This window comes from Syzygium oleosum, unplaced genomic scaffold, assembly GCF_021117445.2.
Source record: "Syzygium oleosum isolate NSW1041296 unplaced genomic scaffold, Sole_v2.1 Sole_v2.19, whole genome shotgun sequence".
Lineage (NCBI taxonomy): Eukaryota > Viridiplantae > Streptophyta > Magnoliopsida > Myrtales > Myrtaceae > Syzygium > Syzygium oleosum.
Genome location: NW_026607503.1, coordinates 6,834,168 through 6,895,115, shown reverse-complemented (window position 1 = coordinate 6,895,115; position 60,948 = coordinate 6,834,168). Strand labels below are relative to the sequence as shown.

The 60,948-nt window shown below is 41.7% G+C and overlaps 3 protein-coding genes and 1 pseudogene across 4 annotated transcripts; 1 reads left to right on the top strand and 3 right to left on the bottom strand.

Annotated features, from left to right (window-relative positions):
* Positions 1–2,149: 2,149 nt before the first annotated feature.
* Positions 2,150–2,898, bottom strand: LOC115673972 (uncharacterized). Its single transcript, XM_030596232.1, has 2 exons — positions 2,620–2,898; positions 2,150–2,533 (listed from the first exon to the last, which is right to left on the bottom strand). Exons 1-2 carry the CDS (start codon positions 2,896–2,898, stop codon positions 2,150–2,152), a joined length of 663 nt encoding a protein of 220 aa, XP_030452092.1.
* Positions 2,899–19,963: 17,065 nt separating this feature from the next.
* Positions 19,964–21,721, bottom strand: LOC115674087 (F-box protein At5g39250). 2 transcript variants are annotated; one of them, XM_056320102.1, is made up of 2 exons: positions 21,498–21,721; positions 19,964–20,985 (listed from the first exon to the last, which is right to left on the bottom strand). In XM_056320102.1, exon 2 carries the CDS (start codon positions 20,952–20,954, stop codon positions 20,199–20,201), a length of 756 nt encoding a protein of 251 aa, XP_056176077.1. In that variant the 5' UTR covers positions 20,955–20,985; positions 21,498–21,721; the 3' UTR covers positions 19,964–20,198. The 2 variants fall into 2 exon arrangements, with proteins under 2 accessions (XP_056176077.1, XP_030452277.1); XM_030596417.2 differs by having other exon boundaries at positions 21,453–21,720.
* An 8,458-nt stretch (positions 21,722–30,179) lies between these two features.
* LOC115674073 (L10-interacting MYB domain-containing protein-like) lies at positions 30,180–31,198 on the bottom strand (annotated as a pseudogene).
* A 25,416-nt stretch (positions 31,199–56,614) lies between these two features.
* On the top strand, positions 56,615–58,299 carry LOC130140478 (uncharacterized). The gene is made up of 2 exons (XM_056319928.1): positions 56,615–57,241; positions 58,057–58,299. Exons 1-2 carry the CDS (start codon positions 56,615–56,617, stop codon positions 58,297–58,299), a joined length of 870 nt encoding a protein of 289 aa, XP_056175903.1.
* The last annotated feature ends 2,649 nt before the right edge of the window (positions 58,300–60,948 follow it).

The window sequence follows — 60,948 nt, the reverse complement described above, 5'->3', positions numbered from 1 at the left end:
TTAGGAATCCTAAGCAAAGCCAAGCCAAGCCAAGCAAGCAGCTACTTCGGCGGACGGACGGGTGGCTCGGAGGCGGCGCTGGTCACGGGTGGGCCACGACTGGGACGAGCACGGGGTGGTGGTGACGGTGAGGGGTGGTGCTGGTCTCGGCTAGAGGTGGTGATGATCGAAAATGAGAAGGAAGAAGGGAGAGAAAGAGGGTGGTGGCAGTGGTGAGCAGCAGCGGCGGTCGGCGGCGGTTCCGGCATGTCTCCGGGGACTGAACGGTGACTGGAGCGGCTGAACTGGTCACGGCAAGGTGGAGGGGGAGAGGGTCGGCCGAAGATGAAGAGAGCAAGGGAGGGAGAGAATGAAGGAGAGAGAGAGAGAGACAAGAGTGATTGATCATCTACTAACCTCACTAACTCACAAAATCCCAATACTAACCCCACTATCATCCAAGGGTCTAGAATCCAACTTGTTCCCCACTCCAAGATCTTATGGCTCTCAAATTTCCTCTCAAGTAAATACCCAAAAATAACAAATGGCAAGAAAATAAATAAGCAAGGAGAGGAGGGGCACAATGGTCCATTAAATTCGGCCAAAGGAGGGAAAATACTAAAGTCCAAGTTGCCGTTCAATGTCTCAAATGAATTCAAATATCCTCGGGGGTAAAATGGTCTTTTCCAATACCCGGTCCAAATTACACTTTTCCGATAATTTCGAGCGATCTAATAGTTGGCCACGCTTGATGAGACGACATCCGATAAATTTTCGTGGAATCTTGAAAGTTCGACATCCTATTCTGGATTCTAATTCATGGCTAAAACCAATCAATCGCGATTTTAGTGTATCTCAAATTAACGGGCGGCTTTTAGGAGCTACGCGTATCGACCCGTGGCCGATTTGATATCGAGCCACATCTAAGCTTACTCGAGCCATGGCAACTGCAGTTGTCATGTAATTGCGAGGGTCAATCACTAGTTCCAATTGACGCGATCGTTCGGATTAGGTTTAGGATCGTTCGAAATTCATACAATGGTCGAACGGAATCACCCGCGATCCAATTATACAACATTTGCGAATTGTTCCATAACCATCCTTGGATCGGCCTATAATGGCCCAAAATATCTCATCGTCAATCCTTATGGTCGAAGTGTCGATTCTTGGCCAAGTTCTTATGACCACGTACTTGATTCCTAGCTAGCCATTCCCTAATGATTAGTCTTCTCAAGAGTGATCAATTCGGTGTGAGATTTAACTAACGTGCATCGAAGATATATATTCATTTCATAAATTCTGAAAATGAGTCGAATTTCAGAATGTCACAACTCTTCCTCCCTTACAAAAATTTCGTCCTCGAAATTTACAACCAATCTACACTTGCTCAAACAAATGAGGATGTTGACACCTCATGATTTCTTCACTTTCCCATGTGGCTCTCCTTTGGTACCGTGATGCTGCCAAACAACTTTAACCAATGGGATTGTCTTATTCCGCAAAACTTGTTCTTTTCTGTCCTCTATCCGAATAGATCTCTCCACGTACGACACCCTGTCGTCCATATCTATTTCTTCATAATTCAGCACGTGGGTCGAATCCAGTTCGTACTTCCTCAGCATGGACACGTGAAAATGTTGTGAACTTAAGACAAATTCGGCGGCAAGGCGAGTCGATAGGCTAAAGTCCCAATCCTTTCCAAAATTTCAAATGGACCTACATACCTTGGGCTTAACTTTCCTTTCTTGCCAAATCAAGACGTTCCTCGCATTGGTGACACCTTGAGGAAAATATGATCTCCCACTTGAAATTCCAAAAGTTTACGGCTCCGTTCCGCATAACTCTTCTGACGATTCTAAGCGGTCTTAAGCCTGTCTCGAATGATCTTAACTACCTTGACTGATTGTTGTACCAATTCTGGACCCGTTATGCTCCGTTCCCTAACTTCATCCCAACAAACTGGAGTTCTGCAAGCTCTGCCATACAACGCCTCAAACGGTACCATTCTAATACTTTGCTGATAACTGTTATTATAGGCAAACTCGACCAAATACATATGTTCTTCCCATCCTCCTTTAAAATCTATCACGCAGGTTCGTAACATGTCCTTGAGCGTCTGAATCGTTCTCTCAGACTGACTATCTATCTGTGGATGATAGGCCGTACCATATTACAGCTTCGTCCCCATAGCCATTTGAAGACTTTTCCAAAAGGTGGCGGTAAACTTAGGGTCTCTGTCCGACATAATCGTTACTGGCACTCCGTGAAGATGGACTATTTGTCGCATATACAGCTCGGCGTACATATCCATTTCGAAGTCCTTTCGCACTGCCAGAAAATGTGCTAACTTAGTTAATCTATCGACGATAACCCAAATTGAATCGTGGCCTCTCTGACTCCTCGGCAAACCCATGACAAAGTCCATGGTGATATGCTCCCATTTCCATTCTGGAATTTCCAATGGTGCAACAGTCCACCGAGCTTGCAATGCTACGCCTTCACTTGTTGACACATTAGGCACTTTACCACGTGCTTGGCTATATCCACTTTCATTCTGTTTCACCAGTAATGTTGACATAGATTATGATACATCTTCGTACTGTCCGGATGAATACTATAATTACTGCGATGAGCTTCTACCAAAATTTCCTCCTTAAGTTTCGCATCATTTGGCACGCACAATCGTCCACGAAACTTTAAGATTCCGTCCTCGGAGACTTGAAAGTCGGTTTTCCTCTTAGTTGCATCCATACTCAGAATCTTTTGAATGTCAAGGTCCGTAGATTGCAATGCCTTAATCCTCGCCTGAATCTCCGGCTCGATCCTCAAAGTAGCCAATAGACTTGAGAGGTAACCTACCTCAAACTTAAATTCCGAATCACGTATTCCTTCGAGTAGAGTCCACTCTTTAACCATCATATGCGCAATGCTTGACTTCCGACTAAGTATATCCGCTACTTTATTAGCCTTCTCAGGGTGGTACAAGATGTCGCTGTCGTAATCTTTAAGAAGTTTCATCTAATGGCGTTGTCTCATGTTTAGCTCCTTTTGGGAAAACAAGTACTTTAAACTCTGATGGTTCGTGTAGATTTGAAACCTTCCTCCACACATATAGTGCCTCCAAATCTTTAATGCAAAGATGATAGTCACAAGTTCCAAATCATGCGTTGGGTAGTTTAGCTCGTGAGGCCTTAATTGTCGTAATGTGTATGCAACCACTCTTCCATATTGCATTATAACACATCCTAATCCCTTTAGCGACGCATTACTATAAATCTCATATCCTCTGAGACTTGATGGTATTGTCAACATAGGGGTGGTAATCAACTTATGCTTAAGCTCTTGGAAACTCCTTTCACACTTGTCTGTCCATTTGAACCTGTTTCCTTCTTTAGTAGACGCGTCAAAGGAGTGGCTATCACGGAGAACCTTTCCACGAATCTTCTATAATAGCTCGCAAGTCCTAGGAAGCTTCGAACCTCTATCACTGTCGTCGGTCTTGGCCAATTCGTAATAGCCTCGATTTTAGCCGGATCCACTGAAATCCCATCCCCGGAGATCACATGTCCAAGAAATGTCACTCGATTGAGCCATAACTCGCACTTACTAAACTTGGCATAGAGTGCGTGTTCCTTAGATGGTTCGTAGAACCATCCTTAGATGTTGTTCATGTTCCTTATGGCTCTTCGAGTATACCAATATATTGTCGATGAACACAATGACGAACTGATCTAAGAACTCCGTGAATACGCGATTCATTAAATTCATAAAGGCGGCTGGGGCGTTAGTCAATCTAAATGGCATGACGGTAAACTCGTAATGTTCATATCTTGTACGAATTGCCGTCTTCGGTATGTCCTCCTTCTTGATCTTTAGCTAATAGTAGCCCGTTCTTAAGTCTATCTTGGAGAATACCGATGCCCCTTGTAGTTGATCAAACAGGTCATCTATTCTTGATAATGGATACTTGCTCTTGATGGTTACTTGGTTCAACTACCGATAATTAATGCATAAACGCAATGACCCATCATTCTTTCTCATAAACAACACTAGTGCTCCCCACGGTGATGCAATTGGACGAATAAACCCCTTATCTAGTAGTTCTTGCATCTGAACCTTCAACTCTTTCAACTCTAACAATGCCATTCTATAGGGCGCTCTAGAGATCGGCTCCGTCCCAGGGGCCAACTCGATTACAAATTCCACTTCCCTTTCAGGTGGCAATCCCGGTAATTCCTGAGGAAAGACATCAGGGAAATTGCACATCTCGGCTATGTCCTCTAGCCTCGGTTCCTCGATCGATGAATCAACCACAGTCGCTAGGTAACCTTGACATCCTTCATCTAACAACTTAGTTACCTCCAGCGACGAAATCCAAGGGATCGAGGTTCCTCCTTGGTTTCCCACAAACTCATATCTAGAGTGATCAATCGGATTAAATTGAATCACCCTGCTACCACAATCCAACACAGCCCTCTGTCTAACCAGCCAATCCATATCAATAATAACATCAAAATCAAACATAGCCAAGACAGCTAGATCAATCAAATTCTCCATACCAGCAATAACAATCTTATAGTTTGGGCACCCTAACGAAATCATCACTTTATCCATAAGAGGGATGGTAACACACAACATTACTTCTAGCGGTTTCGGCTCAATACCAGTCAATTCAACAAACTGCTCAGACACAAACGAATGCGACGCTCTGGATCAAACAAGGCATAAGTAGCATGATCATATAAAGAGATTGTACCTGTGATCACGCCAGGCGCATCCTCCGCCTCTTTGCGAGCCATAGCGTAAATCCTTCCTTGAGCTGGGGGTCGGTTCTGATTACTCTGTAGGGCGGCTCCAGATTTCCTACTCGAGGTGGCTGCGGTTGTACTGGCGGCCTCACTTGGCGGTTTGGGCAGCTTCTCACTTGATGACCATGTTGGCTACATCCAAAACATGCTCCAGGCCAACCTAGGCAAGGGCCATTCCCGTGCCTCCTTCCACAAGATCGACATGCGACGTTGGAGTAGTAGTTCGGCTTTCCTTTCTTACCGGAGGAAAAATCTCCTATTCTTGGTCATAGGCTTCTTACCAAAGTTGCGATTATCCCTAGCCGGCGCGTACCGCGATCCAAATGAGGCAGCCTTCTCAGTCATATCTCGTTCAACCATTTGAGCTCGCTCATAAAGCTCATTATAATCCCTCAAGTTTAGAAGTATCAACTAACTATGAAGCTCCGGTTTCAGACCATCCCGGAACCTCTTCACCCTATCCAAAGGGTTCTTGACCATCCTCGGTGCGAATTTAGATAACCTTGGAAATTTCGCCTCGTACTGATCCACGGTCATTTGATTCTGGCGAAGCCGTAGAAATTCTGCCATTTTCTGCCCTTGTACACTCTCAGAAAAATACTTCCCGTTGAAGGCTTTGACAAAGGCATTCTAGTTCGGAGTCGTGCCTTCTGGAAAGATTCTATCTCGCGTGACCTTTCACCAATCACTTGCATTACATTGTAGTTGATACACTGCCATGGTCACCTTTTCCTCCTCCATGCACCCCAGAAGTTTAAAAGCCTTCTCCAACTCTTCAACCCAAAGGGTGGCAGCCTCGAGATCACCCTTTCCATTGAACTGGGTGGCTAAAGTTTCAGGAACTGCTCTACTAACTGGTGCATTTGGTGATTTCCATTTCCCTGATTACCATTGTTCCCATTAGCCCCATTAGCAGCGGCAACCGTGGCCTCAGTAGCCTGAGCGACAGTGGCAGCTCGCTCTTGAGCCTACCTTCCCATCAGATTCTGATCTCCTGTAAAGCTCTTATGACCCCGTCCACTTGTGGGTCTTCCGCCACTCCGACTTGAGAACTAGACTGGCTCCTTGTCCCCATGCCTCGCTTGCTCATCCTCATAGGTTCTTACAACACACCTAAACCTGCTATAACTCCATCCAGGAATTAGAGACCTAAGCCATCTACTCAAGTCTAACATTTCTAAGCAGTAATTCACACAGTAATCATAAGGCAAGCAACCACAGAGCAAGCATGAGGAACACATAATTAACGGAGTTTCGATTTTACCTTAATCCTTGCAACGCCTGCAATATAGCATACTAACAACAAACCATCCAACAATCGCAAGCATACGATCATTGAGCATACATGAAACATTCTAACTTGTGATCACGACAGGTCTCCTTAATCAACTACCCCAAAGGTCATCTCTCCTTATCACTTCAGGTCTTGACCAAACTCGGATCGAGCTAACCTTGCTCTGATACCAATTGAACGGGGATGTCACGCCCCGATCCCCACGAGCATGCAATATCCCGCCTTGGTCATTAGGTAAGTGACATCCCAGGACTTGTCGCCGACCCAATCGAATCACATCGATAACTCAAGCGGAAGCAAACTCGAACTCGCCATACAACATACAATTAAACAAGATAGTAGAGAGACATTTGATACACATCAATGAAACACTTTTATAAACATAACATCAGTAACCACATATACACTTGCAAACCTTCTGTGAGGCAACTAACTGCGGACCATGTGTAACAAAAAGGGTCAGGTGGTTAGTTAGCCTAACTCCTCTAATCAAAAGAGGGCTTCTCAAAAGTCGGGATTTCTAAACCTATCAGTCACCCCCATGCTACCCAGGCGACGTCCCTGGATCGGACTCGAAGTACTCAAGCGATCCCGGATCAGCCATGTCATCGGACGGCTCATGTTCGGATTCAACAGGCTTCGGCTCGGGGTCAGACTCCATAGGTTCCGACTCGGGATCCGAATCTTCAGGACCGGTGTCCAGACTAGTAGCAACTCCGTCTAGTGGAAGGATCTCCATGGGGTCCCACTCGTCTACTCCGTCATCAGGGGGAACATCAAATCCCTGAAGAAGATCAAATAGCTTGTCTCAATCCCAGTAGAACCAAGCCATAAAGGTATATGGTTTCCAAACGGTCTCGCCTTCGTCTACCCAAACAGAACTAGCATGCCTAATGTAAACCCTATCTTCTCCCACTGGGTATTCCGTCAACATATGCTTCATATGCATGAGTACCCCAAAACATTGCGATGGGACATTCAGGTTCATTGTCAGGGGTCTGAAATATTTGGGATACAACAATGAGAATAAATCTCAATAAGTAACTACCTAAGCCTCGCTTAGGCTAGCGCGTACCTCTAGACAGTTCTAAACATGCAATTCTATCAATCAACGTGCCACATCAATCACAAGCGCCCTTACCTCGCCTTGGCACATACACAAGCCTCGCACGTTAGAGAACCACCACAACATGGCAAACACTCATATAGCATAACAACCCTAAATCGATGCATGAACATGCATAGCACACTTAATAATCTAGACATGCCCAACATTAGTCTCAAACATGGCATTCCATACTGTATATCGCACTCACTAGGTCAAGATTATTAATGGCCCCTTGAGCTCCCCTGAACTCACGTAAAACGCATCAGGTTATCGGTCTTCCGCCGTAATCGGGTATCGTCCCGCTACGTCGACGACGGCAACGTCGCGCGTTAAACGCATCAAGACGGCATTCCATGAGGAGCATCAATCCGGCCTCCACAGTGATTGGCATCCGGGCCCTCACCAGGCATCCGATAAATCGGGCATCGTCTCGCATAAAATGCATCAAGACGGGTTAAATCCTCGCGTAAGATGCCTCAGGGCATTATATAATCACACGAGCATTCAAGCACTTAAACCAATTCTCATCTTTTCGATTAGTCAAATGCCACTAAATCCGTACTCATCTAACAAGAAGCAGCGCCTCTCATATGCAACAATAACATCGAATAGTCCTCGAGAGAGCGAAAACCCAACTTGCACAGAACCGGTGTTAATCTGGGCGGCTGCACAACGACCGGAATCTTTTCGAAATAAATAGTAATTTAACTCCAAAAATTATGAATTTAGGATATGTCATAGGAAACATCTTGATAAACATTTTTCATGAGACCACGAAACCCAGTTCCGACTGTAAACACCTCTTTTTGTCACTCGAAGTCAGACAGAAATCAGTCCTTTCGGACAGGCCGCCCGGTCTTCAAAATGCATCTCAATCAGTACCCAAATATCTTTATAAAGTTTTGAAATTTTTATATGTCATAGAAACTAGTGTTCTTAACAATTTTCGTGAAGGAAGCTTGTTGAAAAGAGGCCTAGAAAAATTTATAAAAAAATTCAGAAAGACAAGAAGATCGGGCGAACAGTAATTCTGGCAGTTTTGAGACGGTCCGAAAATGGACTTCCGAATGACCCTAAATGATCTCTAAAAATTTCAGATTTAATTTATATTATACTTCGAGATGTTAGGGACAACTTTTATGAAGAACACCACTTCAGATTCGGCCCAAAAAGTCTCCACAAAAATAACAAAACATATAGGGACAGCAGCAACCAAACCAGGAATCAACCAAGCAAGAACCAACAAGCAACCAAATTCATCCAGCCACTAAACCACCTCTAAACGGCCCTTAATCAGCCTTTACACATGTCATTAGTAACCCATTATCCTAACCAAGGTTTAGGGAGCACTTACTAGGAATCCTAAGCAAAGCCAAGCCAAGCAAGCAGCTGCTCCGGCGGGCGGACGGGTGGCTTGGCGGCGGCGCTGGTCATGGGTGGGCCACGATTGGGACGAGCACGAGGTGGTGGTGACGGTGAAGGGTGGTGCTGGCCTCGGCTAGAGGTGGTGATGATCGAAAATGAGAAGGAAGGAGGGAGTGAAAGAGGGTGGTGGTGGTGGTGAGCAGAAGCGGCGGTCGGCGGCGGTTCCGGCGTGTCTTCGGCGACTGAACAGTGGCTGGAGCGGCTGAGCTGGTCACGGCAAGGTGGAGGGGGAGAGGGTCAGCCAAAGATGAAGAGAGAGCAAGGGAGGGAGAGAATGAAGGAGAGAGAGACAAGAGTGATTGAACATCTACTAACCCCACTAACTCACACAACCCCAATACCAACCCCACTATCATCCAAGGGTCTAATATCCAACTTGTTCCCCACTCCAAGATCTATTGGCTCTCAAATTTCCTTTCAAGTAAATACACAAAAATAACAAATGGCAAGAAAATAAATAAGAAAGGAGAGGAGGGGCACAATGGTCCATTAAATTCGGCCATTGGAGGGAAAATACTAAAGTCCAAGTTGCCGTTCAATGTCTCAAATGAACCTCGAGGGTAAAATGTCTTTTCCAATAAGCGGTCCAAATTACACTTTTTCGAAAATTTCGAGCGATCTAATAATTGACCACGCTTGATGAGACGATGTCCGATAAATTTTTGTGGAATCTTGAAAGTTCGACATCTCATTCCAGATTCTAATTCATGGCTAAAACCATTCAATCGCGACTTTAGTGTATCTCAAACTAACGGGCGGCTTTTAGAAGTTACGCGTATCGATCCATAGCCAATTCGATATCGAGCCACATCTAAGCTTTACTCGAGCCATGGTGACCTCGGTTGTCATATAATTGCGAGGGTCAATCACTAGTTCCAATTGACGCGATCGTTCGGATTAGGTTTAGGATCGTTCGAAATTCATACAATGGTCGAACGGAATCACCCGCGATCCAATTATACAACATTTGCGAATTGTTCCATAACTATCCTTGGATCGGCCTATAATGGCCCAAAATATTTCCTCGTCAATCTTTATGATCGAAGTGTTGATCCATGACCAAGTTCTTAGGTCCACGTACTTGATTCCTAGCTAGCCATTCCCTAACGGTTAGTCTTCTCAAGAGTGAGCAATTCGGAGTGAGATTTAACTAAAAGTGCATCGAATATATATATTCATTTCATAAATCCCGAAAATGAGTCGAATTTCAGAATGTTACAAAAGGTTTAGAACTGAATTGGCAAACTTAAAAGGTTTAGGATTGAATTGGCAAAAGTGTAATAGATTTAGGACTTTTTAGACAATTTTCTCAAAGATGACAAGCCGATTGCAAAAACAGAGTGTTTTATTTTGGAAAATGGCTTCCGATACTCCGTAGAATGCCGTTCGGATGGTGTGGAAGCTTGTTTAGTTGGCCAAAGAAGGTAAAGATCAACTGCCATATGATTAGACAAAGCTTCCAACAGATGCTTTGAAGCTCACGGACACTCTTTCTGCTGTTGGTGAAGTTTAAGCTCATGAGCACTCTCTTTGTGTTGCATTGAATTCTGTTGCATTCCCTCATGCAAAAAAGAGGGATTTCTGATTATAAATATTTGTAGACGGTGTGAATATTTGTCATATGAAAAGAGAGTGATGTAGTGTTGCGAAGGGTGCTCAAGTTGGTAGAAGCAACTCCAAAAGCTTCGAGTAGAAGCAACACTTCCTATATAAGTAGGTAACATTTCAAGGAATTCATAGTGTGTTTCGGCATTGTTGAGGCCGTAAAAGCTTGCATGGTCGAACCACTCTAAATCTAATTGGATTTCTTCCATCTCTTAAGCTTGTTCAACTTCTGTTTGATAGAAGATTGCGTTTCTACATAAGGGTTCACATCGGACGGCATCCGTTACACTCTATTATTTCTCCTCTCGCCATTGCGGTTGGCTTCCAGCTATTGGAGGTGCTCGGTTTTCTCCTTCCTTTAGATGATCCAAGTTGGCGACGTGTCATGAGGTAGATTAATCATGTATATTTGTCCTTCTCCTGGTCCTAAATACGGATTCTCATAAGTTTCTCGGTTAACACTTTGGGATTTTTCTTTAGTTCTAGTTCTATCCTATTTCTATTTTACAAGCCACTGTATGCTATGTGCCATGTGCAAGTTTTAAGACCCTGTTCCTTCACTAACGCGTTCCCACCCCGACCCTCCAGAGAAGGTAAGGAATTGAACTCCCTTCCGTCCCCTTCTTAAGTGAGAAGGAATTCCTTATTTGACCCGCTCATGTGACTCCACGCACTTTGCATACCACAGAGAAGAAGGCCCCCCTGGTGGTGGATTTTCGGGGACCCTTTGAGGCTAGACCTTTTAGAGAATGTAATTAGCAGAATAATGGCTTATAGGTATCGAAACTCTCTTACCGCAAATAATCAACTTGAGGCTATTTATCCTTACTTTGATAGCCTAGGGCTCTCTGATTTTCAAAGACGTGATATCGTGGGGTGATCTTTCTTAAGACTCCGTTTGTTTTGTGAAAAATGAATGATTTGAAAAATATTTTTTTAAAAACGATTGTTTGTATTGCTTACAAAAATGAATAAACAGAAAATATTTTCATCGTCTATGAAAATATCAAGACATAAATTGTTATCGATAATGAAAACATTTTCTATTAACTAATTATTTTAAGCGATACAAACAATCGTGATTAGGAAGATAATATTCAAATCATTCGTTTTCCGTGAAATAAACAGAACCTAAATATGGGTAGTGAACTGTGGGCTTGTCCATGATTCGCCCACTTTAACTTAAGAATCTCGAGTTTGGCTTAGTGATTCCGACTCTACTTTCATCCCCTTTCCAGATTTCTCCATCTCTCGAACTGAATTTGGCCTTTGGTTTATGATCCAAGCTATTTGAGAAAATGACACAAGCAGTCCCTGAACTTTAACTCAATGTGCAATTTGATCCCTGAACTTTTAATTTGTTCAATGTAGTCCTTGAATTTTAATCTAATGTTCAATATGGTCCCTGAACTTTTGGTACATGTTCAATATAGTCCCTGAACTTTATAAAATTGTTCAATGTAATCCATCCATTAATTCAAGTTCAAGAACTATACTATATACATTTTCATATAGTTCAAGGATTAAATTGAACATATACCAAAAGTTCAGGGACTACATTGAATAAATTAAAAGTTCATAGACCACATTGAACATTAGGCTAAAGTTCAGATACTATATTGAATAAATTAAAAATTCAGGGACCAAATTGCACATTGAACCAAAGTTCAGGGACTGTTTGTGTCATTATCCCAAACTATTTCTCTTAGGAGGTGTTTGGTTCAGCTTTGGGAAGGCCCAAAGTCCCTTAGGGAAATTTTTGAGTGCTTGGCAAACTATTTTCCCACCTCTTTGGCCAAACGTTGGCCTTGGGAATGCTGAAAGCTCAATGCTGGTCCTAGGGTGCCTTGAGCTTTCAGCATTCTCGGAATGCTAGTCCACCAATTAATGAAAATATGCCAGTTGCCTTTTTTGCCCTCAAAATTTCACCAAAAGCCCACTTGTGCCCCCTTTAAAAAATAGAAACCCTTGTATTTCTTTGTCCCCCACCTCACTCTGTTCATTCGCTCAACACTCCCACATGCTTTCACCTTGCTCTCTCACCTCGCTCGTCGACCTCCCTCGCTCGACTTGCCGCGCCTCACTTGCCGACCTCGCCTCACCTCGCTCATTGTCCTCGCCTCGCCAGCTTGTTTGCCTCGCTCAACTGCTCTGTTCCATTCGCTCGCTCACATCTCTCCACAGGTTCCTCTCTCTCTGGTGGATCTACTTTTGCTACGCTCTGGTCTTTCATTCTTGTTTCTTTGATTTCCTGCTTTAGTGTGTTAAGAAATGTTGCCGAATAGCTGAAATTGTTGCGTAGCTTGATTCTCCTACAATAGTTTAGCAACGATTTCCCAAGATCACCTCATTTCCCTCCCAATCACCATAAATCCCTGTTTTTTAGGTTTTTGCCCTTCGTTGTCGCCTTCTCATCAGTCGCCTTTGCAACTCTATATCCCTGCAAGCTTTAAGCTCTGTTAATGGAGAGAACGACTCTATTTTTAGGGCAAAAATCAAGCTATGCAAGTGATGATGCACCGAATGTTGTGCAGGAAATTATGAAACGAAGGGTTTTTAATTGGATATTGTGTTGATGCACTGTGAATATTGACCAAACCTTTTCATTTGGGTATTATGTTGTTGTTATGCACTGAATGTTGAGAAAAGGAATGGATGGGACGAGATTGTGTGAGTACCTTACCTGGATGAGACTGGGCGATTACGGGGTTGGCATAATGTTGAACGAATCTATCAATAACTCATTATTGATGAATACAATTCCTAATTTTTATAGAATGCATATATGACTTTTATGCGGTTGAAACTAGTTATCTATAAAAATGCTTTTAAGAGGATCCGTAAAAATGCATTGGCATCCTACGGTTGCATGATGATGGGGTTTGCCATCTATAGCCTTCGGAAAATCGGCTATTTGTGTGTTAAGAAATGTAGTGTTCATTTGAATCTCTTCATGATTAATCTTGTTTGTTTGTGCCTCTCAATTTTGTTCATGTCACTTTACTAGCAGATGGCAATTAAGACATTTTGGAGCTCGGAAGATGTAGAAACCTTTTGTAAGTTGTACGTTGAACAAATTGAAAAAGGCAATTGTCCGGTAAACAATAAAAATGATGGATGGACAGTCGTTATTAGCAAGTTTGAGGAGCTAATAGGTAAAAAATATGATAAAAATCAAATGAAGAGTAAGTGGGATAATCTTAAGGAAGAATGGAAAAAATGGAGGACAATGGTGTATAATGAAACAGGACTAGGATGGGATTCAAGGAATGCGAGTGATGAATGGTGGGAGAAAAAAATTCAGGTTTTTATCTCTTTCTCTTTTACTTTTGTGTTTAGTTTACAACAGGCCAATCCTAAGCTTAAGATTTTTAGGATGACATGTATACATCGTGATCTTGTAGCTTTGTTAGATAGGATGTTAAGAGATACAGTTGCTAATGGAGGAATTAGATGGAATCCTAGGCAAGGTCTATGTATTGATGAGGATGTTGTTGAGGTTACACAACCTAGTATCGGTGATGGTGTAGGATCTACTGATGAAAATTTGGAGTCTCATGCGGATGAAACCGTTGAACCAATTGGAACTCAGAGCCATAAATAGCTGCGGATACTTTAATGAGGCAAGCTCAAGGAAAGAAAGAAAAGAGATTGACCACGGCACAACAGCTTGGAACGCAAATTAACAGGCTTTGTTTTGCTGTTGACCAAAGGAGCGTTGCTACTGCATTATCTCAAGCAAATAAGGGATATGGTCCTTATAAGGACCTCATAGATATGTTGGATACCATACCTGAAATTGTGCAAGATGAAAAGTTGTACTTTTTTGCAATCTCTCATTTTAAGGAAAAAAAAGACAATAGGCAGGTCTTCATGAGCTTGAAGAGTGACGCACTAAAAGTCAAGTATATCAAGTATGAGTTTGAAGAGAGTCATAGCTAGGATGTTAGCATCTTATTTGAACTCTTTGGCATGCTACTTTGTTTTCACGTGAGACCTCTATTTGCATTACGTGTGAACCTAATTTCTATTTATGTTTTAATTTGAGAACTGTTTTTTGTTGATGTTCTCTTTATGTGGTTTAATTTGCATATATATGATGGTTGATATTGTTTCTCTTGATGGATGATCAAGATTGTTCATTGTTTCCCTTATACTCTAATACCTCTATATATTGTTACTTTAAGCAGTTATGGATGGTTCTCTTGAAAGGGAAAATCATGAAAAAGAGGAAAATGAATATTGGGATCTCGTCTCAGTCGCAGTAGCTTCAATTGGTTATTAAGCAATGTACTTTTGCAAAGAACCTTGCATGACCTCATCGTATATAGGTTATGCATGGTTAAGAGAGTTGATGGGCGAAGAAGTTTATTCGATAAGGTGCATGTTTAGAATGCATAGGGATGTATTTAATAATTTAACGCATGACTTGATAACACGCTATGGTCCTCAAGGATCTAGGAATACTGATGTTGCAAAAATGGTTGGTATGTTCCTTCATATTTTGGGATATGGTATATGTAATAGGTTAGCACAGGAGCGCTTTCAACGCTACGAGGAAACCATAAGTAGGCACTTTAGCTTAGTTTTAGATAAAGTATGTGATATGGGAAAAGATTTGATCCAACCAACTGATAAGCAATTTAAGGAAGTTCCAAAGAAGATCAAGAAAGACCGTCGATTTTATCAATATTTTAAGGTAAGTTACTATTGTACAATATAAAGGAAAAACTAAATGTAAATCACGTAATATTTCGTTTTTTGTTTTTAGGATTGTATTGGAGCTATGGATAGTACGTATATCCCAGTGGTGGTACCCACGTACGATCAAATTCGTTTTATTAGTCGAAAAGGAACGATGACTCAAAATGTGTTAGCCTTATGTAATTTTAACATGGAATTTATCTATGCTTGCGCCGGTTGGGAGGGACAAGCTCATGATACCCGTATCTTCTATGAAGCCACTGGAAGGCATGATGCACAATTTCCTCATCCTCCTCTAGGTTCGTTAATTAATTGTTTAGGTACATACATATGTATCTATGTGGCATATATTGATTAAATTTTCATTATATTTATGTAGGTAAATATTATTTAGTAGATGCTGGATATCCAAATCTCACGGGTTATTTGGGGCCATATAAAGATGTTGAATATCATTTGCTAGAGTTTCGACAAGGTCCTACACCAACGAGGTATCGAGAAGTGTTCAATTGTGCCCATTCCTCTCTACGCTCAGTAATTAAGTGAGCCTTTTGTGTATTAAAAAATAAGTGAAAGATTCTGACAAATATGCCAAGTTATCTGTATGAAAAGCAAGTGCAAATTGTCATAGCGACAATGGCTTTGCACAATTATATACGAAGAAATGCCGTGATCAATATGGATTTTGAAAGTGCAGAATTGGATCCCGATTATGGATATTCAGTTGATCACGATGATATAAATGAGGAGATGAGTGATTTAAATGATAATGTATCTTCTAACATGGTACGTTTACGTGATGAAATAGTCATGAATTTACAAAGTCGTTAAGGATGTTTGTAATATTTAAGGATAATGTATTTCATTCTTAAGGACATGTGATTATGTTTATTATAATGAAATGACTTTTTTTTTTTAAAATTTGTTAATATATTTCTATTACATTATTCTCGATGCGAAAATATAAAAGTTGCCATCATTGTTTTTTTTTTACTTCAATTTTAAACAATTAAAATTAAAAAAACTTGAATTGGTCACACCAAAGGACTTTCCAAATATATGTTTACCAAACAGCTTGCATTTCCCCAAAGCACTTTTCAATTACAGTTTGCCAAACAGTCTTACATTTCCCCAAAGCTATTTGTGCTAAATGGCTTTGCATTTGGCTAAAGGCTTTCCCCAAATACCGAACAAAACAGGCCCTTATTTGCGAGGAAATATTTCCATCCCTTTTTTGACAATAAACTTTTGCCAACCTGGTTGTCGAGGAAATATTTCTCAAACTTTGGACATCAAATTCAAAATACGCAGTTTTAGTGCACATATTCGAAAATTCCCCTTAATTGAGAAATTAGCTTGAAATTGACTAAAAAAAAAACTCTTAGCCCTAATTGCAAGGGAAATTGAATCCCAATTTTCTTGACGCGTACCTTTTAAGTTATCATTTATTTCAATAGAATCCACGTCGGTTTTCTGACATCTATGCAACCCAATTTTAGATTGTCATTAGATGATTCTACATGAAAAAGATTTGATTGCTGAATCGAGCCTTTATATGTAGATAGCAACTCACATATAGCATAATTCAACCACATCATAACGTAAAGAAAGTGGAACCATGATTAAAGATTCGTTTGTTTAACTGAAAACTTCATAAATCATGACAAAGGAAAATATTTTTTATGGTGGCCTAGGGAAAATGATTTCTTTTTTGCTAAAAGAGAACAATAATTAACCCCAATCGCTTGTTATTTTCAACTCATGCAAAACGTTTTACGTTTCGACCCAAAAAAAAAAAAACGTTTTCTATAAATCGATAAAGTTTCCGTCATCCAAACACTCAAAATTCGAAAAACAATTTTCTAGAAACATATTTCCTTCGAATCAAACGGACCCTAAACTTTCTTGGTTGTAATGGAGCAAAATGTGAAGATGGCTACTATGCAGGATCATCCAGAAATAAGAATTAGATTGACAAAAATAAATCAGATGTTTTCATACTGCTAGATGAATAGGAGCAGCATTAGTTTCTCTTACTTGAGATTCAAACAAAGCAAGAATGCAAACAGGACACACCCACAAATCCAACCATAATGTTACCGAGGACCATCAAATGCCTGATATCTCAAGCGAAGACACGAGACAAGGACAGAGATTGTTGCAGGAGAACCAGCAGGTTTTAACACTCAAAACCAGTAGACTTATATTCATCTGGCCTCCCTAAAAAGAAAAAAAAGCAGCATACCTCTTAGTGCTTTAGAAGAATTCAGAGAATGAAGAAAAGCAACAGATTTCCGCATAAAATCACCAGAATGAGAACCAAGCGAAGGACAAGCCAAATGATGAAGTAGCAGAAGAATTAGCTTCATCCATAAAATGCCAGAAACATTAGACTGAATAAGTGCAGAAAACCTGTTAGAAATTTAGATGAAGATGAAACAGGGAGATCATAATTTCGAACAATCACTTTCTCCTCTAAATCAAGCATCCCATCAAGTACATCATAAAACTGAATAAGGTTTATTCACACTCAGCTTTGAAATGTCCCCATCAGATCTTTGTTTGAGAATCGAGAGGTACAGAAAATTCTGCAAAGGTTTCCAGAGACATTCGACTTCATTGGAAGAACCATGCTATAAACTCACAGGAATTCTACAACGAGTTCAGATCCAGATACCTCTTCAACATACAATATTGCATCATCTAACCTGGATCTATCAAAATGCAAAGGTGTTTTGCTTGAAAGATTTGACTTTGCTTTTGGTTTCTAGTACAAAAAACATGGACCCTAAACAACTCGGCCCAACACCCCCAAACCCTTAACCACCAGGCCGAGTGCTCGGTTGGCACTGCACTAGCAATGCAACCAACTGCAGAAGCAGTATATATTCCTATAAGCAATTTCTTTAGTAAGATCCACACAGAATTTTACAACAATCTAGTAGGTTTCAAAAGTAAAAAAATTGTTGATAGTTAATGTGCATTCTCCAATTGCTTAAATCCAATCAGTAACTGCAGAACTAGGAAGTCTAGAAATATAACAAACTAATTTCCCATTTAATCACTTCTAAAGGGCCATCTTGACTCAATTGGCTAAGAATGAATCCAACCAACATGAACTCAAGGACCAAGCAATTGTCCAACAACACATGAATCCCATCATTCAACTCCCTCATTTATTAATGGTTGAGAAATTTTAAAAACCTCCTTCCACGACCAAGCTCGGGAGACAGATTAAAAAGGTTTAGAAGCGGCAACAGGGATATCAGTTAATATCTCCATCCAGGAAACTCACAAGCATTCGATATCACAGCAGAAGAATAACACACATTCCAGGAAATCAAACCAGATGAAAGAGCATAATGAGTGTGATTCCTCAAAATTTGGGTTGTGATCTTCACAAGCATGAAGTGAGAAATTCATAGTAGTTGAAGCAAAAACATGCGCATTCTGACACTAAATTTGAAGAAACAGGACAATCCAAGGTATATTTGCTGAAAAAAGAGGATTGGGAATAATAGAAATAAAAATCAGGAAAATCTGACGACGGTTGACTGCTAAGAGTGGACTACAAGCAATTTAATTTAGCTAGATTCACTCAATCAGGCTCGTTGGCAGCAAAATTTGATGGAAACACCTTAAATCCCTTCATTCGGAGAAGTTTCTGCCTAGAAGCTTGGTGGGAGAAGCATCATATACACTCATCCAAAACTTCTACCTTCTCATGTTTCATTTTTTGAAGCCATGATAGTTATTGAGTTGTCATTGCAAGTTTCCTAATAAGAATTCATGAAGCATGGTGGTGCCACAGGATACATTATTGAATTCCCCAAAGGACTAAAGATAGCACTTGCTCATGGCATGACAGTCCAAAGAGAGACTACAAGTATCTTGATAATTAGCCTAACGGCTAGCAGATAAAAGGGAAACTAGAAAACAAATCAAAAACCATTCCCGATTTGTCAATCATGGTTCAACTATCAAATTTCAAGAGACTGAGAGAATAATCATCGGAAAAACATATTTTTAAAGAGAACATACAGAGTCATTAATGCTACCTCCGAATCCAAGAAAACCAGATCCATACGAAAGGGATAGAGCCTACATATATCCATAGAGGCATGTAGGGCATAGCATGCAGAAGGAGGTCAAAGTTACAAACCAAACTTCAAAAGAAAAATGAAACAAATGGAGAAAGAATGAATTGAGAGAACCAGAAAGTGCACTATCAATAAAAGACACACCAATAACTTCGCATAATTTTGACCAAAAAAAAACTTGACATAATGATCAAAGCAATAAATAATTTCTTTTCATGTACACAAGTAGAATACCTTCTCCTGGACGAAACTTTGAGAGAGAGAGAGAGAGAGAGAGAGAGAGAGACTACCGACATATATAACCGAAGAATTGATCCATTTATCTAACACCATCGATTGCTCGGAAGACAAGACCAAATGCTATGGGCTTGACTCTGAGATCACATGAAGAAACAATTGAGGAAAGTGGAATGGCAAACATCAGTGTGTCACACTATAATGCACAAGAAGGAAGACCCAACAAAGAAGAGAAAAATGGCAAGTGAACCTATTGAAAAATGGAATACAGTTACACGACAAGCATTGAAAATGAACATTGTCTTCCAACAATTCTTCCAAACTTGGGGAATAGTGGAAAAAACAGATTGCAAAGCAAAACAAAATCAGTAGGCGAGCAGGTATAAAAGAGGACCTTCAGCTCAGTAAAGAACTATTGGCATTCGAGATACCAGAAGCCAGGGGAAACTGCTGTGCTTTAACCCTCCAAAAATAGTTTGTGCCCTATTTATAGTCCTAATAATTATCTCAGTATGCAAGGATTACAAAGAAAAAAAAAATCCAATGTGACATAATAAAATTGCTGTTAAAAGAAAAACTAAACATCTGAGAAGATTAGTCTAGTGTAAAATGTTCATGTTTGAAACGTTAACGCAAAAGACATAAATCATTCATATTCTCTGGCTATTTCAATGCCAGACTAAATAGTAAAGAAGCAACAAAATTCGAAAGTTGACATTGACAGATGTACATTTTTATTGAAATTGGACAGAGACTATCTACAACAGATGACATGAAGTCCCCATCAGTCCAGCTAACTGTAGCATTGACAGAAGGCAAATCCCATAAATATACCTTGTACTCAGTACCAGGTGCAGCCACTAAATACTTGCTGGTATACAGAAATACATATTAATGAACAAGTTTAGCCACTATTCTGCTTTCAATGCATCGGTCCCTTATTTCCAATCAAGCATGTCTATTAGCCAGAGTACCTCTTCCTTGGAGTTTGCAGCATCACAGAAGTCCACTTCGATACCAAAAACATCAATGACACCCTCATTTTGATCCTTGTCCATAAAAAGCAAAGAAATCCATGCTCGAGTATTAGAAATGAAAGGATAGAGAGGAGAAAAGTCGAGGTATTCAAATGCCATGAACCTATTTGATGTTCGATCTGTATAGCCAAAAGTTGACTTATTGATGATGCAAGCAACTCTATTAGAATCCTTGCGTCTTACGAGCACCGAAACAGTCAGGTTTTGGCTGAAAGCCACAGTGAATCTCGGATCTACAGGTATTGTCAACTTGTACTGAGGACACTCTAGGTGAAGCCTAATCCCTTCACTCACTCCGGAAGGTGGGTTCTTTATTCCGGCCTCAAGGGTAGGGCCTGGGACCACTTCTGAGAAGATCAATTTATCCTCAGTCCATATGTCAATAAAGAATTCCAAGTACTCGAAGCAAAGTCGCGGGGGAAGAAGTGCTTTCCGTTGCTGGCGTTTGTGGAATGTTTGATATAGTTCGTAGTAGGTTACCCTAAAGGAGTTTGGTCGTTTGCAAATCGAAGGCCATCTTCTGGCACATAGGCACTTCCAAAAGTAATCATCTCTGGCTATCTCTCTCCACTGCTTACACACAACCATACAAGAAGCCAGGTCTGTGCCATCCAGAAAAGGAAAGACCGCCTTCAGAACTTCGTCATACGTCGACATCTCGACAATAACAGAGCAGCTCGTTCACCAACTGCAGCATAAAGGCCAAGGTTATCAGATCATATCCGCCAATAAAAACCAAAGCACGGCTAAAAACAAACAAATTCAGTCGTCCGCGAATCTATCAAATCAATATGACTGCAAGAATCGTATACGGAGGTAATTGGTTTGAGATCATATAACCACATCTGACCCAGAAAAGTTTGAGCATCGGACTCATAGCTCCTAGGCGTCTCAGACCGAGGGGTTACCAGAAACCGCCATCAACCACTATCTAAGATCTGATCTAATAATTAAAAACACGAGCAGACCCAATTCAGTCAACATAATCATCATATTAGAAATCAAGATAGCGCCAATCTTGAAGTGGGTCAATCAAGAAAACCGAGGAAATCAACGAAGTTAACACAGGAAACCCAAAAAAGTCAAGCAAAGAGACAGTAAATGCAGAAAACCAAGATCGGATCAGGGACAAAATTCGCAAACTTCAAGACTCACTCTTAGATCGGCGAAAATATCACACGACCCAACCAAAACCAAGACCTGCCGAGCGTTGCTGGTGGAAGCTTGGCCTCGAGATCCAATGCACGAACTGGGAAACCGGGTTTCGTCAACGAGAGAGATCTACAACATCACCATGAAGATCGATGTGGCGAATTAACCAGAGGATGAAGAAGAGAGGGTCGAGAGAAAAAACTTCTTCTTTTCGGGGCCCAGTGGTAAGGCCGAGGGTTTTTTCTAGGACGTCGCATCAAAAGGGAAGTGTCGGCCTGTGAAGACCGGTGCGAAGGAAGGCAGGTAAGGGTGCGCATGAATACCGTTGCTTGCAGGTATTTTCGAACGTAAATGATTTTTTATTTTGTCTTGAAACAATTTCCGAGTATTTAAAGGCGTTTGATAAATGTCCAAAATTTCTATTCCTAGAGTAGAAAAGAACAGAAATGCGTTTGGTAACTACACAAAATTTACGTTCCCAAATAATATTTTAATAATATTTTGAATTGTTTAAATTTTTTTTCTACTTTCTTCTTTGGCCATGGCCGGTCGCGTCGCGGCGCGGCCACGCCTGCCCGGCCGCGAGGGCATCACGGACCTCGCCGGCGGCCGGCGGAGGCGAGGTCGCCTCGCCGGCGAGGGTCGCCTCACAGGCGAGGGCGAGGGCGGACCCTCGCCGCCCGGGCGAGCGGCCTCGCCCGGAGACGGCGAGGCTCGGCCTCGCCCGGATCCGGCGAGCCGAGCCTCGCCGTCGCGACCCACGGCGAGGCCTCGGCCTCGCCGAGATCTGGCGAGCCGAGCCTCGCCGTCGCGACCCACGGCGAGGCCTCGGCCTCGCCGGATCTGGCGAGGCCGAGCCTCGCCGTCTGCGGCGAGCCGACCTCGCCGTCGCGACGGACGGCGAGGCTCGGCCTCGCTCGATCTGGGCGAGGCCGCCTCGCCCGGGCGGCGAGGTCCGGCCCCGCGCCTCGCAGCGAGGCGACCCTCGCCGGCGAGGGCCGTGACGCCCTCGCCGGCCTCTGGGCTGTGGCCGGTCGCCGGCCGCCGGAGACCGGCGACCGGCGGCCGGCTCAGCCAGGAAGAACAACACACAAAATAAGAAATGAAAAAAAAGAAAAAAAAGAAAAAAAACTGATTCTCAAAATTGTGCCGAGAAACAAGAAGCAACTTTTTTTTACTTCTTGTTTCTCTTCCAAAACTGTTTCTCGGCACAAATTTTTGCAAAAATGTGCCGAGGAACAAAAAGTTTACCAAACGCATTTCTGTTCCCAAACTATTTCTGGGAACAAAAGAACAGAAATTTTCACTATTTGGCACGTTACCAAACGGGCCCTAAAAGTACCAAAAAAAAAAATCATAAACTTATTGTATTAATATAAATTCAGTCTTCCTAGAAAAAAAAATATAAATTCAGTCTTAAATATTTTAATTGGATCAATTTAGTTCTAAATATTTTTACATTTATACCAATTCAGTTCATCCGGTTAATTTAGGTCGGAAATCGCTGACGTGGACGCCGGCAGTCTTACGTGATATCGCCGGCGCTGACGTGGATAAATTTAATAATTTTTAATAGTTTTTTTCAAAATTTTTTATCTTTTTATCTTTTTTTCTCTTTTCTTTTATTTCTTTTTTCCTTTTCCAGAATTGGTTGGCCGGCGATCGTCAGCCACAAGCGAGGGCCAACGACCCTCGCCTGATCTGGGCGAGGATGGATGGACTGAATTAGTACAAATATGAAAATGTTTAGGATTATATTGGTCCAATTGAAAAGTTTAGGACTGAATTGATACCAGTACAATAGGTCTATGACTTTTTTGGTACTTTTCTCAAAGAAGTAGACTAAAAGGATTTGTGACCCATTCAAGCCTAACCCACAAAGCAAAATTGGCTTTGAAGACTCGGTGAGTCTTTCCAATTTTATTAGGAAAATTCAAAGTTATTTATTGGTTCTGAAGATTTGAGTGCATGTATGCTAGTAGCGATAAGTTCCTTGCTTTGCTAGGAAATTAAAGCACCAATTTTGGTGCATCTCAGGAGGACCTTCCGATGTCTAAGTTGAAAGTAAATTGTGTTTTGCGTTTTTGCAAGGATTGTTACTTTGTATCTGTAGTGTAGTGTGGGTGAAAGGCTAGCTCTCTAAGTGTGGGCCGTCCAATTTGGATTTCGCACTTTTTGGGCCCTATATAGCCTAATAAACTAGTTGCTTGGCACCCGTTTTGCACAGATATATACCGGTAAACTTGTTTTTAAGAATATTTATTCTCCTTTTTGTTATTACCATGAAGAAATTTTGCATTTACAATATTTGGGGTTGTTATCTATTGAGCTTATAGAAAAGACCGAGTAATGATACTTGCTTAGTTGGACCTGCAAAATGCAGTCTGAAATTTTAAAGTTAATATTAACTAAAATAGACATATGATAGAAGATTTAAAAGCAGAGTGAATGAATATCCAATGATTGAATGTGCATGTGTCAGTGATGTGAGTTTCGATCGTAAGATGCGTCAATGACATGGAAATTGACTCTTACATGCATGAAAGACATCCATGATGATAGACTGGACGTGCATTTTGTAGGTTTGTCGAGCAGGGAAGTGAGTCCAACAAATTTGTTGGAAGTTTGAAGATTGGAAGGCTATTTATAGGGGAGAAAATATTAGGTGGTCCAGGAACTCCACGGGTCCCGAACCACTCAATGCACGACACTTGGCTCGTCCTGGTCTCACTTTCTCTCTCTTCATTGAATTCATCTATGCCCCCATGAAGCAATTTCCAAATTAATGGAGAGAGGAATGTCGAAGCTTCTCTCACTTTCTTGCATTTTTTCTCTATGTGGATCCACTCTCAGGCATGTATGAACTCTGATCATTGTAGATGGTGGACAAACCCTTGCTATGGTGGTCAGGAATGGTGATATTGCAGGTGAAAGCGGATGAATGGCCCGTTTGGTTCAGCATTTGAAATGAGCATTGGGACTCTAAAGTCCCTTGGTTAAACACATTTGCGTTTGGCAATTTTTTTGGAGCACTTTGGGGAAATGCAATTGCATTTCCAAAGGACTCTAAAGGCCTTTAGCCTAAGGCAGGTCCAGAGGTATTTTGGCAAGTTACATTTTCGGAATGCAAGTTTGCTGTTCATCGCACTATTCATCTTCCTCAAGCAGCAGGTCCGGCGGCCGGCGACCACCGCCTAAGGGCTAGCACGACCACGAGTGACGGTTGCCGAAACTCAGGTGTTGCCTGTGCGCGACCCAAGCGACGCTTGAGGTTGCGCGACCTCAGGCCGTCTCACCTGAGGTCAGGCGAGGCTAGTCGGCAACCAGATCTGGCCATTGGCGGTTGGCCGACGACCAGATCTAGCCGATGGCGGTGGCTAAGCTCCACCTCAAGCTTTTTGTTTTTTTGTTTTTAAATATTAGCAAAAGCCCTTTACAAAATATAGTTTTTACCAAACAGTATTTAGGCCAAAATTGCTTTCAAATGTGATTTTAAAATACACTTGCCAAAAACTACTTGCATTTTCAAAAACCCTTTAGCCCAAAGGCCTTTGCATTTTGTCAAGGGCATTCCCCCAAAGTCAAACCAAACGGGCCTGAAGATGACTATCAAAAATCCTTTTTTCTCTCCGAAATTTTCTTCACACTGATCTAAGCATGATTGCGCCATTCATATCTATCTTCAAGCTAAGATCAACATCAACCATCTCAATCCAAACCAAAACCAAGAGACTCTCCACCATCGTCGTCAGTTACCAAAAACACTCAATCGCGTCCACCAACTCCGTCATTGAATCTATCGCCGACTGCCACTGAGTTCTCTCCGGTTGACAGAGATTGATTTAGCTAGTGCTGGATCATTTCAAGCGATGATGAGAAGCTCAAGAGCTCTGTGTGTGTGTGTGTGTGTGTGAGAGAGAGAGAGAGAGAGAGAGAGAGAGAGAGAGAGAGAGAGAGAGAGAGAGGGGGGGGCTGCATTTGGGAAGGCTTTTGGGGAAAGCCTTTGAAGAAAAGCAAAGGCCTTTAGTTTAGAGGGTTTTGGTAAAATGCAAAGACTGTTTGGTAAACTGTAATTGCAAAGTGCCTTGAGAAGCAACTTTGGAGAAATACTGTTTGGTAAACATATATTTGGGGAAGTCTTTTGGTTTGACCAATTTAAGTTTTTTAATTTTGATTTGTTTAAAATTGAAAAAAATAATGATTGTAACTTTTATATTTTCGCGTTTAGAGTAATGTAAAAGAGATATATTAACAAATTCATAAATAAATAAACCACATCAAAGTTAAAAAGAGAGTAATTTCATTATAATAAACATTGTCACATATGCATCGAGGAAAAAATAGATTATCATTGAAATTTACAAGCATCCTTAAGTATTTACTAAACTTATAGCTATTTGATCACGTGAACGTGCCATGTCAGAAATTAAATTATCATTTGAAGCACTAGCCCCATCATTTACATCATCAAGATCAATTGAATATCCATAATTGGGATCCAAATATGCTCTTGCAAAATGTCTATCATTGACGGCATTTCTTCGTATATAATTATGGAAGGTCATTGCTGATGTAACTATGATATTCCGAATTTCGACCTATTTTTGGGATTTATAAAACGTGTAATTCGTCAGTGTGCTTATAGTAAAATCTCGCCCGGGAACTGATCACTCCCGGTTATTGTTTTTAAATTTGAGATTTCGCTAGAATCACATTCGATCGAATTTTGCCGTTATTTAGAGCCCAAACTTTAGTGTCAAATTTCTCGGAGTTCCGGGACGAATTTAATTGGACGGTGTCGATATTATTGTGGCCAGCCTCGATATTGCCCGAGATATGTGAAAAGTGGATTTTTGACAGGGTGCGAATTTGGACTAGTAGACCTCCCTCGGGGTAGTTTGATTTAATTAATTTGGCCTTTGTCCCTTATTATATTCCAGGATTAATTTGGACTGTTGGATCGTTTTCGATTTTAAATGTGGGCCGTTGGATCGCAATGATTATTTGGACTTTTGTTCTCTCTCTTCTCTCTCTCTCTCTCTCTCCCCCCAGTCACCTCCCCCATGCGCACGTCTGTCCCCTTTTTCCCCCAGTCAGACCTATCCACTCTCCTCTCTCTCTCTTCCTTTTCTTCTTTTTCTTTTTTTTTCCTTCTTCTTCTTCTTCTTCTTCTTCATCTTCTTCTTCTTCCCGCGCTGCTCTTGCTTCCTCGTTTCTTCTTTGCCGGCCGACGCCGCCGTTCACCGGACTACCCTGATCCATCGCCCGCCGTCCGCTCTCGCGCCGCTGCCGCCCGACCGAGCCGCGCGCCGGCCGCCGCCCGCGACCGCCGCCGCCGGCCCCGCTTCAAGCTCGGTCGCTGGCCCCCGCCCTGCCGCCGCACGCGAGCAAAGAACTTGCCGCCGTGCGTCCGCCGCGGCCCGGACAAGCAGCTCGGGCCTGTCCACCGGCCTATCCTCCGTCGCCCGGCCACCCGCGGCGCCGCCGTGCCGCCTCTGACCGCCGTGTGACCTCCTCTCCCCCTGTTTCTCTCTCCCCCGGCGCCTTCCCCTGTTTCGGCCCTTGGCTTCGCGCCGCCGCGAGCCGCTGTTCCGGGCCGCTGTCCGCTCCGCCTCCGCCACCCGGCCTCTCGCCCACCTCCGCCGCCCGCCGCTCCCCTTGGCCGCCACCACCTCCCTTCCCCTGTTTTTCTTCCTCCCCGACACCTCCCCTGTTTTGGGCTCTCCCCGGCGCCGCCTCGCCCAGCCGTCGCGCGCCGCCATTCCGGCCGCCGCCGCTGCTCCGTCCGCCACCACCCAGCCTCTAGCGACCCTGTCCAGCCACTTGCAGCCGCCGTGCTCACCGGGACAGCCCAACCGCCGTTGTCGTCACCGTCGCCCGAGCGTCCCGGGCCGTGGCCGGACTGGCCCGGGCCGTGGCCGAGTCGCCGGGCCTTGTGCCGAGCCGTGGCCGAGCCCCGCGCCCTAGCCGTTACTGTTCATCCGGCCCGTTTTGAGCCCGTGCGGATTTTTTCCGGGCCAAATTGAAGTAAGTGACTTCCTAAACCCTACTTAGTACCTTGGTATTTTATAGACTTGTCTCGGATTTAGAACGGTTAGGGCACGGTTTAAGTTAATCATATTATTATATAATTGTGTTAGTTGGATTGGATGAGATTATATGCATCATTTGGATTTTCGTATGTGGCCGATTAAATGTCGAGTTTGTGGGTTGGTGAGGCGTGTCATGAATTGAATTGAGTTGTGAATGTGGATCGCTTGGTGCAATTGGCGTGAAATTGATTGAATTGAATGGCGTGTGTATGCCTGTCGATTATAAGCCCGGATTGATCGAAGGGCTACGGACTTGGGACGTGTTGACGGCGGTCCGTGTGAAGGCATGAATGGCCGGTGTGCCAAATGGATGTGGGCTTGAGACGTGTTGACGGTGGCCCGTTAAAGGTGTGTTGGACCGGGACTTGTTTACGTCGGTCATTAGAATTAAGCCCGGATTGATCGGAGGGCTACGGACTTGGGACTTGTTGACGGCGGTCCGTGTGAAAGCATGAATGGCCGGTGTGCCAAATGGGCCTGAGCGCGCAGAGCGGGCAAGTGAGAATGGACCCGAGGCGCAGGGCGCAGTCGTGAGAAAGATATTCGGCCATGCATGCGATTTGAGTGTGATTGAATTGACTGGTTGAGCGTGTGATTGAATTGGCTGGTTGGATGTGTGGTTGAGTTAATTGGATTGATTGAGTGCAAGTGTGGTTGGTGTTTGAGCGATTGTGATGTGTTATTAAATTACTATTATCGCATTATCACGTTGTGACTAACGTGCAGAGTTGGCATGGGCTTGATGAAAAGGTAAGTTCAATGATGCGAAATTTTATATGTTATGGGGTAGATTGCATGTACGACTTGTCTGGGTACGCATTGGCCTATGTGGGGTATAGGGGGTTGCTTATTGAGACTCGTTCTCACGGTTATTATATAACTATTTTCAGATCCGCGACCGTGATTGATTGGAGACGCTACCAGGGTATCTCGGGGATGGAGGACGGGTCAAGTTACCCCATATTTTGTGTGCCCCTCTTTTGTATAGCGAAGTAGGATATCCCACCACTATTCCCTTTTGAAGTTGTGTATTTGCAATTATTGTTTTGTGCTATCCCTTTGTCATATTTTATTGTCTGGGTTGTTTATCTTTCGCTTCTGCTTGCGTATTTCGTTTGGGTCGGCGACGCGTCTTGGGACGTCGCGATCAATTCGACCTTGTGGAAAGGGGTGTCGCGAGCCCGTCAGGGTTCAGGGCGTGACATTAACAATTTTCACTTGCTTCTCAAACAGATAACTTGGCATATACGTTAGAATCTTCCACTTCTTCTTCAATACACCAAAGGCTCGCTTAATTTTTTTATTGTAGCGAGGAATAATGATGGTTGAATACCTCCTGATAACTTGAAGGTGTAGGACCTTGTCGATATTCTGGCAAATGATATCTAACTTCTTTGTATGGCCCTAAATAACCTGTTTGATTTGGATATCCGGCATGTACTAAATAATATTTACCTACACAAATATTATGTAAATTTAATCAACATATACTAATTTGATACATACTAATGTACAAAAACCATTAATTAACTAACTTGGAGGAGGATGAGGAAACTGTACATCACATCTCCCAAGGGCTTCATAGAAAATACGAGTATTATGACCTTGTCCCTCCCAACCAGCCTAAACATAAACAAATTCCATATTAAAATTACATACCGCTAATACATTTTGAGTCGGTGTTCCTTTTCGACCAATAAAACAAATTTGATCATACAAAGGTACCACCGCTGGGATATGTGCGCCATCAATAGCTCCAATGCAATCATGAAACGAAAACCTAAACATTATTGTATAATTGAAATTTATATTTAGTTCTTCCTTTCTATGGTATAATCTAAATGTACGTTAAACTATGGATAAAATCTTTGATTATTTCTGATCTTCTCTGGAACTTTCCTAAATTGCCGATCAATTTGTTGGATCAAATCTTTTCCCATTTCACATACTTTATCTAATAGTAAGCTAAAGTACCTACTTACGGTTTCCCTAGAGTGTTGAAAATGCTGTTGTGTTAACCTGTTATCTATACCGTGTCCTAAAATGTGAAGAAATATTCAAAGCATTTATGTAACATCAATATTCCTAGTTCCTTGAAGACCATAGCATGTCATTAAGGCATGCATTAAACTATTAAATACAATCTTATCCATTCTAAATATTTGATAGCACCTTATCGGATTAGCATCAGCTCTCCTAACTATGCATTTCCTGTACATGATGATGTCATACAGGGTACTTTGTAACTATACATTGCCTGATAAGTGATTGTGGATTGAGTAAGTGATTGTGGATTGAGTGGCTCCCACAAATTGCCAATATTCCTCTTCCTCATTTTCATGGTTTTCCCCTTCATGAGAATCATCTATAACTGTCAAAATAACAAAATATAGAGTTACAGTAAGAAAAGTGATCAATAATCTAGATTGTCCATCGAAGGAACAATTATATCATCCATCTTATATATGCAAACTCCACCCAATAAAAACACACCAACTAAAAAACATGCATCACATTAGAACATAAATAGAAATAGAGTTCACAAGTAGTGCAAACAGAGTGCAAAACACCAATTGAAAATAGGTCTCACATTACAACAATATAGCGTACGAAAGAGTTCAAACAAGTAGCTAACATCCTAGTGACGACTATTATGCTCTTTCAACTTAAACTTGAGCCACTCGACCTTTTCTTCATCTCTATATAAGTTCATGAAAATCCGCCTGTAGTCTTTCTTTTTAGCAAAATGTGACAGTGCAAAAAAGTATAACTTTCGGTCTTGCTTAATCTTAGGGTTGGCTTTCAATGTTTGCATAATTTCCTTGTAAGGATTAAAAGCCCTTGCAAAAGATGTCACATTGCTCCTACTTTCAACAGTTGAACAAAATCTATCAATTTGCGATGCTAACTTGGCAAGTCCAATCACTTTTTTTTCTTTCTTTCCTCGAGCTTGCCTTATTAAACTCTCCGCCGCTTTTTTATGGCTCTTACTTTGACTTGGTTGAACTATCTTTTCACCTATGTTACACTCTAAAGTATCACCAGTAGATCCAGCACAATCACCAATATCAGCTTGTGTAATCTCAATATCCTTATTATTGCATAAACCTTGTGCAGGATTCCATGTGATACTTCCAGTAGCAACTATACCCTGGAACATTCTATCCAACAAAGCTTCAACCTTCGGATGTATGCCTTTCGTTCGAAAGACTTTAAGCTTAGGATTAGCCCGTTATAATAAAAATTTTCATGAGTTGTATCATAAAAGATGAACTTAGAAAAAAGTAACAAAAGAAGAGATAAACACCTTAATTTTCCTTACCAAAAAAAAAAAAAACACCTTAATTTTCCTCTTTCACAATTCATCACTCGCATCAATGGTTTTCTTCGTTGGATCCCATCAAATCCCATTTCCTTTTGAACCAAGTGCTTCCATTTTTTCCATTCTTCCTTAAGATTATCCTACTTACTCTTCATTTGATTTTTATCAAACTTTTTGCCCCTCATCTCCTCAAACTTGTCAATTTTGACTGTCCATCCATCCCTTTTATTGCTTGCCGGATGATTGCCTTTTTCAATTTGTTCAATGCACAATTGACAAAAAGTTTCTACATCTTCCGGGCTCCAATATGCCTATTCATTTGATGAACTTGCCATCTTCCAATAATAACCACAAACACATTTGAAAAATGCAAACAAACGAGATTAAGTATGACCCAATTCCGTAAACATGAGTGAACACATGCGTATGCAAATTTTGACGGAACACTAAAAATAGAACATAAAGCTACAACACAATGCGATGTCCAACAAAATCATTGTTTAGTGTTCAGAATGGAAAATCAATTAATTGGCAGAGAGACCTATAGACAGAACATAAAGCTACAATACAATGCGACATCCAACATAAAGCTACAAACATGATTGTGGGCAATTAATTAGGAGAGAAACCTATTGTGTTTATAAATAGGTTCCTGCCAAGAAGTATCTATACCAATTAATTGTTCCAAGGCCCTAAATAGAAAACCCCTGTTAGGCCATCGATTGTCATAAATAGCAAATATATCATTCATCAGCAAGTTCTACTTAGCATGCAGATTTTCCAAGAGCATAGAGGAATAAAATTATATCACTAGCCGTCTTATGAAAATGGAAAATCAATGGCCTGCTATACTGCTAAAGGGAAATGAGTTGCTAAAGAATTATATGCTTATGGCTGCATAACCTTTTCAATTGCCATCTCTTTGGCACTTTAAAAATTAAACAAAGTCGTCAAAACAAATTAAAATTAGAGTAGCTAATCTAAGATGGCTACTATACAGTGGATTACACCAAACATATGCATCCAAAGCAAAGAAAAATATGACAATTTTATTTCTCTAATTCAACTAAGACAATCACAAAATTTACGAGGTCACCAATAACATCAGTGAACAGGAGTCCCCCAATCTACTTCTAAATACTTGCACCCTTCCATCTCCATAAAAAACTTTGACTCAATCAAGCTACCATTTATGAAATCACCACAAACTTAACAATCACAGCTAGAAAAACACTACGAGAAGGAGTCTAAGCAAAAGAACTTGGATTCGAGGTGAGACAAACAACTGGGTTCTGAGCGAAGAGAGAGGTGAGCACGGCGAGGTGAGCGACTCGGTTATGAGCGAAGAGAGAGGTTAACAAAACAGGAAAAAAGAAGAAGAAGAAAAAGCTAAAGAAAAAGGCAAGCAATAGAGGATTATATTTACAAAGTGAGATGAGATGACTGAGTATATATAGGCAAGAATATGCCATAATGATCCCAAACAATACAGAGAATCGGCTCAATGAATCACATTCCACATTAACTTTTGCTTCTACCAAGTGTCTCTATCCTTTCCTCCTCCAGCACTTTCAGCAAATTTGTACACAAAGCTACTTTACTACTCATAGTAAGCACAAGAAGTGTGCATATGCATATACATTAATATGAAGTGCACACGCGTGAGTGCAGAAACAGGTGGAACCCAATATAAGCCATACAGAAAACAATAGGCCATGCAGAAAACAATCTCGAAATATAAAATGTCAAATTCCAATCAATACAACACAATTGCCACATAAATGAGGTTGCCTCAATCTTAACAAGTCAAGGAGAGAGATCAATTTAAGCACCTACAACCATCTGTAATTGTGAATCTTTAATTTGGCAATTCCCAGAATAACTGCTTGATAAACATGCACCAAGTTTTACAGACTAATATAAAGTGAGATGATTTACTTGAGCAACCTGCTAATAAGTGAAAATGACATAGAACATACAAAATAATCCCAGCTGACAAATAGTCTCAATCAACATTCATATCTGTGTGCCGCTCCATCATTGCATTACTGATGGTCTACATGCAAGAAGATTTTAATAGACTATCTTCATACCTTGACGTCAATCGAAACATTACATGCATCTGTAGACCTTGACCTTCATTAAAAAGTCTCAAGAGAACGATCAAAGACTACCGCAACATTTTTTTATGCTAATAGATGTCTTTACAACTTTTAACTATTTTAACGGGTGATCAACTTTAGTAGATATACAAATGTATAGGTTCATAGAAGAACATCACACTCTTATGTCTTTTTCAAAAGCTTGATGAATTTAACGAAGCACAAAGTTCCAATATTTGGGATATTTGTAATTGTTCCTGCATGTTCTTGAGGCCTAAGGAGTGCAATAGAAAGGTAAGAAGGAATGGCCAAACACCCCAAACCACCAATCAAGTGGAGGCCATTTTGGTCCCTGTTATCCATCAACTCTAGAGTTACTTCAACCGACAATTTTCATGCTTAAATCTTCAACCAATAGATCTTCGTTTTCCCTATCCTGCATGTTTGACAAAGAAATGTTAAAATACATATTAATCATCTTGCATGGACGTGGCATTTCAAGTGAGGTGCACAACTTAACAATCATAGCTAGAAAAAACACTACAAGAAGGAATTGAAGCAAAAGAACCTGGATTCGAGGTGAGACAAGCAATTGGGTTCCGAGCGAAGAGAGAGGCGGGCACGGCGAGGCGAGTGACTTGGTTTAGAGTGAAGAAAGAGGCCACCAAGAGAGAGGCGAGCATGAGTGAGGCGAGCAACTTAACAATCACAGCTAGAAAAAACACCGCGAGAAGGAATCGAAGCAAAAGAACCTGGATTCGAGGTGAGACGAGCAACTGAGTTCCAAGCGAAGAGAGAGGCGAGCACAGCAAGGCGAGCAACTTCGTTCTGAGTAAAGAGAGAGGCCACCAAGAGAGAGGCGAGCACGAGAGAAGAAAATGGTGAAGAAAGAATGACAAGAGAGAGAGGCGAACGGAGCATAACTAGAAATACAAAGCGTGACTACTGCTTCTAGGATTTCTAATAAAAAGGGTTAAAGTTGGAAATTAGATAAATCTGTTAGGGCAATAAAGGCAATGAAAAAAAATTCATTATTATCCCTACAACATGCCGAGAATGCTGAAATGCCCAAGGCGGGTAGAAGGCTGCCTTGGGCTTTTCGCCTTCAAAAGACCAACTTTCTCTCAATGAGGTTTATAAAAAAATTTCCAAAACACCCGATCTTAGCCCAAGGGGCTTTAGATGCCCAAAGTGGCTTGGGAAAGCCATTCCCAAACGCACCCAAAGAGAGAGGGATTCTGCAACATGTTCAGCTTTCGCGAAATGGAGTGAGAGAAACCCCATGGACGACCTCCCAGATAAATTCAACGAAGAGAGAGAAAGTGGGATCAGGACGAGCCAAGTGTTGTCCATTAAGTGGTCCAAGACCACGCTGACGTGGAGGTCCTGGACCACCTAATATTTTTCTCATTTATAGGGATCAAGGATTGCTATGGACTTTAGCGGAAATAAGAACTTCTATTCTCTCTCTTTGAATACTCTTGTGCTTATATTTGTGAAAAATTGCTTAATTTTTTATTGTATTCTCTATGAGGGTTGTGCTTTCTTGTAATTTGTGAAACGAGAGTGTTTGATAGTGTAATAGGTGCTTGTTGTTATAGAGTTATCTATTTAGCTTCTTACCTTCTACAGCGTAATTTCTTTGAAATTACTAGTAGTGGAGATTAACCTTTTTGTAGTTGTTAGTCTGAGAGAGTGAATGTAGGCCAAGTGGAAGGCCAAATCACTATACATCTGTTTACAAAATCTTCTAGCTTTTCAACTCTTTTATTTATTGTTCGATAGAAGCATCTGCATCTATACGACTAAGTTCATTCCACAAAAGACCATTTGTAAGTCTTCCGCGAAACATTTTTCATTTTATCAAAACATGCAATTCACCCTCTGTGACGTTCTGAATTTCGACCCAATTTTGGGATTTATAAAACGTGTATTTCGTCAGTGTACTTATAGTAAAATCTCGTCCGGAACTGATCACTCTTAGGTTATTTTTAAATTAGAGATTTCGCTAGAATCGCATTCGATCAAATTTGGCCGTTATTTAGAGCTCGAACTTGGGTGTCGAATTTCTCAGAGTTTTGTGACGAATTTAATTAGACGGTGTCGATATTATTATGGCAAGCGTTGAGATTGCCCAGAAACATCGAAAAGTGAAATTTGGACCGGATGCGGATTTTGACCAGTAGACCTCCCTCTGGGTTTATTTTATTTAGTGTCTTTTGGCCTAATCCTAATTTATAATTAGGGTTTTTCGTGTACCGTCAGATTGACTTCGAGTTTGAACGTGGGCCGTTGGATCGCACTCGATTAATTTGACTTTCTCTCTCTCTCTCCTCTCTCCTTCTGCCCGCATGCCCCCTACGCGCGTCCCCTCTCCCCCCAGCTACGCACGTCCCTTCCCCCATCTCCCCATGCAGACTCTTTCTCTCTCTCCTTCCTTCTTCCTTCTTCCTCTTTTCCCTTCTTCTTCTTCTTCTCTTCTTTTCTTTTCCTCTTGGTCGCTGCATCTGGTTCTTCTTCTTTTGCTCGCCGACCACCGCTCGCTCGACCAGCCGCCACCACCACCACCGTCACTGTCGCCCAGCCACCGTACGCCATCGCCGTCGCTAGCCAGCCCGGCCGCGTGCTTGCTCGTCCGCTGTCACTCACGACCGCCTGTCGCCGGTCCGCCCAAGCCATCCTTGAGTACTGCCCTCCGCCCGGACCAGTCGCCACCACCGTGCACTGACATCGTTGCGCGTCCAACCGCCGCACGTCGCTCGTAGGGCCGCCGCCTGACCGCTGCTCCTGCCCCCGGCCACTCGCTAGCTCGCCTAATAGCTTGCCGCCGTGAGTTTCGCTCAGCAGCTCGCCATCGCCGTTGTCGCCAGCTCGCCGTCGCAGTTGTTGCCAGCTCGCCGTCGCCGTCATTGCCAGCTCGCCGTCGCCGTCGGCCGCTCGCCTAGCTCGTCAGCCGTGTCGCCCAGTTCGCTAGGGCCGTCGCCCGTTCGCCTAGCCGTTGCCCCGGCCATGGCCAAGCAGCCCAGCCGCTGCCCTTGTTGGTGCCGAGTGCCGAGCTCGTCGCCCGCGCGCCTGGCCGCCGTCCCGGCCGTGGCCGAGCTCGACCAACCGCTCGCCCATCGTGCCCAGCCGCTCGCCCGTACGCCTGGCTGCTCACCCAACCGTGGCCGAGAGTCCTTGGCCGTAGCTGAGGGCTGTGCCGAGCCGGGGTGCCCTCGCCCGCGCCGAGCCTGCCGTTGTCCCGACTGGCCATTTGGCCCCCTTACTGGTTTTCCTTGGGGCCAAAACCTAGGTAAGTGACTCCCTAAATCCTACTTAGTGCTTTAGGTATTATTAGACTTGTTTAGGGGTTGATGAGGGTTGGTTTAGTGATTAAGTTAGGTATGGATTAGTTAATTGAACGTGATTGGTTTATGGATTATGTGGTGGTGATTTTTGTGGCTAAATTAGTGATCGATCGAGATGGGTTCAATGACTGAGTTGTAGTGGCGTTTGTGGGTGAAATTGGTGTTTGAATGTGGCCGACTTGAAGGTCGGATTGGTGGGCTAATGTGGTGAGCATGACTTGAATTTGAATAGTATGACGTGTTAGATTGGTATTGGCAAATTGTGTTGTGGCGTATGTGCATGAGAAATGTCCTGAGGCATGGTTACGCGGGACTGAGCCCGGATTGATTGGAGGGCTGTCAACCCGAGGCGTGGTTACGTGGGTGTGGCTAGAAAGGCAAGAAATGACCTGAGGCGTGGTTACGCGGGTCGAGAGAAATGTCCTAAGGCGTGGTAACGCGGGACTGAGCCCGGATTGATAGGAGGGCTGCCAACCTGAGGCGTGGTTACGCGGGTGTGGCTAGAAAGGCAAGAAATGATCTGAGGCGTGGTTACGCGGGTCGAGAGAAATGACATGAGACGTGGTTGCGCGGGTCGAGAGAAATGACCTGAGGAGTGGTTACGCGGGTTGAGAGAAATGTCCTGAGGCGTGGTTACGCGGGACTAGGCCCGGATTGATCGGAGGGCTGGACATGAGGCGTGTTGACGCGGGTCGTGGTTAGTTGGTTGGACACGCATGCGAAATGTGTTTGGTTGAATTGGGTGAATGTACGTGGTTACGATGCTCGAGTGTTTACGTTATGTTCTCGAGCTATTATTGCATTATTGTGATTTGACTAATGCGCGGAGTTGGCGTGAGTTTTGAGGCAAGGTAAGTGTGCATGAGAATTCTATTATGTCGATTGCTAGATTGCATGTTGGGACTCGTCTGGGTACGCATTGGCCTAGATGGGGTTTAGGTTGTCTGCTTATTGATATTTATTCTCATTGCTGTAATGCAAACCATTTCAGATTCTTGACCGACCTTGATCATGCCGCCACCTCGGCGTTTTGGGGTCCCTATGCATACAGTGCATGAGGAGATCGAGTATCCAGTAGGTCCACATCAGACTTACAGTAGGCATCTCACTGCAGTCTGGGTAGATGTGGGCTTAGAGGACTTGCGGCGTCACACTTACTTGGCCTGGTTTTATCATGACGAGTTGAAGTTAGTTGGCCTAATCCGGGGTTTTGAGGGACAGCAGCATGGCAACGAGGATGCCGTGGATTGGGAGCCCGGGGACGTGTATGCTCTTGATGGTGAGATTCCGGACTCCGAAGATCCCCTGGAGAACCCTGGTCCCGAACCCAAGCCCGTACCAGAACCTGTAGCACCTGCGGATCTCGAGCTCAAAGAGGAATTTGAGGAATCCGAACCTGAAGAAGAGCCTGAGCCTGTGCCAGAGCCCATGGAGTCCGAGCTCAAGGAGGAGTCGGGTAACGAGGAAGAGTCGATCGAGATCAACTTTGACACGGAGTCGGAGTCTTCAGGGTCTGATGCAGATTGGGCACCATATGAGCGTTTGGGTGTTGGGCTTAGAAGCTTTTTGGTAAAGCCCTTTTTATGTAGCTAGCTAGATTACCCTACCACCTGTCCCTGTTTTATGATAATGGTGGATGTTAACCCTAGGAGCCTAATGTCTGATTGTCTGGCCGAATGTTGTAAGTGACTGTTTTCCATTGTTATGAAATTATTGTTTTGTGCTATTACTATCCCTTCGTCATTGTCTATTGTCTGGGTTGTTATATTTCACTTCTGCTTACATATACATGTGGGTGTCTCGTTTGGGTCGGCGACGCGTCCTAGGACGTCGCGTTTGATACGACTGTCGTAGGGGTGTCGTGAGCCCGTTGAGGATTAGGGCGTGACACCATCCCTTGATTATTGTGTTAACCTTATCAAGTAGTATTAGAGCTCGGTTATCTCAGTTTTTGAGTGTTATTTCATAGCGTAAAATCTTAAATGGCTAAATTATTGGTGCATAGTTTAGTGAGGGCAAATTCATTTCTAGGTCACCGATGTTTGACAATACTAATTATATTTATTGGATATGAAGGATGAAATTTTTTGTTCATTCCATGGACTATGGTCTGTGGAATATCATTGAGAGAGGACCATATGCAACACCACGAAGAAACCCAGTACCTATTGTGTGACATCCAGAAATTTCGTAATAATATGTATGTGACATTGAAAATTTTCCGTGTTCGATAATGATACTTAGATTATAAGCTAAGTAACATTTAGCTTAGTACTTGTGTGGACGCGTAGAAATCGTTGAGGTGCGGATTAAAAAACGTAATCGTTCCGAGTTCGATGAGTTTAAAATTTTTAAACGTTGTTGTGTACATTAATAGGGTAACGGTATTAATTAATTTACCGTCGTCTTAGTAGTTAATGGATAATATTATTAGTTAAACTTTAGTTAATTAGTGATAACCATTAATTAATTGCTAATTGGTGTTAAAGGGAGAAGATATTCTGTTCTCTACTAAATTTTTCACAAAAGAAAATCTCTCTTAAGACACCTTACTATCACAGGGCTTATGCAGGATTCATGCATGGCCACATTTGGAGAATTCAAGCATGTCACATGCCCTTCTTAAACTAAGCTTCTTGCATAAACTTGACACAGCCATAAGCCATCATTACTTGGGCTATTAGTCATCTCTAATAGGCGTTGACTTCACACACTTGGCCATAGATTAAGTAAAGATCCGCCACTTGTGACTTCATGCATTTTTCAACTCAAAATCTACTCCCACGTTTCACTTTCATCTTGGTAAACATCGAAGGGAATTTTCACCTTAACCGTAATTCTCTTTTTCACCTTTTACTTTCAAAGAAAATCTACTTTCACCAACACCCGATCCAAAATCTACAAGCTGGTCTTGGGCGTTCAGATTTTGTGCGAGGTAAGTGAAGACTCTAGAGTCAAGTTAGAACAATCTACTTGTCACTTTTAACGTGGATGGTGTGATATGCTATTTTGATGTGTTACAATATTAAGAATATGGTGATATGTGGAATTTTTTGGTTGGTCTCAAGCATGTTAAAAATGGGTATGATTTGTTTCCTTAACGTGTAGTATAATTGGCAAGTACAATGGTTAAATCTGAACATGAAAATATCATCTTTGAGGTGATTGTGGAATTCGTCCTGCTGGTTTTATGCATGTTTAAAAGGTAGAAAATCGTTTTACTCAAAGTGGAGTACATTTGGTGAGTGGAAATGATGAATTAGAACTTGGAAAAGTCATATTTGTAGGTTCAGATTTATTTGTCGTTTGTAAAATGTATTAATTTCTGAAACCAAGTAGATTTTACTCTATGAATCTATACATTGATTTTTGAACTCGAGTAGACTTTACTTTCAAAATTTGGGTATATGTATTTTAAACTCGAGTAGACTTTATTTTCAAAATCTGAATATATGTATTTCTAAACTCGAGTAGACTTTACTTTCAAATTCTTGATTTCTAAACCAAGTAAGCTTTACTTTCAAAATCTAGATATATGTATTTCTAAACTCGAATAAACTTTACTTTCAAAATCTGGATATATGTATTTCTAAACTCAAGTAGACTTTACCTTCAAAATCTGGATTTATGTATTTTTGAACTCGAGTAGATTTTACTCTCAAAATCTAGATATGTATTTTCTAAACCGAGTAGATTTTTACTCTCTAAATTTGGTTATGCCTATTTCTAAATTTGAATCTAGATATATCTATTTCCTAACCGAGTAGATTTTATTCTCAAAATCTGGACATGCTTATTTCTAAATCAGAACACATTTTACTTTCAAAATTTAGACATACTTATTTCTGAATCCGGACAGATTTTACATTAGAACCGAGTAGGTTTACTTTATGAACTTGAGTAGATTTTTTCCTTTTGAGTTTGATCACATATTGCTTCATACTTTTTTGGTTGAATAATGCATTTCATTGCTTTAAGGGATATATGATGTAAAAAGAAGGTGAGTATATGCATGCTAATGCTAATTTATCATGACTTGCAAGAGAATAATATAATTTTCGTCACCTACATATTAACGGTGACGTTGCCTCGTGTGTCGAGATGCCATGTAGGTCGAGATGCCCCAGAGGGTGCACCAGGATGTCTTAGAAGTTGAGATACCCCGTAGGTCGGGATGCCCCGGTAGTGTTCGGGAGAAGTAACGAACCTAACGCATGAGTATGAATGTTATATATCATATGCTTGTGTCTGAATGATATTATTGTGGATTAATGAAGTGATCAGATTATTGTGGTATATTCAAATGGACAAGGTATAACATTTTTCAAGTTCTCTACATACTGGTTGTTATGCATTGGCATTGTTTGTGCTAGGTAAAGTGGTAAGCCGATTTTCCTAACTTAAAACTAGAGATTTCATATATTGGGCCTCAGCTCATTCCGTTTTTTTTAGACGTGTAGGATGGATGTTCCATAGCCTTTGCGTTTTGGAGTTCCCAAGTATTATCAAGGTGTCTATGAAATGGTGTTTGTACCTGAGTCTGAAGTACTATATACTAAATGTAGCTCTACTGTGTGGATTGACGTAGGTTTTATGGAGTGGATTCCTTACCGATTTGTTGCATGGTATTGTAATCTCGACGGCGAGTTAGTTGGCCCGTTGAGGGGCTTAGACATTGATGATGATGGTCCCACAACGGAGGCGAAGTAATCGATCCATGACATCATCAGACTTTTGTTCAAGCAGATTTTTGGAGTATAATCTAGTATGGAGATAGGCAACCTCACCTACCCAGACTTTTTTATTTTGTGAACAACAAAGCGATTGTAAATCTTATAAGTAATATAAAGAAAGAAGAAGAAGTACTTTAATTATACGTGTGTAATTTTCGTGATTAAGAAATGTTCTGATTTTAACTTCCGTCGGCTTAATTATTAATAAAGATTAGTAATAATAAGAAACACGTGTTGCACATGACATTCTAGGGCATCACATATTGTACTTGCGTGTTGACACCCGAATTTTCATCGATCATCCAAGCCTCCGTTTCTTTGGCAAAATTATAAAGCTAGAAATTTTCTAAAAAAAAATCATTTGGGCCTAATTCATTGGTTAGCCCATTCTTTTTTCAATTTTACTTTCAGCCCAGCCTTTCCTTCACTTTATTTCCTTTCAGCCCATTTATCTTACGGAAGACCAGCCCATTGGCTCTTTTCCCATCTCTTCCTTACTCTCACTTTGGTGAGCAAAGGAACAGGAAGGTGACGAAGAGGGACAGTGACGGATGCCCTTCGTCCGTGAGCGAATCGGAGGTGACCAAAGCAAATCCGATGGAGGTTCTAGAAGAATAGATGAGCTGGCTAGTCGGTTGGAGATAAAAGAAAAGATTCTGGAGCCGGAGAAGATAAAAATCGAGGGAGAAAGAGTTGGCTAGGGAGAGTTCCATCGGAAAAGAAAAAATATCGGAAAGGAAGAAAAGGGAGGAAAAGGTATCAAAGGAGAGCGTTCCAGTGCTTTTTGATCGGAAAAAGTGCCGGATAAATCTTATCCCTTTCCTCTTCCATTCATCATCTGTGGAGGCTACTGGAGATTCGGATCGCTTGCCGAAGTGCAATTTTCGAAATCGATTTCATCATTTTTTTTTCATCCAAAATCACGTCGGAATCATAGTTCATTCATCGAGAAAGAGTAAGCATAGCCGGATGTCCCTTGCCGTCGCTGATTGAAGCTCCGTTTTTGTCCAGGTGAGTTACTTAGATATGCCTTGCTTTGCTCTGTTTTTTACTCATCTATGGAGCTTGAAAGCCTTGGACTGAATCAATGAGACTTTGGATCAATAGTGTGATATAGAAGCTGTGCCATGGAACATAATGATGATTTGGATTGTGATATATCATTGTCAAGCCGAGAATTGCTCTGAAACTGAGTCTAGAATTTATGCTTTAAGTCATACATCAACTGTTCGCTGAAATGCTTGAATGATATGTTATGATTTTAGAATACCGAATTTGACTGTGAAAATTCTAAGTGAGTCATGATAAACTGAGATCGAGTTGATGTGAAATACGCTGGTTTAGATCTTCATACATTACAATCGGACCGAAAATTGCGTTGAATCTCACTCTAGAACATATATTTTATTTTGCATATCATATGTTTGATGAAATGCCAAAGAGACGATTATATCTAAATCTATGATTAAACTTAGAATCGATTCATGTTTTGCTCTCATAATCGTCAGACTTTATCTGATTTCGAGTTTCTTTGTGTTTTTTTTTTTGTGATTTCCGTAAAATTTTGTGGCATATTCATCATTTGTCCGAGTCGACTATGGTTGAAATTTTTGCTGGATTCATTCCCCTTGCCGGAGATATGCCCGCGGTTTGAGGCCGCCACCGTTAGTTTTCTATCTCTGTTTCATACATGTGATTGCTTGTTTGTTTAGATTTAGGATTTGTTGTTGTGGCCGGAAGTTTGCTGACCATACAATGGAATTTGGTTGCCGGGGTTTGTTTTTATGGCCGGTGTGTGATGAGGGATGACAGTCATTGTAAGTTGTAGTCAACGGAAGTTCGGCGATGGCCGGAATAGATGGCCGACGGCAAGGGTTAGAGAATCGGTGGTAATGGATTTCCAACGGTGTTAATGATGTTTTGTTGAAGAAGCTCTCTCAATACAGGTCTCGGGAAGAAGAAGACCAGAATAAAAGAGAAAAGAAAAAGAAAAAAGAAAATAATAATAATAATAATAATAATAAAGAAATAAAACCTAGAAATAAAAGATTCGTATGAGGTTGCAAATTGGGCTGAACCAAAGATGTTGTGGGCTAAGGGAATAAGCTGGGCCAGATAGAGAAAGATGTGGGATGAGAATTTTATTGGGCCAGATGGAATTTGATAATTCGATTTTATCCGGATTGGGCCAGTCCAAATTTAGACCCAACTTTGGGCCTTCTGGGTCCAGGTCAGACTAGGAAATTAGACCGATTTCCCCTGACCCGGTCCGAAATCCATTTTTCAAAAAAAAAAATTTAAAAATAAATTAATTTAAAAAATATATATTCAGAAAATTCAGAAAAATAAAAAAAATGTGAAAAAAGCTAAAAAGATGTAAAATTCTCTTAGTTCGAGGCTTTTAATAAATACTTTTGGCTTGAACAAAAAAAATGAACCCAAAATTGAATAAGCCTTTAGGGCTTTACCTTAGGGATTTTTTATTGTTTTTTTTAGAGACGATGCTAGATCGCTGTTTGTGCACTTTCATTTTGATTTCATTTGATTGCGCACTTTAAATTCATTGATTGTTGTTTTCCCTTTTAGAATGGTTAGGATGAAAATTCAAAATTCTTGATTAGTAAAAGACTGCCGTGATATTTTGGTTAGCAAATAGTCGAGTTTAGGTACCAAAAAGGCATTAGTTGAAAAACTAGTATAATCAAGTCTCCGATCCTTAAGAATTTAGTTGAAAAAGTAGTGTAATCAAGTCTCCGATCCTTAAGAATCTCTAGTTGCGCATGCTTTCGAGATAACACTCCCGTATCTCGATTAGGGTTTCTAGCTGACTCTTAATTGTAGCTAGTGGCGACTCCTATTGAACAAATAGATTTAAACAACCAATGTCACGCGAGGTATGGACTTACGGAGAGTCCAATAAAGTACCTCTAAACCTACTTCCCCGAGGCGGCTGACGAGGGATTTAGGTCATGACAGCTTGGCGACTTCGCTAGGACCATGAGGACTTAGGCATAATAAACTTGATTGTTTGTTAACTAACGTGTTTTTATGGCAGCGCATCGTGAAGATTGAGGTAAGTACACTAACTTTTGTGTTAAATGTTGTTGCAGGTGGGGAGTTATAAGGGGTGAAGTCTTTGTTAATTCATTTGTTTTGCAAGTTGGAGTAAGGAATGTATGTGTGTATTAATGAAATAGAAGTGCTGTCTTGATATAAAATGATGTGCATGCCTTTATACTTGTTTTAGCACTACACTCTTTACACACACAACCCGCGGTTAAACCCCGACCGCATCCTTAGGAAACCCTTAGGAGGTGTCGAGGATTTATTGGACCATACGCAGTTTGCGCCAATGGGATAATTATTCTCGATCCCGCTCATTTCCTCGAAAGAAATAAGTCCAACCCACCTGCAGTTTGCGATATTGGGAAAAGACTTACTATTTCGTTGAGATGGGAGCCTTGAGCCTATAGTATACCCTACCTTTTTGTGTCAAAACCTCACTAGTACATTTGTATGTCTATGTAGTTGAAAATTCGTCTCGCCAAATCACTGTAAGTATATGCCTTAACTCTTTCTTTTTAAATCCTTGCACTTCTTTTGATTATATATATTTTTCTCTTTTTTTCGCAATTCACTTTTGTAATCCATGGTAATTAATTAAAGCAACCCTTTATGGTCTAGATTTAATGGGAAGATTGGATATTCAAATCATTCACGTTCCCGAGGACGCGCTCTATGCGTGGTGGAATAGGATGAACCAAGGAAATCGGAATTACGTAGAGGAAAGGATGGGTAATCTTGTAGACCTCCTCAAAGTCAAGTACCAAGTTAGCCTCATACAAGCTATGGCACATCTTCGCTAAACAAGAGTTAGTTCCAACAATTGAGGATTATGAAGTCGCCATTGGATTTCAATCTTTTGCTAGATTGATAGAACCACCTGTAGGCCTAAAACCTGCAAGTGTTTTGGCTGAATTTTTGGAAGTTAAAAAAATTGAGATTGAGAAAATCCTAAAAAGCAATGCCAATCGTTGTCCATTGTCGTACCTGGTTGAAAATTTCTCAAACCTTCCTAGAGAATCAGGCTTTCGTTCTGCTAGGTCATTTATTCTAGTATTCTTTGGCTTCGTTATCTTTCCTATCTTTAGGATGGCTATGGACCCATTAATCGCACATGTGGTTAGGCAAGTTTGTATTAGATGGAATTTCACCAACGTGATTCTAGCCGAAACCTTCATATCACTCAGCCGCTTTAAAATCAATAGAAAATGAGTCCTTCAAGCACTTGCAGGGTTATTGCATATATGGTTCATTTCCCATCTTAAGGATTTAGGTTTTCATATGCGCATGCTCGAAATAACCCGACATACTCACCCTTTTGAAAGATTCCTTCATTTGCAAGACTGTATTCCCAAAAAAAATTCTACCAATGGACACATTTTCTCAAAAATCTTACCCCTACACAAATCCGATGGCGATTAGGTTGGGTTAAGTTTCATGAAGCGCGCCTTGCTTATGATTATGTTTGTCCCATTCCTTTACTGGGAGTTACTGGAGGTACGGCATATTATCCGTTGAGGGTGGTGGTTCGATAGTTTGGTGCTTTACAAAAAATCCCGCCACCCCTCAGGTTGGATTTGTTCAAATTTGATCTCCTGCACAAAGATCTTGGAGAAGATCTAATCACTCATTTGCAAGAAAAGATCAATCATATCACATATGCCTGGAAGAATTGCCCAAAGCAAGCAATTGTTTGGCCCACTGACCTATAAGGAGAGATGGGAGTCCATCACGCGTCTTTGGATTACATATACCGACCCGCGGATCCAATTTGTGAAGTCAACATCCCTTATGTACCTGAAGAGCTAGATCACCAGGGTCCCCAAGGAGAAGTAGAGCAACGGACGAGAGAGCGGGATGATATCGAAGTCGCTAGTTCAAACCTAGAGAACAAGTGGCTTCGCCTTGAATAGCCGTACTTTCATTAGATTTAGACTATGTATTAGTGGATGCTTTATGTTTTTCATACTATTCTCACTTGTAAGGAATATTATGGAACCATTCGTATTTTGAATTGATGGAAAGTATTTGTTAATTTTTCAATGGATCAAATGATGAATTGATTACCATGGATTATTCCTTTTTGAAGATGTATTCTCTTACAAAAAAAAAAAATCAAGACAAGGGTTTAATTCTATTAGACTAGGCTTTTAGAAAGATCCTCTTGTCTTTATTTTATTGTGAGAGAAGATGTCATCAAAAGGATTACATTTATTTTCTTTATGAATATTCATGTTGATTTTTTGTAATCAGGTACTGATATTACGGCTTCAAGACGATCGCCTATTCGGACTCGATCTAAATCAGCACAAATGAGTGGTGAAGAACAGAATGCCCACTCCGCTGCTATCGATAATAGAATTACCAAGCTAGCTGCTCAATTTGCTCAGTTCGCTAATGAAATAAGAGCAAGCTTGGTAGTTTCAAATTCCAATTGGGATACCCCAAGAGCTACACCTGAGCCCATTAATGGAAACTCTAGAAGAAATGTTGCTGAGGAGGTGCCAAACCCAACACCTATTGTGGTTGAACTGGATCCTATCTCGGAAGCTATTTCAGCTCGAATGGAGGAGGAAAATAACAAGAGGTTTGCCAAGCTAAAAGAAAAGCTTAGAGTCATGCAGGGGTATGAGGCAAACGTGATTGAAGACTTGTCTCGGTATGCCAGGATGAACTTCCCTGATAAGTTCAAGGTTCTGGAATTCACCAAATATGATGGGACTGGAGATCCCAAGATCCACCTAAAATATTATATTAATAGAATGGGGCGATATGCGCAAAATACTGCCCTACTAATCCAAACCTTCCAAGAGAGCTTATCTGGGCCAGCTTTACAATGGTACATTTTACTTGAGCCTGAGAAATTAGAGAAATGGGAGGAGGTTGCCGAAGCATTTGTACTCCAGTATAAGTATAATACCGAAATTACTCCGACACGTGACATACTCGCTCGTACAAAGAAGAAAAGGAGCGAATCTTTCAGATGTTTTGCCAAAAGATGGAGCACCCTGGCTGCACAAGTACGACCTCCCCTTGACGACAAAGAGATGGTGGAATTGTTCCTTAAAGCTCTTCCCTCCGATTTTTACAACAAGATGATTGGTTCGGGATGTAAGAGCTTTTCCCGTTTGGTAACTATCGGAGAAAGAATTCAAGGAGCCATACATGATGGCCAATTGAATGAAGGAACAAGCCGGAGGTTTACCGGTAAGAAAGAGAAGGAGGTAAAAGTGGCCTATGTATAGTCTTCGATGGAGTCAAAATCATTGACTAGTCTTCAAAACCCATCTGCTTCACGAGGAGGAATGTATCAGAATTACGAAGCCAGAAAGAGGATACCAAGGCAATTTACCTCTTTGCCTAGACTCTTATTAAAACTCTTGCCCATGTTATTGGAAAGAAGAATGGTGGCTAAAGTGATTCCCCGAGACAATCCGCCTAAGTTCGCGGGATTTGATTTGTCAAAGTCCCGTGAATGTCATATGGGAGAAAGGGGTCATGATATAGACAATTGTTTAGCACTCAAAAATAAGATTCAAGACTTGCTAGATAAAGGCATCTTGTTATTCAAAGACACACAGCCCAATGTGCAGCAAAATCCACTGCCAAATCATATTGAGAATGTAAATATGATCACTGGAGAAGAGAACGTGAGCAAACAAGCTTTTAGGGTTGATGTCCCTAAGCTCTATGAAATCCTAGTTCTAGCCTGGCATTATGAGAAGAATGGCGAGGATATTTCAACTGAAGAAAAGCTGAGGTGTATCTCCATAATGGTAGATATGGGCGTGATATGGAGTGTGGGAAAAGAACCATAAGATAATATGATGTCGGCAGTGATTGATTTATCTTCCAAAAACTTTTCTTGTGAACTCAAGATGGAGGTTCAAGCCCTGGTGGAAGAGATAAATACCATGGAAGTATCAGATGACGATATAGAATCTGGAATAGTCGAGTCTTTGGCTATGAATGAAAATGAAGAAGAATTTCAGACATTAAGTCTGAGATTAAATTTAGAAGAGCTCGTGGGGATCATGAATTCATAAATGCTTCACGAGACAATGGAGAAGTGGTAGACACATTGGGTCAACCAAGTGGAAAGTATGACTATCATGTTAACTACTCACCCCCTCCAAGCTTTTTCATGGATCCTAAGGACATTGTTCCTGATGGATGGGGGGGTATGGATGACTCTTCTGAGTCCGAAGGAGAAATTATTGCTATGATTACACCGATTATCATTGATTTATCCATTGAGGAGGACTTGTGGGAATCCAACAAGGGTAATGTCGAGCAAGTAGTCATTGATTTGATGAATGACAAGTTAGCAACTTTGGAAGTGGACAAGGATAAAATGAAGCCAATAGTGATTGAACTGTCACCTTGTGATGAAGAAGAGGTTGTGTTAAAGGCCTCATCAAATTTTGACACAAAAGCAGTCCCTTGGAATTATGGGACAAATGAGATTGATGCTGTCACCCGATCGGACCGATGTTATGCACCTGTTGAAGCAATCGAAAAGAAAGCAATTATTGAGGAGGAGGCAAAACAATTCTTGGCAGTGGTTAAGACCACTGAATTTGAGGTAGTAAATCAGTTAAGGAAATTGTCGACTCAAATTTCACTCTTGGATTTATTCAAGACGTCAGAAAAGCACAAAAACGCGTTATTGAAAGTCTTAAATGAGGTGCATATGCCAAAAACTATCGATGATAGGCAATTGGAATACTTTATTGGATCTGTGCTCTTAAAAGATCAAATATCCTTTGCTGATGAGGATTTTCCTATAGAGGGTCGCAATCACACGAAGGCTTTGCTTATTTCAGTGAAGTACTGTGACAAAATGGTGGCACGAGTGTTAATCGATAATGGGTCTGCTTTGAACATTTGTCCTTTAGCCACACTTCATCATCTGGAAATTGACGAGGAAAGAATTCGAACTTCAAAATCAACCGTCCGTGCATTTGACGGAATGAAGAAAGAGGTTACTGGTGACATCGAACTTGAGCTGCTAATAGGCCCTGTACTCTTTCTAGTGGATTTTCAAGTGTTAGATATTCCCAGTGCCTTTAACTTCTTGTTTGGACGACCATGGATATACACCGCCGATGCTGTGCCATCTAGTTTACACCAAAAAGTCAAGTTCATTGTGGACAACAAGCTCGTGACTATTCATAGGGAGATTGACTTTAAAATTTTCCATGTTACTGCAATCCCATATGTGGAGCCTATGATCAAAGAAGAGTCTAGTTATCAATCATTCGAGTTAGTATCGATGATACATGTACCTGTCGGAGCTGTCATACGTGGGCCAGAAATGGCTAAACCCTCGATTATGTCGAGTAAGATGCTACTTGAATATGGTCATACTCCTGGGAAAGGTTTGGGAATTCGTGCTCAAGGGATCACAAAACCTATCAAAGCTTTCAAAGGAATTAAGAGAAAAGGCTTAGGTTATCATGGAAGCCATGAGGGCCGTGGTAACCAAGGAGGCTGTAAGGGTCGAGGAGGCCGTAAGGGTCGAGGAGGCCAACTAGGAAGTGGAGAGGGCCATCAAGGTTTACTCCTTCCTGAACTGAGTGAAATTTTTCCGGGACCATCAAAGCTGCTGCAGGAAGAGGAAGGAACTATTATAGGCATAACCGAATTGTTTGAAGGAGATCTCATATGTACCATCGCAAGCGGTGAAGAGGCTAAGTCTTCAACAAGTCCTACCAAGCCTTTTGAGTAGGGATGCTTCGTATCTTGTTTCATTTTGTTTGTTTCATTTCATTTTGTTTAAGCATTCCCTTGCATGGGACATGTTTGCAATTTCAATTCGTTCTTTCAATTGTAAGCAAAATCTTAGACTTTGAGCCATTGGTCTAAGATTGTAATTCTTGTAAAACAGCCTTATCATTTCAATAAAAGCATACGCATGTTTTATTAAGGACGTGTGGAAGTATCAGAACCAGTCCTATGATGATGCTTTGAGGCCTGGACTTCCACATGTTTCCTAATTTTCAAAAAAATCTTTGGAACAAGGATGTCTGAGGATATGAGACGAGTTCCGAATTCATTTTTCTAAAACCATCATTCCAAAATGTTTTATTTAAAAATATATCATGCATTACATTTGTTGGTGAAGTTACTAACCTTCTTCATTGCATCTCAGGCATAACATTCAACATAACCATGATAGATACATTTATAAGTCAGAATTGCATGATGAGAATTCTTCTGAATCCGATGACAATGACAATGATGATGATGATGGTCAAAAAAATATTGAACGAGATTGGATCTACCATGAAGAGTTGTCACGCCCCGTACCCCACGAAGCATGAGCATCCCGCTTATAGGTCGAAATAGTAGTGCGACGCTCCCAGGCTACGTCACCGACCCGAAACCCAAATCAGAGAAAACACGCCTCATGCGGAAACGACGTATATATAATAAATATATATATACACCCAGACAATTTAAAAGCAACCATGAGTGGCAAGAGAAAACAAATTACGATCGATTAAACCCCTATATACATTATCCATTTATAAACAAAAAGGTACATCAAAAAGGCCACGAACAAAAAGGGATCGGTGACCTAGGGGTGTCAAACTAACTACCGGAGGGGTACGGTCAAAAAGTGTCGGCCCTCACTCCTATACTGATATCTAACCTACGGTACCCAGTCAGGATCAGAACCCGACGACTCCGAAGAACTCTCGAATCGCTCTTGATCCTCCTCAGAACTCATGGCCTCCAACTCTGTCTCTGGCTCAGGGTCTTGCTCCTCGTACTCGTCTATGTCCATAGGCTCAGGGGCTTCTACGTCCACCTGCTCTGGAGCTGGATTGACTACCTCCGGCTCAAAGGCTAATCCACCAAGCTCCTCGTGCTCTTCCTCTTCTTCCACAATCTCGTACTCAACCTCAGAATCAGGATTGCCCTCCATATCAACATCTACTACATCACCGTCTGGACACTGAATATCTAGCTGACCCTCTCCCACAAACGGGACATCGGCGGATCTGATGGGACCGAATTCTTCTCCAAAACGATCCCGGAAACACCAGGCTAGGTACTCGTGAGTCTCAAGGTGAGCTAAGCCTACGTCTACCCATACTAAAGTATAGTGTCTAAAGTACTTCTCCCCGTTCCCCACGGGGTGCACGGTCAGCGTACGCTCTATATGGTGGGGAATCCCAAAGCGTAACGGTGCATCGTCGAAGTTCATGGCTGGAGATCTGAAAAGTCGGTTTTACCACAACCGTGAGAAAAACTCAACAAGTAAAAACCACTAATCCTAAACTAGGCTAATGTGCACCTCCAGAGGGTAAATAAAACACATAAATAGATGAACCAGTATAACAATCAATATAAGTTCACCCGGGCCCACAGCCCAATTCACTACTCTGCCCTGCAGGTTAGACTTTTAATATCCCTATAAAACATATTCAATTAAATCGACCCAAAGGCCATGACCCTAAGGCCAACAACAGTTAAACCGACCCGAAGGCCACGACCCGAAGGCCACAATTTCTCCCGACCCGAAGGCTCGACCAGAAGGCCACAATTTCTCCCGACCCGAAGGCCCGACCCGAAGGCCACAACTTCTCCCGACCCGAAGGCCCGACCCGAAGGCCACAATTTCTCCCGACCCGAAGGCCACAACTTCTCCCGACCCGAAGGCCCGACCCGAAGGCCACAATTTCTCCTGACCCGAAGGCCCGACCCGAAGGCCACAATTTCTCCACATACCCAGGGAGCTAAAGTCAATTATCAATATCAACATGCCAAGCACAATCTATCATAATTTTAGGCAAAAAATTCAATACGTCACTGGCATGTTAAGCTTAATCCCATTCAAGTCTAATTAGTCCGGTTCTTGAACCACGCACTCACATCGATCCAATTCATTGTGTCTAAGGTCCGCCATGACCAATCAAACTTGACCAATTAGTCCTCGAACATAGAGACACCCCTGAGGATATATATATATACAAACTCTAAATAGTCTCTAAATCGCCCAATTTCAAGCCATTACTCATTAGTCCATTTAATGAACAATTTGGGCAATTTAGTGCAAATTCGGATCCTTGTGAACAGTGCTGGACAGCATGCATTTTCCAGCTCTAAATCACACCTAAATAATGTTATTAAGCCTCAATTAAGTCCCTTAATCAGCCCACACACATATACACCTAATTAGGCCATAATTTAGCTTAATGAACCCTAAATTTACCCCTAAATCGCATAAAAAGACTAGTTCGGGGTTTAGGGATTTTTACTCGCCTAAAATCGACTCGAGGCGACGGGAGCGGGTGGTCGATTACCGACACGCGGTGAGAATCGACGGCGGCGCTCCGGGGCAAGCCGGCGGTCACGGCGGCGTCGGTGTGGCTCACGGCCACCTCAGCCAAAACAGGGGAGGCTGCTGGGCTTGAGGGCTGAGGACAGTGGAGAGAGAGGGACGGTGAGGGCAAGTGGTCGACGAGGGCGGCGTACGGCGAAGGACGGCGGCGCGGCGCCGGCGGGATGAAGACCGGCGGTGTTTCTCTCTCTCTCTCGCCTGGAACCACTACTGTGGGGCGGACGATTCAGAGGGTGGGGCTGGTCGACGAAGGCTGGGGCGGTGCCAGGGGGTGGTGTGCGGCGGCCTGAGGTCAGCAGCTCCGGCGGCGCGGCTGTTCCGGCGTGAACAGTGGCCGGCGGAGCATAAGGTCAGAGGAATGGCGTGAAGAGGACGATCGTGAGGGCTGCTCGGAGAGAAAGAACGTGAGCTGAGAGAGACTGAGGAGAGAGAAGAAGCAGGTCAAATGTGGTCAAACTTGGGTGAGTGGAGTCCATATGTCAACAATCCAAGGGTTTGGACAATTTGCCCTTTAATCCAATGGTCTAAGCTCATTCTCCTCCAATAATGCAAGGGTGAGATGGTCAAATGCCCCTAACCAAGGCTGAACAGGTCTGGTTTGGTCTACTTAACCTTAGTTAGTCCCCAAAATTTATCCAAAATTCGGAATAAATTAAAATGGCCTAGGGGCATTTTCGTAATTTTCCGATCCCGGACCGAAATTTCAATTTTTATCCATACCGGTCCTATATGTTCATGGGAGACATAATACGGTGTCGGATTCGCGAAATTCACTTTCTAAGCCTTCGAAAATCGCCTGCGAAGTCCCGGGAATAAAATAATATTATTTTTCCAAATTTTTGCCGAAATTCCCGTTTTTGTCCAAAACCACTCTAAATGTACGTGGCCACTCCAAAATGACCTTGGCCGTGAAAAATAACCTCAAACGGCCTCCGAATCCAGCCCCGGTACCCAACGGGGCAAAACCATAATTTTCCCCAATTTTTGTCGAAATTCCTATTTTCAGCCGTTCTTGTCCCAAACTTACTTGGCCACTATAAAACGACGTCCGTCCTACAAAATAGTCATAATTACCCTTGAAATTTTGATATCGAAGTTCGGCTCAATATCGCGATCAAAATAGTTCGTTTTAAAATCTTAGGATCTCTCACTAACGGGTGGCTGTTTAGGTGTTACGCGTATCGACCTAAGACTGTCCGAGTCTCGATAGTCTCAAATCTCGAGAGAAGGTGAGAGATTATCACTAGTACCGGGGGTCGCGATCGTTCGGATAAAATTTGGGATTTGTTTGTTAGGCGTACTTTCGGTCGTGCGGAATCACCCGCGATCCAATCGTACGTTACTACCTATATCAAATCCGTTATCTTCCTAAGATCAGCCCATATTGGCTCAAGATATTCCCTCGACGTTTCTCGAAATCAGTGTCCAATCACGATCGGTTTCTCGGTCCACATACCTGTTCCTATTTAGCCTTTCCCATTTGGTTAGTATCCCGTGATTGATCAAGTCCGGGCGAGACTCATTAAAATCACACGAGAATTAATATACGCTTTATTGGTCCCGATAACGGGTCAGAATTCAGGATGTTACAAGAGTCCAAACCTCTGATTACTAAACAGAGAGTGACAGTGAATCTGGGTGACATCAAAAACGTTAAAGAAATCAAAATCAGGGCGAGTCTTTTTAAAGTGGAGGCAAAACGAATGATTAATCTTTTGAGAGAATATCAAGATGTATTTGCATGGTCTTTTGCAGATATGCCTGGATTAGATCTGGAAATTGTGGAACATGCTTTACCAATTGATCCGAATATGCCTCCAAAAATCAAAAACTTCAAAGGACAAAGCCATAACTCTTAAAGAAAATTGAAGAGGAGGTCATGAAATTATTGAAAGTAGCCTTCATTGAAGTATCACATTATTCTGACTGGATTGCCAATATTGTCCCTGTAATGTAGAAAGATGGAAGGGTCAGAGTTTGTATTGATTATCGGGATCTTAATAAAGCAAGCCTGAAGGATGATTTTCCATTATCATAAATTGATGTCCTAGTCGATAGTATTGCCGGATTCGAGTTGTTTTCTTTTATGGATGATTTTTCCAGGTATAATCAAATCCGAATGAAAGAAGAAGATAAGAATAAAACTTCCTTCATTACTCTATAGGGAACTTTCTGCTATAAAGTGATGCCTTTTGGTTTGAAAAATGCCGGGGCAACATATCAAAGGGCAATGGTTACTCTATTTTACGACATGATGCATAAAGAGATTGAAGTGTACGTTGATGATATGATTGCCAAATCAAAACATGGTGAAGGTCACATTGAAGTTTTGAAGAGGTTATTTCATTGACTCCGAAAATTCAAGCTGAGACTTAACCCTACGAAGTGTATATTTGGGGCAAAGTCTAGGAAGCTATTGGGATTCATGGTCAGTAACCAGGGCATTGAAATAGACCCTTCAAAGATTAAGGCCATTTGTGATCTTAAAGCTCCTTCAACTGTTAAAGAAGTTCGAAGCCTTTTGGGAAGATTGAATTGCGTCGCAAGATTTATTTCTCAATTATCGGAGACGGCAAAACCTTTCTTCAAACTCCTAAAGAAGAATGCCAGGGTTGAATGGGACATTGAATGCCAAAAAGCCTTTGAAGAAATAAAGCGATATCTTTCTCACCCACCAGTTTTGATCCCACTGATTATTGGAGTGCCACTGATTCTTTATCTGACTATTCACAAAGAGTCACTGGGAGCCATGCTTGCCCAGAAAAGACCAAGTGACCAAAAAGAGTGTGCGATATATTACCTCAGTAAGAAATTCACCGTCTCTGAGATGAATTATCCTGAAGTCGAGAAGACATGTGTAGCATTGGTTTGGGTATTACACCGTTTACGTCAATACACTCTTCATCATCAAATCTTTCTTGGCAAAAGGACACCAGAAGTGCCACAACTTGTGTACGGAGATCACTTTGGTGCCATAACTTTTTTTCGGAACACTTTGGTGCCAACTTTTTTGAAAAACGATCATTTTAGTGCCAATGCTGACGTGACTCGCCGGAAATCTGATGTGGCGCTAACATGGCTCGTCGGAGAGGTCCACGGCTCGCTGGAGAGGTCCAGTCAGCATTAAAAACCAAAAACGACGTCGTTTAGCCCGCTGACGTGTACTTTTTTAGAAATTTTTTTTTAAAATTATATAGAAAAAAAACGTTGCAGTATCGGCGAGGGAGCTCTCGCCACTACTGCCGCCAACCCACCACCGCCGGGAAGGGCCGACGGTGGTGGGCGGAGTGGTCGGCGAGGGTCGTCGGCCCCTGGCCGGGGCCCGGCGACCCTCGCCGAGACCCAGCGAGGGTCGCCGGCCCCGGCCGGGCCCGGCGACCCTCGCCGAGACCCGGCGAGGGCCGGATCCGGCGAGGCGAGACCTCGCCGTCGCCCGGGTCGCGACGGCGAGGTATTGCCTCGCTCGGCAAAGGCGAAGCCGACCTCGCCGTCGTGACCCGGACGACGGCGAGGTCTCGCCTCACCTTTGCTGGGCGAGAAGCGAGGCGAGACCTCACCGTCGCCTGAGTCAGTCTTGCCTCGCTCAGCAAAGGCGAGGCCGACCTCGCCGTCGCGACCCAGGCGACGGCGAGGTCTCGCCTCGCCCAACAAAGGCGAGGTCTCGCCTCGTCAGATCCGGCCCTCGCCGACCACTCCGCCCACCACCGCCGGCCCTTCCCGGCGGTGGTGGGTTGGCAGCAGCAGTGGCGGCGAGGGCTCCCTCGCTATTGCTGCAACGTTTTTTTTTATCAAAAAATTAAAAAATTCGAAAAAAGCCACCTAATTTCCACGTGTACAAGTCATACCATTTTTTTTTAATATAAATGCCAGGTCAGCTTTTTGGCCGGAGTCCCTAAAGTAATCTATTTTCCTCCGACTTGGCACCAAAGTGATCCGAAAAAAAGTTATGGCACCAAAATGATCTCCGTACACAAGTTATGGCACTTCTGGTGTCCTTTTGCCAATCTTTCTTGTAACTGGGAATGACCCTATCAAATATCTTTTGGAAAAACCCGCCTTGGTGGGAAAGTTGGCTAAATGGAAAATTCTCATTTCTGAATTTGATGTACAAAGCTTGACGCAGAAATCTATCAAAGAAATAGCCATAGCCGACATGTTAGCTGAAAATTCCAGAGAATTGGAAAGTCCTTACGAGAATAATCTTCTGGATGAACGTATTTTAGAATTATCAAGTGACAAATGGACCATGTATTTTGATGGTGTTGTAAATTTGTCTGGTTCTGGGATTGGAGCAGTGCTGATTTCTCCGGCTGGTCAACACTATCCAGTAGCTGCTAAATTGGTATTTCCATGTACCAATAACATCTCGAAGTATGAGGCTTGTATTCTTGGTTTACTGTTGGCCATTGACATGAAGGTCAGAAAATTACAAGTCTATGGTGATTCTGCGCTCATTATCCTTCAAACTGAAGGCTTATGGCGAACAAGAGATTCCAAATTTATTCCGTACCATGGGTTCCTTGAAGAATTGTTGAAGGAATTTGAAGAAATATCATTTGAGTATTTGCCGAGATCCCAGAATCAGTTTGCTGATGCTTTGGCCACATTATCATCGATGTTGCAAGTGATGAAAGGATTGGACACCGAGCTATTGAGAATTGAGATTCTTGAACGTCCGGCTTATTGCATGACAATTGCAAACGAACCCGATGGCAAACCATGGTATTACGATATCATGATTTATCTTCAGAAAGGAGAATTTCCTCGAGGAAGTGAAATGGTTGATAGAAAATATTTGGAAAAATTGGCATCAAAATTTTTCATTAGTGGCGGTGCACTTTATATAAGATCCTTTGATTCAATCAGTGGATATTTCTGGTTAACCAGGGAAACTAATTGTATCCGACATGTCCGATATTGTCACCGGTGTCAAATTTATGGAGACAAAATTAATGTCCCGCCAAATGAACTACATCAAATGTCTAAACCATGGCTATTTTCAATGTGGAGCATCAACATCATTGGGCCGATAAATCCTAAAGCTTCCAATGGGCATCGCTTTATCTTAATAGCCATCGATTATTTCACGAAATGGATTGAAACAAGTTCTTATGCTAATGTTACTGCTAAAAATGTGGCCAAATTCATTTGTCGTGATATCATTGCTCGTTATGGAGTCCCAGAAGCGATCATTACTAACAATGGCTCAAATCTGAACAACAAGATTGTGGATGAGTTACTTAATGAATTTCATATTCGTCATCTAAATTCTTCACTATACCGCCCTCAAATGAATGGAGCAGTGAAAGCGGCCAACAAGAATATAAGAAAGATTCTGTCTAAGACAACGGATAATTACTGTGATTGGCATGAACGATTACCATACGCATTGATGGCATATCAAACTTCGATCCGTACCTCAACTGGGGCAACACCCTTCTCACTTGTCCTACCTGTGGAAGTAGAGATTCCATCATTGAGAGTCCTTTTGCAAGTCAAACTTTCCGAAGCTGATTGGATTCAACAAGATATGATCAGTTGAATATGATTGATGAGAAAAGACTAAAAGCATTATTCCATGGTCAATGTTACCAGAAACAGGTTGCAAAGTCTTTTAATCGCAAGGTTCAACCGAGACACTTCGAAGTGGATGATCTTGTATTGAAGAAAATATTATCTGATGTACCAGAACCGCGTGAGAAGTTCACTCCAAATTATGAAGGCCCATATGTTGTCAAGAAAGTATTACCGGGAGGTGCTTTAGTTCTTATAGAAATAGATGGTCGAGAATTGCCAAAACCTGTAAATGCCGATGCAGTGAAAAAGTACTTTCCATGAATAAAATCAGAGGCCCGAGAGACATTTTGGATGCAATCTATGTTACTTTGAGTTGTTGATATCATGCATATCATGCATACATGCATATGTGTTTTGCTTTACAGGCTCTAAATAATACTCAACAAATGAATGAAAGATGAAAGATGAATATGGTGTAATTTATGTTCACCCTTCTAAGGAATCATAAATGATCGTTCTACATGACGAGATAAATGAAGGGAGTTGTCAAACATCCAAGAAGGCGAATTCAAATGAGGGGAGTTGTTAAGCATTCAAGAAGGAGAACATCCAGACGTTTAAAGACAAATGCGAGAAAAGGGTAATGTTGTATCGTTTCCAATTATCCAATCCTTTAAAATTCATGTTCTAACACATTTTTTTTTCAATTTTTACAAGGTAGCCAGGTCGTCATGCTGCAGGTAAAAATAACCTTCTCCCTAAAATCAAACGGAAATCAAATGAAGAATTTTCATCACAAAGAGAGATTCTTTAATGTTTTTTTTCGAAAACAAGCACAAATGAGAAAAATAAGCACAATAATGGAAATTGTGAAAACAAACTCCTCCCAAAAGTTTTGAATATCATTTTTATCTAAAAGTTGTCCATTTGCTTGATAGATCAATCATTTTGAATCAAGTTTCCCTACAAAGATTAATCTACTTAGATGATCTCAACAAGATGAAAAGGAGATTTTAATTATGCCAAGCAAGAAATACTTAGAATGAAAAAAGGTAAGCCATTCCCAAACACGTCCTATAAACACTTTGAGAGTTGAAAAAAAAAACCGTGTCGTTTAAGGACAAGTGATTCATTTGCGAATAGTACATGGATCAAAATGAAAAGAGGCATTTCTTTCCTTTACCCTACACACTACATGTGTCCATAGTTAACCCATTTGAGCTTTTAAATGCGAAGAATTTTTTACAAAATACCCCTATCAAGAACCACCCCACAATATGGCAAATTTGGAGGTTTTGGTTGACATTTTGTGGAGGAAAAGATGAGAAAGATTTCTTTGCTCTCACTTGCATCAATCTTTCTATTGTAACTTCATGTGAATCCTTATGGAAACTCGAAGCATCCCAAAATGAAGAAGAGCATTTATTTCTCTACCCAAACACTTATACCCATTGCTAAGCCAAGTTGAACCTGAATATTCATTTCTAAAGCCCAAGTGGTGATTGTCTCCCTACACAGGGGCAAAGCACGTGATTTACCAAGATAATTGGTACTCATGAGACAATGCGGAAAACATCTAGAAAGTCCAAAAAGCTAAAAAAAATAAAAAAAAATCAAAAGAGCCAAAAGTCAAATGAAAACTAGGGGGCATGAAAAAGCAGTGTGCCTAGTAAAAGTAAGGCCAGTGCCCATTGTTAAAAAAAAGAAGAAGAAAAGGGGTAGCATCAAGAGAAAAATTCTTATGTGAGGAAAAAGCATCAAAAGCAAAATGCTTGCATGAAAAGAAAATCATTGCAAATGCAAAAGTCATTAGAGAAAAGAGCAAAACTCTTGTGTTGAAATGATTGGCCAGTGGACTTTTGAGACAAATTAAATTTTAGAGTCAAGTACATTCGAAACAATCGGATGATATGGTAATGATGCCATGATAATCACCAACTCTTAAATCCCTTTTGAAAATATTCTGAACCTTTCAAGCCTTTAGCCGAACCAACATTACAACCCTTTCCCAAAGCCTCTTCTAATTGGGATGATTCAAGTGAAAACAAGGACTTTCCAAAGAAGCTACCGCTTAAAGAAGTGAAAGCAAGGTTGTCTCATCTTATCTCAAGGTTTCTTGACTTGTAAACCTGACGAAGATGATCGATGATTATTTCATTTCTGAGCTGCTAATGCTTATCCTTTGCTAAAACCATGACCAAGCCCGCATTACCGTCCTTATAAAAGACCTCATGGATTGGTCAATGTGTACATAATGCGAATGATTCTCAAAACCTTCGATACTGGTAATGAGAGGTATATTGAGTGATCAAATCTATTTCCTACATCAATGGATGGGATTAAATATCCTTCTTGAGAGTATGTAAGAAGCCCTTTCTGACTAAGGAGTTCTCATTTTGGCATACTTATAAGCCTTTTTCACAAGTCAAGGTTATTTGACAAAGATTTTTCTCTTAAAAGAATTTGAGAATCGATGATATCTTTCAAGCCTGATGGCAGTTTTATGATATTGAATGATGTTTAATGTTTCCAAACAATTGAAATTTGATTGATTTGCTCATGCAATCAATGTTTTCTTATTGATAACAGTCTTATGATGTTGTCCTTCATGGCATTTGAATGATACTGATCTCGCTTGGTATGTTTTTGCTACTAGGGCATATGTTATAACACATTTCGTCACATGTGCAGATGCCTTCTCGGAATTTCTTCAATGTTTGACAGTTACAGTGAGCTTTAACAATTCGAAATTATTTTACATGAGGCACGTCTCTCTACGTGAAAACCTAATTTCAAAAGGTTCCGGGTTTTTCCTTAAACCTTGATTTTCAAACGGTTCCGGGTCTTTCCTTAAACCCTAATTTTTCAAAACGGTTCCGGGTCTTTCCTTAAACCCTGATTTTTCAAAACGGTTCCGGGTCTTTCCTTAAACCCTGATTTCCAAAAGTTCCGGGTTTTTCCTTAAACCCT

What these genes read in the sequence shown, in the direction of transcription:
- LOC130140478 (XM_056319928.1), top strand. Translation starts at nt 56,615, where the DNA reads ATGTTAGCTGAAAATTCCAGAGAATTGGAAAGTCCTTACGAGAATAAT. An exon ending in TTCCTCGAGGAAGTGAAATG is followed by an intron (nt 57,242 to 58,056) that starts GTTGATAGAAAA and finishes CAATGTTACCAG; the next exon opens with AAACAGGTTGCAAAGTCTTT.
- LOC115673972 (XM_030596232.1), bottom strand. Translation starts at nt 2,898, where the DNA reads ATGATGGTTAAAGAGTGGACTCTACTCGAAGGAATACGTGATTCGGAA. An exon ending in AACTTAAGGAGGAAATTTTG is followed by an intron (nt 2,534 to 2,619) that starts GTAGAAGCTCAT and finishes CTGGTGAAACAG; the next exon opens with AATGAAAGTGGATATAGCCA.
- LOC115674087 (XM_056320102.1), bottom strand. Translation starts at nt 20,954, where the DNA reads ATGTCGACGTATGACGAAGTTCTGAAGGCGGTCTTTCCTTTTCTGGAT.